At 38.5% G+C, this 51,679-nt stretch overlaps 2 protein-coding genes across 3 annotated transcripts; both read left to right on the forward strand.

Annotated features, from left to right (window-relative positions):
* Positions 1-13,720: 13,720 nt before the first annotated feature.
* Positions 13,721-28,256, forward strand: LOC117293198 (potassium channel subfamily K member 16-like). The gene is made up of 2 exons (XM_033775447.1): positions 13,721-15,184; positions 27,287-28,256. The coding sequence occupies exons 1-2, from the start codon at positions 14,776-14,778 to the stop codon at positions 28,183-28,185; spliced, it is 1,308 nt and encodes a 435-aa protein (XP_033631338.1). The 5' UTR covers positions 13,721-14,775; the 3' UTR covers positions 28,186-28,256.
* A 7,488-nt stretch (positions 28,257-35,744) lies between these two features.
* LOC117297480 (protein ZNRD2-like) lies at positions 35,745-43,630 on the forward strand. 2 transcript variants are annotated; one of them, XM_033780545.1, is made up of 4 exons: positions 35,745-35,823; positions 38,079-38,260; positions 41,438-41,522; positions 42,635-43,630. In XM_033780545.1, the coding sequence occupies exons 2-4, from the start codon at positions 38,105-38,107 to the stop codon at positions 43,144-43,146; spliced, it is 753 nt and encodes a 250-aa protein (XP_033636436.1). In that variant the 5' UTR covers positions 35,745-35,823; positions 38,079-38,104; the 3' UTR covers positions 43,147-43,630. The 2 variants fall into 2 exon arrangements, with proteins under 2 accessions (XP_033636436.1, XP_033636444.1); XM_033780553.1 differs by having other exon boundaries at positions 35,774-35,823; positions 38,076-38,260.
* Positions 43,631-51,679: the final 8,049 nt, after the last annotated feature.

Below are 51,679 nucleotides of genomic sequence, written 5' to 3' on the forward strand. Positions count from 1 at the left end.
ATTGAAAATGGTTGGGTCTGTTCGGGGCTGAAAGCGAACGAGTCCACTTACTTAGCTGTTCATTTCCTTCTTTGGAAATGGATTATTGCCATTTTAGGGGTGAACAAAGAAACATTGCAACATATGCAGTAAACCCAGAGGTCGAAGGTTCAAATCCCGCTTGACTAATATCTTTACTACTGAGGAGATGAGGACTGTAATGCTGGGCTATGGAAGAGTGAAGGAATGCGACGAAGTCCCGAGTTGGTGTATGATACAATACGCCCTTGCATCGCATCGCATCGCATCGCATTATTCAATTGAGATTTGATCTATTTTTACCCAGTCAGTTCCCCATATTTGATGCCTTCGTCAGTTTCAAGTGGGTCCTAAGCTTGGGTGTTTCTGATCAGCAGAGTGTGGGGTTCGAAACCCGATCATGGCATTTGTGTCCTTGAGCAAGACACTTGTTCGTCCTTCGGATGGGACATTGGGCTGTAGGTCCCGTGTACTATGGATTGGTAGCGCACGTAAAATAACCCAGAGCACTTTTTATGGAAGAGTAGGGGTTAACCCTGGTGTTCATGGTTCACATTCCAAGCGCCCCTATTTACAAGTTTCCTCAGGCTTGCGAGCTTTTAGTGATTAAGTTCACTTATGAGGCATCCTTGGTCGTTTTACCAGAAATATATATTAATCATGATGAGTGCAGTAGGTAGAAATTGATTCTTGACGACAGAGTACAGCATTTGATTAAAATGGAAATCACAAAACCGATTAATTCAATCTGAAACCATCTCATCTTAAAATCCATCAAAGAACATTATCCCGCCTTAAGTACTGTAAAAATCCATTTCGCATGGGGGCTTATAAGTTTAAATTAATGTAATGCTTCATGAATTCATATATCTCAAAGTGAAATTAAAAGACGAAGAGGCTCTTTCTTTGCCGAAAAATGACGGGAAGGTCCTATAATATAGAAAGGTTTGCGGTAACACCACGTCCTATAAGAACTAACATAGTCGAGCCGAGTGATCTGCCTATATTTTGTTCACAGAACTTGGGAAAGTACTTAGAGAGTGGTGCTTAATACTAGGGAAGGTATGAGTTTGGTTATTACTCTTGAACGTAATTGAGAAGCGTTACTGCAGTAACGTTTCTCAGATTGTCTAGACATAGCCGCTCTGGATTTTCACATGTTAGTGTTATTGGATATAACATCCATCTACGCTATAGGCTTTACTAATGGAATTCACCAAAAACCATAGGTATACTCGCCTTTGGTAAAGACAAAAAAAATATTTGTTTTTATCGCTGATGTAAAGCTATAACAAACATCTAAAGCTACCGGAGTTTTAATCTTCAATAATAACCACACCTCAAGAAATACCAACGCACACGGTCAGCTAAACAGGTGTTATCACAAATCGAATAATAATTTATCATAAATCTTACAAAACTGATTAATAATTCCAATTGCTTACTCGTTTTCCCTTGGAAAAAAAAACCCCAAACCCACACAGTTCTTAACTCCTCGAATAAACAGGTTATGAATTTTAATAACCCTCATTTGCAACAAGTTCATTATGTTTTGAACCACTCTCTACTTGATATTATTATTCCCCAGCTCGGGCCCGAAGCCATTGATGTAAATCAATGAATCCTCGTCCATCAAAGCAAGGATGATCAGCCGGTGATAATTCAAAGAAACACGGGGAGGATTCTGCCGCCGTGTCGGTATGACCTAGAGTAACCTCGGAGACAGCGTGTACAAGATGACCCAATTATTAGACGGTGATGTATATCAACATGGTAACGAGCTAGTAAAACAACATCACAATCCTTGGTAAACCCCAAAAGATGATTTTTGTATTGACTTTAGGCTTTCAAACTCATCGGTGTTTTTTTAAACATGTTTACAAGTTTCAGTAATAGGTGATGTTTGAAGCTTTGAATGGTGTGGGTCATCAGAAAACTGTACATGGTTTGTGCGACATTTAGGTGCAGGGACTACGTTCAGATATAGTGCTGGGGCCATGCTCAGGGTAGGTGCTACATTTAGGTACATAGTGTGACTTTTTAGTACAGTGTTAGTCACACATTGTATGTAAAAGGTTTGGGCTCTTTCAGTTATAGGTTTGAGGCTATATTTGACAGGGTTTGGGCTACATTCGGGTACTCGGTTTGGGCTACACTGCTCCAGTACAGTGCATGTTTGACTACCACTGCTACATTCAGGTACCAGGTTTAGGCTAAATTTAGGTACAGGGTGTGGGCTACACTGGAACAGGGTTTGGGCTACATTCAAGTATAAGGTGTCGTGGGCAATGCATGGGTGGCTTCATTCAGTTACCAGGTACTATGTTTAGGCTACATTTTGGTATATGGTTTGGGCTTCACAGGTACAAGGTTTGGGCTATATTCAAGTACTAGTGGTGGGTTTGACTGCAACATTTAGGGACGGGTTGGACTATACGAGCAATTAGGCAGTGGGTGTAGAGTATTGGTTAACTACTTTGAGGCAGCTTAATGTGCAGTTTGTCCTGATTATACATTGTGGGCTAGTTATGGCCTGACCGTTTAGATCAGGTAACACAAACAAATGAATTATATTATTTGAAAGACACTGGTGACCTTTGGTAATTGTCAAAGACCAGTCTTCTCACTTGGTTTATCTCAACATATGCATAAGATAACAAACCTGTGCAAATTTGAGCTCATTTGGTCGTCGAAGTTGCGAGATAATAATGAAAGAAAACACACCCTTGTCACACGAAGTTGACCTCAGAATATTTTGAGGTCTTTAAATCAAATTTCGTGGAAAATACTTCTTTCTCGAAAACATATGTCCCTTCAGAGGGAGCCGTTTCCCACAATTGCTTATACTATCAACAGCTCCCCATTACTCGTTACCAAGTAGTGTTTTATGCTAAGTTACCTAAGTAAGGTTTTATGATAATAATTATTTTGAGTAATTACCAATAGTGTCCACTACCTTTAAGCTCTTATTATCGGCTATATACGGTTTCATTATGAGGTATGGTATCACTGTTTCGTCAAATTACACAGTCCAGAGACAGTTTGACTAGCAGGTTGTGGTCCGCAGTACCTGAAATACTATACACTACAATTTTGTGTATATTTCTCAATCATCCAATTAGTTAACGTTGGTTTTCCATTTTTTTTGTAAAGTACGAGGTAATTATATTTAAGTGTTGTCAAATTTGGTTAACATGTGTTTTTAAGGAAATACCCCTTTACTTTAATCTGAGCTTGTTTGGTTTACTAAAAACTCCAATGTGGATAAAGTGGATTTTGTTTGGAAAGGATAAGCGGCCTTGGCTTGCAATGCACATCAATTTGCAGTATGGCTCTTGATACAAAATAACTCCCTGTAGGCATTTAAAAACGGAGGCAAGGTTTTAGAAACGGATGTTAAGGAATTTGAAGGATATCAGAGTTGTCTTATGTCAATACTTGACCAATAATCAAGAAATCGTGCTTCGATGGCACCTTGCTTGATGAAAAGCCAATAATTCGGCCAGTAGTTGAGATCGGTGTTCTACATCTGGTTGGTTAAAAAAAAAAGACTAATAAAGCGAAGGTAAATCTGATATATTTGCAGTGGACCCAGCGGTGTGTTGATAGAACCTAGTCATATCGATTGCAATGATGTGCTTAGGGTCGTCTTGGACTAGGCAGCCAGGCAAGCTAGCATCGTTCTGCCTGAGTACGGCCCGCATCCGGCGCATCATACCAACCGCGAAGAAGAGAAAAAGAGCGGCAAAGCGAGGGCATAATGAAAGTGAAATCGAGGGGAGCACTTGGACTGAATTAAAATAAATTACGTTTGATGGCAGCGAGTGGTGTGCTTGAGGGCTGACGCCATGGTGTAGAGAGTACACGTACTTATTATCTGAGGCAGGGAGAGAATATACAACCATGGAGGAAAGAGTAAGGAGTACAACAAAATTCAGGTTTTTCAATGAGTCACTGCGGAGATCCAAGGTCTCGGCGTATTTTCAATATACACAAACACTTTGTGGGATATGTTGATGTATTAGGCACAATTAGCGTCTATGTGGAAAAGGTCGTACAGTATTTAGCCATGGATCAAACATGGTGCTTGAATGAGCTTGGTGATCAAGCAGTGACAATGTGATTTTCTTTTTCAAAATGAATTCTTTATTGCTTAGATGTACGCTGGTGTACAAAAACTGTTTTTTTTTAAATATAGTTTTTTATACCAGTGCAGTTTTTGTCAAAATCCAAAACGTTTGATGACGTCACATTTCGAAGGTATGGTTTGTATTTTTTTTTACAGAGAATTTTAAGCTCGTTCCTTACGAATTTTGATTGGATTCATTCAAAACGGCATTGAATTTCACATTTGACCAACGCAGAACTTGCTCTTTGTAATATCAGACCCATTAGTGACTCATTGTTATCCAACGTCATCATGGTTTTTTTTAATGTCATTCTGAAAGAGTATCAAATAAGTATGAATGCACTAGGATGAATCCTAGCCCTGGTGGTCGTACACTTTCGTATTGTACTGCAGTGACTCTGTATCTGTGTACAGAGGACGATAGGGTGCGTTCGTTTAGCTTCCCTGGGTCGACCTCGGTGTGTAGCGGGTTTTTTTCCAGGACGAACGTGTGCGGACAATTACCCAGATAAGACACTGGACACTATTGGTAATTGTAAAAGATCAGTCTTCTCACTTGGTGTATCTCAGCATTTTTTGTATGCATAATATAACAAACCTGTGAAAATTTGAGCTCAATCGGTCGTCGAAGTTGCGATATATTAATGAAAGAAAAATACACCCTTGTCACACGTAGTTGTGGGCTTTCAGATACTTGATTTCGAGACCTCAAATTTTAAATCTAAGGTCTCGAAATCAAATTTGTGGTAAATTGCTTCTTTCTTGAAAACTACATTACTTCGGCGGGAGCCGTTTCTCACAATGTTTTAAACCATCAACCTCTCCCCATTACTCGTTACCAAGAAAGGTTTTATGCTAATAATTATTTTGAGTAATTACCAATAGTGTATCCACTACCTTTAAGGACTCTAGGCTAGTTATTGGAAAATGAGTCCATCAAAAACCTGAATTTGACCAAGGAGCCCCTGTTGTAAATTACAAAGGTATCATTTTATGAGCAAATAAACCAAGATGGTACAATATTGAATTGACTCCACATCAGTAAAGATGTCTCACACATTCATTAGGCCTACAGCAGATCTCACTACGTGTTGCTGAATGACTAAAACATAGGTGCTCAAATCACACGGGTGTAATCGAGACCGCTAAAGCATCACCACGCAACGGAGTCGAGAGCAACCGATATTCACATGAGGTTTAGTCCAGACGTGTTCTTGCATTTAAAAGTGACTTTAACATGTCTAAATGTGACATGCCCGGACAACCTTCAAAACATTGGCACTTCATAACCTGACGATGCCTTTTAGAGCAGGGACCTGCTTTATTAGCATGGTCAACGAGTGTGCCATCCAGACGCCAATGCTAGTAGTAGTACTTGGTTAAAGTGATGTACAGATTCAAAACATTCAAAACATGTACTGCATTTCAGGCAAATTCCTGTATGCAAAAGTTTTCGAGATTTCATATCATTTTCGATACTTGGTCATATAAAAATCTTCTCATGTCACACGTTAGTACATTCACCCTACATTATGCATTCATTTTTTGCTCTTATTTTCAGTTACTTAATTTTGATCTGCCGATCTATTTGGCCAATATACAAAGAAGTCAGCGATAAACGTGTTCAGAATGCGCGTTGCAACCCCTTCAAGCAGGTAGCTTTATGTCAGACAGTCAACAAGTACTGCGACCAGTTGAATACAAACTATGAAGTATATCACTCTCAATTCATTGGCAAAGGGTATCCTCAAATATTGTCACGCTTTAACAGACTATTGTCTATGAAAAGGTATTGATACAACATGAATCAATTCAAATATTTATTATCGTGCACGTACACGATAACCTTGTACTTACACGATAACTGTGTACGTACAAGAAAAGTCTCAACTTATGTGTGCATGTACGTATCAATAAGAGAGAACTGTGTTTACTATTTATGTGGCAGCATACGCCTACGTAATTGTCAAATTTATTTTTGTATAGATATATGTTTTAAGATGGTCTTCCCGACAAAGGAACTCGGCAAACTCCCACAAGGGGCTATAAACACCAAACTCTGTATGAGATTCAATCTCTCTCTTCCAAACCATGGTTCAACGTCTACGATTATGTAAGCACAAATCAAGAAACTGTGGTTCAGTAACTAGACAACAATACTTATGTATAAGTCATTGTGAAATCAGCGTCTAGCTTGGTATGGTTCGAAAAACCTAAACGAAAATAAAAGAAAAACCTAGCTTGCAACATTCCAATCTCTCTCGCACAAATCAAGAAGTTGTGATTAAGACGACAATACTTATTCTAGTCATTGTGAAAACAACGGTTAGCTTAGTAGGACTCGAACCCACAACCCTTTGTACATAAATACTCTACTCCTCTAAACTCCTCTATAATGAATTCCCGAGATTCCACGTACACAATGAAGACCCATTAGAGGTACACCATGCCACATCGAGCACTAATGCTTTGAATATTTGAAGATAACATCACTATTTATAATGTGTCCCTCAAACAACATCTACAGAACAACAATTTCATAAACAAGGAAACAGAACACAACAAATTCTTAACAAACAAATTAAAGACCTTGTTGAGAATATCTTATAACGGTAATTAAGAGACGACCTCAGTGTATATTATTATGAAAATGTACTTTTTAGAAAATAACGGCACGTTTTTTTTGTTTTTTTTTCTTTTTTTCTCTTTACAGTTTCTTACTTCCAATTGATTTATCTGAACATTTTTAGTGAAGTTTTTTTTTCTAGTGCAAGGATAGTGTCTAGAAACGTGTAATGTGAACTACCTGTTTGATTTTGCAGCATAAAATTGTAAGCTACATTGGTTAGCCTACTATACTTCGATATCAAAACTTTCTGCGAGGAACTTGTAAGAGATCACCCTAAGTATGGGTTGGGGACAACTTGATCAGTTGGACATGTTCACGGGGCACTCATTCCCAAATTGCAAGAAAATGACATCAGTAGTGCACAAAACACACCAAGAATACGATCAGCAATAATCAGCCTCAACATGTTATAATAAATAATAATATCCAGTACATATGTATCATAATTGTTTATGGATTTTCATATTTCGAGAGACCATGGTATTTTCCCTAAGACGTACAAGCAAAACCTTCACATGAATAAAAGCAAGTCTAGGTTCAAGATAGACTCAATACACACATAAAAAATATAGATTTTAGTTCAAAGTGAACTCGTAAGAATGTTTCTCTGGTTTGAGTGTTCATTGCCATCGAAACTCTTAAAGGCACTGGACACTATTGGTAACTACTCAACATAATTGTTAGCACAACAACTTGGTAATGAGCAACGGAGAGCTGTTGCTAGTATATAAGACATTGTGATAAACGGCTCCAACTGAAGCAACGTGGTTTTAATACTGAGGTTAATTTCTCACTCAAATATTAAAAGACTTTAGGGAAAAGTTTCCGTATGGCGCCACCACTTTTTCATTCGATATGAAATAATATAGTATTTAATTTACCTCAATGAGATATCCCTTTCTGTAAATATGAGTGAAAAAGTGGTGGCGCCATACGGAAAGTTATCCTAATTCTCTTGCAGCTTCGATGACCAATTGAGTCAAAATTTTCACAGATTTGTTTTTTGATGCATATGTAGGGATACACCAAGTGAGATTACTGGTCTCTGACAATATCACCAAAGGTGTCCAGAGCCTTTAACGCAAAAAACCCACAATATGAATCAAACACGTGCGTCATCGTTTCCTACACACAAAGTGACAGTATCGTTTTGATCGTTTGGTGGAACGTGTAGGGAATTGTGTCGCGGGGACTAGGCCTATTCTATAATAAGCCAACGGGGTCTTTAGGGGTCTTTAAAGAAAAAATATGAAGATTATTGTAGACTTACCTCAACTGAAGGAGGTTGTACATTGTTCGTCATGGCCTTTCTCGTAAGACGATGGTCATTGTTGAGCTGGCCTATTCACGGCATCCACATTGCAGTTGCACCAGGGCTCGTATTATACACATAGCAAACGTACCACGTTAAATTCACCTGACGTTGGGCTACGCTAATCAGTGCGGACTCAACGCATTGTGAGGGTGGTTGGATGATGTTGAACCCAAAGTGATGCTATGAAGACTCAAACCACGCCCTTACTACCATCACTATACCCTTAACACTGTGAATACATGGCATTAGTATTTACACATTATAGGAAGAGAATAGTGCATCCTTAGCAATGCCAAACTCAATGTCTTCAACCAAACACAGCCTCACGTGCCGAGGCGACAGCTCGCTGCTACTACACGGTGTAGAGCGCTATTTTAATACATGGCTATTCGTCCATACAGCCCCCGCGCCGTCAAGTGTGAAATTCAAACTGCCTGTCCGGCCTGTTTTTTGTCTCGTCCAATTTGAGTCTCTTATATCATGAATTATTCATGATCCTGATTTGAATAATGGACCCCCTTGCCTGTGATCATGGTCATTAATCACGATCATTTCTAGATTGATGTCATAAACTAGGCTATTATTTATATCATGTTACCAAGTGGGAATATTTTTATGATTTGAATTGCGCGCTATCGCTGCTCTTATAACAAACGCAACCACTGTGCTGGTTAATTTTAAACCATAATCGATTAAAGGCAGGTAAACGTTTAACCGGTTTAAAGGCATCGAGTTGATTGGAATTTGTTGACTGACCACTGACCTATTTAGATAAGCGGTGAATCTTTACTTTACAGACATCTTAATTGATGTGGTATGTCAAGATGGTGATTGGTCTTAGGTCTTAGTGTCACCCGGTTGAATGTTATGAATATTCATTTATGGAAATGTTAGCTAGCCTTTAACCGAACGATCCGTGTCCAGTGGGATAATCCTTGTCCCGCGATCCTTGTCCAGACGGCCTATACCGTCTAGGTTACTTTGCATTATGAGTACAATAACTTGTGCACATCAATGTTATGATTGGTCAATAACCCATTATATGAATAGTGTAATATTAAAGTCACCTGGAAGTGGTATTTTTTCTTTTGTCACTAAGATATGTGTTTTGATGAGTGGAATGTGATTAAACACTTAACTAAGGTTCTAGAAAATCAGTTTTAATTTTATTTACAAATTTAAGAGTAGGCCCCGACCCGACAGGGCGCTGTTCGTGACGATCCGTGACCAGTGGGAGGAGCCTTTATCCCGTCATGTTACTTTCAATGTTTCACTATGTATACATACAAAATTGTTGTGATTAGTCAATGTACCGTCATGTTGAAAATAATTGATATTCATCAACTAGCGGGAGGAGCCTATATTCTCTAATTATGTTTCACGACCTCTGTTTTCAAAAACTTGAGTAGAATTGAAACTGTTTTCAAATGACATGCCGTCATCCCATATTATTTACTGATTGGAGAGAATGCATCACATGCACTTTCATATTTTTTAAGTTAAGATCTGGTAATATCGTTGCCCTTGTGGAGCTACCTAAAGGGCGCCACCAGCCCACTCAGGCGTAATGACTACTTCTGTTACACTTATTTACCTGTTTATGTGTGATGTGTTCTATTGTCATAAAGTCTTCGAGAAAGACTCTGCTAGGTTCGATATGTCAGGCCATCATGACTGTCTTCGCATGATTTGATTCATTCAGATCGGCTAACCAATATCGCATGACTCAAGTATGGTTACTACTTGACGTCTTGAATTCACTTTTCCTAAAAATTGTGTTTCCTTAGAATTTTTTATTGATTAAAGCTTATACAATTGTCAGTCTCACTTAATCTCTAAATATTATACATGTCAGAGTCGATTGTTTTTTTGTTTTTTTAATTGTACCATTGTTACTTTTTCGCGATCTGACATAGTTTAAATTCCACAAACCTGCGGTTTGTAAATGATTTGCGCATTGCCGCATTTCTGTCACGCCATACGCGTCGATTGCGCAAGAAACGCCCCGTTTAACCATGTTATGTTAGCCTAGCTCTATGGTTAGGCATACTTCTCGTGCCACCCTTCTTTAACTATGGTCATGGTAATAAAGAACCCCCCCCCCCCCTCCTTTTTGCCAAATGACTTTGGACAAAGGAGAGCTCATGTAGAGTGTGAACATGTAAACGTTATAAGCAATGAGAGCTTGAGCGAGAGAGTACGTGTTGCATGTGGGTGTGTAAGGTTTGCCGACCAAACCAGCAGGCGAGTGGATACAGCCCCATAATCGGTATTGGGCCGGTCAGCCAAAGTATGGCCGAGAGCCACCTTCGTGTACTCAGTCAAGTGAGCCTTGACCAATCTCTACAGCAACGGCAGTGTGAAGCCACAGACTCCTCTCCAATTTACTTACCATAAGTTGTTCAGTTTAACGAAAGTTGAGAACTAAAATGTGTTTGATAAAATTGTATTTTTTACGATCATGCCTTTTATCAATTAACTTGGTTTCAAGTTTAATTGTACACACATATTCATCAGTACATGTGCTTAGTTACCCCTTGATATGTGTCGACTACCCTAATTAAACTAGTTATTAAAACAATTATTTAGCAAAGAATTTAATCAACCTTATTATTGGGTCTGTAAGGACCGAACCAAATTCAGGAAAACAAAAGAGGGCGCTATAGTGAAAATAATGGTTTGCTGAGTTCCTTGTCAAAAGAGGCGACAGAACAGTCTCAAAGGGTATCAAACGGCACGTGCGGGTCATGCAGTTCTACTAACTTTAACGCTAGACTAAGGGCCGGAGAGGTGGGATTCCAGACAACTTACAGCTTTGAAATGGGTTTTCCGGAGTCGATGTCACAAAAAACTTAGGACTCGTCCGAGGAGATATTAAAAACGTAAGGCTAGTCCCTAAGACTAGGCTTAACTCTTGGTGAAATCCACTCGGTCCTTTTTCGGCAATAAGTGGCTCATGGTATATAAACTAAGCAATCGCCTATAAGTCATTATAGATCTCCTTTATGACCATTCGGACATGAGAGCAGTTGGCATGACAAAGAACTCGTTACAGTTTTTCCCTAAGCCATAACCCATTTTAAAGATCATGGCGGACACATGTTGTTGGGCTAATTCTGTCTGTATACTCCCGAGCCAAACGACGCACTGTGGGCTTTCGCTATATCTAAAAAAGTTTAATGGGTATGGTGTTCTAAAACATCACAAATTACAATCTATTTTTACTAATTCACAAATTAAATTGTCATTGTCCCACTTTGTAAATAAAAACAAAGGTTGTTATCAGGGGTTATACTCATTACGCAAACTGTACGTTGATCAAGTAACTCAGTTTACAGAAATGAAAAACTGGTCTAAAGAAAATTGGTCTGTAACTATACAGGGCGCCCGCTTGTGTTCCAGACACGTTCTACATTTTTGTTTCGATTATCGTTATTTTTTTAGTACTAGCAAAAGTTAGTACAGCAAAAAGTTCAACTTTAAGTTCACATGATAATCAGAAGATTAAATCAAATACTCCAATCATAGAGGATCTAGGACTTATCAATTTGATTTGCTGTATCAATTTGATTTGCTAAGCAGAGTGTGACGTCTCAATACAAACCACACGTCATAACTAACAGTTAATAAATAAATCTAGGTGTTTGTGCATCCGAGCACTGGTGCCACATTGTTTATACCAGTACATACAAGTTTATACAGTGTTTCTATTCATTTTAAATCACATTAGTCCAGGTTTCAAATGGAAGGGGGGGGGGGTAACCCTGTGCGAGAGTCAAGGATCCACTGTTCCTACCTTAATGCCACCTCACATTTCCATGTAGAATTGGCACTGATTTAGTGCCGCCCTGTAAAAACACTTCCGGGTCAGAATTGACCCAGATCTGAATCTCTTTGTAGGGGCCTGACCAAATCATGTGTCAGAATGACCCGGCATTCCGGTCAATATGACCCCAAACCGGGTCACAATGACGCAGAGTTAAGTTTGAATCACATTTTAAACCACCTTCCGGGTTCGTCTTTCCCGGAAAGCTGTTAGGCCATGGGACCGAGTTTTACAACACACGGTTCCGGACTGATACTTGTTAAAATCATTTTATTCAACCACTCTGTATATACGAGAATAATGCTATTATGTTACAGAAGTATTTTTCTGTAAAGCTGAATTTAACAAAAGCTGGCCAATAACTTAGTCTGTGGGCTGGCCCAATCGCTCTTTAACGAGAATAATGCACTACACAAGTATTTCTCAATAAAGCTGAATTAACAAAGGCTGGCCCATACAGTCAGCACTAATAAATCACCCAATATAGTATTGTATTGCATGACTGGTTCCAGTGAAGTATGTCTACTTCACTATAATGGTCGACCTTCGTCTTATCATATAATAACACACACTTCACCTTGCTATTGACGGTCACAACACGCAGTACTAAGCACAATGAATACACTTATTGTTTGCCAGATATATTTAAATAAGATTGCCGAAGGACATTAAGGCTAGCTCAGTGACCAGTGTACAATAACATATGACTTCCTTGTTTTTAGAGGGGATATTGGTAAGGGGCGAGGAAAACGGGTGCAGGAACATGATCTCTCTCTGAAGATGTGAACAAGTTCTTCAACTTTATTCTTTTATTTTCAATACGTCTTTTTACGAGGTGCAAATATATATTGTGTGTAAATCTCTTTTGAGTAGTTTTGGTTCTGAAGTTGACAACTCAACGTTTCGATTAGTATGCTCTGATCGTCTCCAGGAGAAAGCATATTAGAAACGGAACTGGTGTATATTATTGGGGCCAGATAAGAAAATCATGTTTTCGCTGTTCCAAATCGAGACAATTTTGTAATGCACTGTATGGTTGTCTTGGGCTCATCACACGAGGCAACTTGTAGGCAAATAATTCGAGGCAACCAACTTCAATGCATATATACAGGACCCTTTTGATAACCCAAAGTACATTTCAAAAAAATGTTTCACAATTCCTAAGAAAAACTAAGTACGTGTATGTGAACATTCAAGTGTAAATGAATTTGGAGCTTGTTTCCTGTAATTGCATTGTGTGATATGGCCCTAGGCCGGGCCTCGTCACACAATGCACAAAGCAACTTTTACAGGGAGGCAACCAACTTCAGTCAATGCTATACAAGACCACTTTGGTAGCACATGAGTCATTGATCCACAAGAAAATAAAGGTGAACATTAAAATGTGAAAGGATTCTCTTCTTGAAGATTGCGTGGAACTGGCTGACTGCAAACTGCATTGAAATGGAGGGAATAAGTTTTCTGGGGGACAAGAAGTCTAACAGCGCCATCTGTTGCTCTTTGGTTTAACATTTCCGCTGATATATTCCCATTTTCTCCAATGGAGCAAATTGAATGTTTGCAAAGTCATCTAATATCACACTGTGCTTACGGGGCGTAATCGACGATATCAACTTCAAACCGATCTCAAGGTTGCTGCCCTACTGCGATTTCATTTCTACTAATTCCCACAGGTAGTTTGGGCTCTCAGCCTAACAATGACCCAGTGACCTGGCAGTGTGGTGCTACAATCGTACGGGGGAACGTCAGAGCTCGGCGTTGCTTTGTTACTGGAGAGGGCGAATGCAACTTGTGTATACAAGGGGTACTATATGAAATATATATATTACCTTCTCAGGTATAAACCAAGCCTTTGTGTTGGCACCACTAAGTGTATACCCAGCTTGAACCCTTTTATGATGCTGTGTGTTTGCTAAACAAAGACTGAGAGAGCTTCATTCGTCATTCAACACAGAGGAAATGGCGACTAGGCGAATTGTACTCATTCAGATACCGTAATAAGATAAGTTCTACATTTGGTGAAGTCGTCTGATGTTTCAACAAGTTTATAATACCTACAACCATCGAGCAAGGAACAGAGCAAGGACAACAAAGGAAATACTTTTGGATGGAATTGGTGACTATTTTTGATTAGAATCAACGAGCCAGGACGGACGCTTGGATTTATTTCAACCTAGGGGGGTTTCATCATACGCTCCAACAAATACATTACGCGTGTTGGTATCGATTGCAAGGCATCTGTTTCCATTTAGTTAAGTGTTTCTAATCGAATACCGATTACCAAGTGAGTCAAGTATCATCTGATTGCATCGATTAAGCTGGTGTCAATTAGCTTTTATTATCACTGGATATATCTGGTTTACATACCAAAGGTGGTATAGGAAAGCTATCCGAACAACCAACACCACTAAAACAACCAACACAACTAAAACAACAAACACCACTAAAACAACTGTTAGTGTACACATTTGCTTTACTCAACAAGAGTATTGAGCGACTGCATCAATGGAATAAAAATGCCACGGTTTCTGTAGGATATCCCACGTATTATAAAGACTAATGTATGTAAAGTGTGACTCCCCTGGACACTTATGCTAATAATTGGATAAATCTTTCTCTCCCTTGTGAGTTAAACCCAACAAGCACAGACCGCGGAATACTAAAAGGATCATGTTTTTCAATCCGGCCAAGGTGATTCACGTCTTATATTCGTGAATAACAAACACAATTGTTTACAACTTGAAGAGCAACGTGAGGAGAGCCAAAGTGGCACTTCCATCTATCATTTGGTAGCACCAGCATCTATAAGAATGCTTCATGCGACTTCGCTGCAAGTTTGAGAGAGTTTTGTTGTCATTATGTTTCGTGCTCAATTAGACACTTCGGCATCTATCCGTAGTACATCTTCAATCTCGTCTATTACCGGCTTCACCCGTAACCATAAGAGTAACTCAGTGAAGAGACTACTTCTACTCCTCGTGGTCTATGTCATCTACATCGTCAGTGGTGCCTTTGTCTTTCGACAACTCGAAGGAGGACATGAAGAGAATCTTCGGAAGAGAATCCGAGTTTACATTGAGGGTTTCTTACACAATAATTCGTGTGTGGACTCGCATGAGTTAACTGAGTTGGTAACTGAAGTGGTTTACGCTATGGAGAATGGTCTGAAACATGTAGTGGAAAACAAGACGTCGGATGAGTTTGGGTTCCATCAGTGGGACATCCCTAATTCATTGTTCTTCGCAACGACAGTGATAACCACAATAGGTAAGACATCTAAGAAGGGAAATGGGTTTCAAGTGTCATTGTAACTATAAAAAAAATCCGGAACTTTACAGTGGTTCTGAACCGTCACAACTCGAGAGAGTGCTTTTACCTAAAGTTTGTTTGTAAGCCAGTTCCCACCATGCAAAGTTTTAAATCCTACTCATGAACATGGTGTCAGCGCAAACCATACTAGATTGTATCTCGCACCATGAAAAGTTTCAAATCCAACTCATGTACACGATGTTACCTCCAACAAATGACTAACATCCACATTTTCTGTGATCCAGCATATACATGAAATAACTGATCTGTGAAAGTTTAAGATAAAGTCAGTCGTTAGAGCATGGAGGTAGAAACTCCATGGTTAGAGTCACAGGAACTGTGGGGGAGGGGGACACACTGTTTCAAACATCAAGTCTTGGCCTGACCCACAAAGTTGACTGGAACAGAAAATCCTGGTCACTTATTAGAGTGTATGGTCTACACTTTTCAAAGTATTGCTTGGTAGAATGCTACTCTGCAACTTTCAAATAATGACAACTCAGTTGATTAAAGAGAACTGCTAAAAGACTGTAATGAAAGTTTGAATTCTACCTTTAATAAAATCACGTAGGCCCTAGAGCCCATTGTTTTAAGATAACAGCGTTTTCTCCCCAGGCCCTCCTGTTTTCCTCCCTTTGAAAAATTACAAAACTTCCGACCTCTTGTTGTGTTTCTTGGCCACAATAATATGGGTCGATGATGCCGGCTGCCAAAGGTTCCTTTACATACCAGAAGCTCGACCGCGTTGTAGCCGCGTCCTTCACAGATCAGCTTCTCATCTGCTAGTAAGGATAACTGGCCTCTTCAGATAACCATTTTATTATAAATAAACAAACAATTAGCTCAAAATATATACGGTGAAAACAATCTTTGAACCATCGGTTGGTACGGGGGTCGATTTCAGGAAGATAGTCCTAACGTAGAACTAGTCCTCAGGCTCTTGAGGAGTTATTAACAACTTCAGGCTAGTGCTAAGTTGGAAGAGTAACTCATCCTTACTCGAGAGAAGACAAGTCTTAGTTAACTCTTTGTAAGTATAACATTGCTTGTCACAATTTTCATCTCATTTGGTCCCAACTCAGTTGTAAGTTGGGATATGATATTATTGCAAACAAATAAATAAGTAATAATAATCATAACTGTGTGTGACCCTTGGAATGAGTACGGGCAGAAACGGCAAGTGTTCTAGAGCTCTTTAGTTGCATTGAATCTCTGAAAATGGTGAGTCTGTTGGGTGAAGACACACAAAAGACGTCAATATCAGTCTTAGGCCCAAAATAAACGTGGGGGTTCGCATCGCACCCATGTATTTATAAAGCGCCAAATTGCCAAAGGATACGAGGCGCCCATGAAAAATAAAGAAACAAAAAATGGAAAACACGACACCTATTTAAAATGTTCATAGTTTCAATGACGATATTTGACACTATTTTCGCTTCTTTTGGTTCATGTATTATCCAACTTAGTCAGGATATTTTTGAGCAAATACAAAAGCAATCAAAGTCAAAAGAAAATATTCGAAATAAGTCGTAGTCAAACAACAAAATGCAAATATAGCAAAACCAGGTTGGATCAAGTTGTATCAACGACCTGGCCCTTTGTCGTTTGCGGAAGAGCGGGATAAGAACGGACAAAACAAATATTGAAATAAACATTTAAGGGATTTTGTTGACTTCCTCTAGTAGTGTGAGGCAATTATTAGAAACAAGGGCTTATAAAAACTGTATTTTAATGAGCCCTTTAGTCGACTATAACCCAAAGTTTGGCAGTAAGTAATCCTTTTGTTTTCGCCATAATTGAGAAATAGTAAACAGTTTAGTTGGTATTTAATGCATAAATAATATTTGGCATCCACAAATACTTTTGTTTTCGGCATAACTTACTGGTTAAATTTTAACTCAAGTTTTGGGCGAACAAAGAACTGTGTCTTTGTTCGCCCTAAATTTGACTTCATGTGAAATACCATAAGGACTAAGGAGTATCATGTATCGAGTTTAAGTTAACATTAGTGTTAAAGAATGGCGTCGAAGCAATATATTATATACCAATCGATATTTCTTACCGATTTAACGACGTGGTCCAGATGTAATTTGCATGAATTTTGTTTTATAAATTTTGCCGCAACCAAAGAACTGCGTCTAAGTTCGCCCCAAAATTAACTTAATGTGAAATACCATAATGAGTATGTATCGAGTTTGCACTGGTGTCACAGAATGGTGCCAAGGCAACATATCTATAGTGTAATGTGTAATATCAATCAATATTTCTAACCGATTTAACAACGTGGTCTGGATGCTTGTACATTTTGATAAATTGACTTAGGAAATTTCTCTTTGCACAGAATGGAAATAAGGGATCAATATACATAATACACTCTGATAATCATTGATAAATGTGTGTACATTGGAGTATCCCAACGGAGCAGGTGTATCAATATTACTTCCCCGGACCCCTATTTGTTAAAGTCCTTGGTGTAAATGCTTAGACACTCCCATTAGCGAACATTCCTTATGATCATATTCTCTAGACCGGTATCTTAAGATGTGATAACAGTGTTCAGTTACATTTGCAGATCTTCAGTATAAGTTATAAAAGTATATATATAACGATTGGCCTGAAATGGTTTTTAAAATGTCCACCTATACACAGATCGATATGTCAGTGTTAGTTTTTGATATAAGTAGGTTAGATTTTGATATTAGGAGGTTATTGACATACATCCATATGGTTATTTTATATATTTTACTTTTTAATGAGTAAAGTAGTTAGAAGGGGAATGACAAAACTCAATTATAGAAAACCGAATGATGAAACTTAATTAATTAAGCAAATAAGTAAGCTTGAATTAGCACAGGCTGTACAAACTTATGTAAATGTCCAATATCAAAATAGAAAGTAGACATTCGCTGCACAATATGTGACTGTCCAATGTCGAATATCAATAGCAAGTAGAAATCGCCGTACAAACGTATGTGAATGTCAGATGTATCAAACTGACTTGACTTATATAAATAGTGTAATCTGAAACACCAGCCTTGTTGGTTCACACGCAAAACAAATACACCAAACTGTAAAAAGTAAGCATTCGCTGCACGAATCTATGTGAATACCCAACGTCCAATATCAAAATATTAAGAAGAAAACGCTGTACAAACGTATGCAAATGCCTAATGTCCAATAAAAAACTAAAATCACTGTCTCATATAAAAAATGTTATCGGAGATACCAGCCTTAAAGGCAGTGGACACGATTGGTAATTACTCAATATAATTATTATCATTAAACCTTTCTTGATTACAAGTAATGGGGAGAGGTTGATAGTTTAAAACATTGTGAGAAACAGCTTCCTCTGAAGTGACGTAGTTTTCGAGAAAGGAGTAATTTTCCACAAATTTGATTTCGAGACCTCAGATTTAGAATTTGAGGTCTCGAAATCAACCATCTGAAAGCACACAAATTCGTGTGACCATGCTGCAACAAGGGTGTTTTTTCCTTTCATTAATATCTTGCAAATTTTCAAATCCTACTTAATATCTCGCAACTTTGACGACCGATTGAGCTCAAATTTGTACAGGTTTGTTATTTTATGCATATGATGAGATACACCAACTGTGAAGACTAGTCTTTGACAATTACCAATAGTGTCCAGTGTCTCTAAGAAGTCTCCTGATAATAGGTTCACACAAAGAAAAAAACCCACATTGCTATGTACTAGTCGTACAAAGCAATGGAACATGATAGTGATATACAATGTAGTCGTGCCAGAAAGATGTAAACCTCATCGTCATCTGATTGCATCCACCACAAAAAGCTGTGATAAAATGAGTCAAGCTGTACATGCATATACAGTGGGAGGGCCTCTCGAATTCACTGCACAAACCCATGGGAATGTCCAATATAAAAATAGTGAGTGCACATTCGCTGTACAAACCTATGTGAACGTCCAATGTCCAATATCAAAACAGAACATAGAAAACGCTGTACAAACGCTTCCCAAAATCCAATATCATCGTCACTGATTACAACCACCACACAGGCTGGATATTGTAAATCAACCTTTACTTGAATGTTAACCGAGGAGGCGGATTCTCACAAAATGAGCCACACGCTATGCAATCCATCACATTCAATCCAACATACGCTCATTACATTGCTGAAAAGTGGCTTATAAAAAGATGTCAAACACAAACCCACGTCAACATTTGCAGAATCATAAATCTTCATTTCACCATGAGCGCTTGTATGTGGAAAAGTAAACAACATTTATATTTAGCTTTTCCCATGTTATCATGTTAGGGCAGGCTATTTTGAAGTGTGCAGTATATAGATACTGCTCTGTGTCTCTACGAATAAAAGGAACCGGAAAAGACAAAACTAATGGCTTTATAATTTGTAAAAATTCTTTGCTAGGAAAAAATATCATTTTAGGAAGACTAAGCCGTAGAAACGAGTAGAATCGTCAGGCCGTTAACTATTCTTGGCAAAATAATGCCCTCTGAGTATAGTTTGGAAAACGTTGATATGTAATAATATCTACCTGTTGATCATCTATAAATAGTACACTTGCGGGTATAAGTATGTAAAAATATCTTTAGTGAGAAGTGTTTGCGCTTAATAGAGCCGATGAGTTCTTAATGCCTGGGCCGATTTCATTCAGCGCAAAAAGTAGTTAAGCACAACAAAACCGTGCTGATCAGCTTTAAGCATTTCCGTGAAACAGGACCCTGGACAATTCGAACCGTATACTCTGCTCGTCGTGAAGGGGGGGGGGGAGAGATAGAATTCCGAGGGTGCTTAGCTTGAAATATTGGTTTGTGTGCACATTTGGGCTGGGAGTTTGAAGGGAAAAAAAGGAGTTTTCACCCAAAATAGACTCGCTAGCTCACTCATCCACACCATGCAAAACTTTAAATATCACTTGGTACGGTTGATTATTAAGGTTGATTATCAAGTAAATGAATTAAGCACAGCATCAATTCTGAAGACATATATCATGGTGCGGCCATCTTGTTTTTTTCCCCTCTCAAATCCAACCCAATGCCACAAAACCGAGACTGGGAGAAAGAGTTCACTGTTGTACAGTTCACAGTTGTTCAGTAATGGATGGTTCACTCTTGCACAGTAGGTTATTACTGTACAGAAGTTTATTATTGTACAGTAGTTATATTGTACAGTAGTTTAATATTGTACATTACCTCATTATTGTACAGTTGTTTAGTATTGTAAACTGGGTTATTATTGTACAGCAGTTCATTATTGTAAAGTAGTTCTATATTATGCAGTAGTTTATTATTGTACAACAGCTCATTATTGTACAGCAGCTCATTATTGTACAGTACTACATTAAACAGTAATTCTTGAGAGTAAACAAATAAAGGTGACAGAGAATTTGGTGTGTGATGGAAAGAATAACGATAGGAGTAACACAGAAGGCGTGTTGATAAATGAGGACCGGATAAATTAATCAAGATTGCAGGATATCATTAAGACCATTAAATCAAAGGAGTGTATATGAGGAGGAGGCCTTGCAAGGCGATGACAACAAGTGGACAGGCAATTTAGACTCAAAGAAACCAAACAAGAAAAGAGGGAGGCTAAACAGAAGATGGGGAGATGCTACCAAGAATGCAATTTGCAATTTTTACTCTTCGGATTGTTCTGTAAGGCCCTAGTATTTTCATTTGTTTGGATTGCTGTTTATTTTCCTATTATAAAATTTTAATATTTTTTATAATTATTTTGTTATGCGCTTGTGTAAACTTTATGGAATGGGCGCAATATAAATGAATAAATTATTGTTATTATTATTACCATTGCTTGGCAACAGACAGCTCAGGATATATTGAAATTGAGCATTAATGAAGAGGCTTTCCTCCTGCAGTGGAGTAAAATGGGTTAGAAAGAAGAATGAGTCATCAGCACTTAGTCAACTAAGTGAGGGTTTACGAGTACATCGGTTGAAATCGCCCCACCGTTTAGAGCAAGATTAAGGTTACACTCATCCTTAGATTTCTCTACAAATTCTCCAAACTTTTAAAGGATAAATTGTTACTCGTCTTAACGCAGAGACGTGGGTCTGATAATGCACTCTAAAAACTCAGATTTTACCCAGATTTGGTCCTGTGAAGCCTGACCCATTTTGAGTCAGTATCTGACCCAGAATCTGTTTCAAAATGACCCAGAAACTGGGTCAAACTAACACAGAACCCGTTTTTAAAATCGCTTTGGTCATGATCAAATTAAAAGAAGAATATGGTTCAAAGTTTGGACAAGGAACTACATGGAGATACCAGGAGTGAGTTGCTAAGACAAAAAAGGATGTTTTATTCTGGCCTCTTTCTTACATGAAGCTTTCCCATATAATGATACCAACAACTGGGTCAGGCCCACTGAATCCGGGTGAAATCTGACCAGGGAGTTTTGGGAGTGAGTGAAGTTTTGATCTTCTCAAAGCACAAAAATGCTGTATGTAGAGGAGGACATATATTGCGTGCAAGCATACGATTTTGGCTTTTAGTGTGAGAGGTGAAAAAGCGATTTATCTCATGTATAAAACCTCCCAAGCTCCTCGCACTTCCGCCTTATACACTGGTTCAGTAGGAATCCAAGTCTATTGACTAATTCATCAATCCTCTAAGCCTACTATATCAAAGGTCATAGAATCCTAAAGATAGAGAAAGGAAAACTCCCTAAGTCGGAGTTGATGAGAAAGTATGTATTAAATCATATAATCAAAAAGATAACTCAATAGTGTTAGGTTTTCTTGCTCGTTAAAGCAACTGAGTTACCTCCCGAGAGATCTAATTAGTTATGTTTAAAGGGAATGTGTACGTTTGATGATATTTCTTTAACAGTGATGGCAATAAAACTTACTTTGGTAAAAGAAGTACAGCAGCTTTCGATTAACATACAATTGCCTTGCCACTGTCATTAAATAGTGCAGTACCCTTGGTTTTATTGACTAAATTCAAAAAACACCTGCAAAGTATACATCAATTAAAACGGGTATTTCTTTTCACACATGGTACATTTGGTTAAATGTTGCAACGATGCTTCGTTTTAGCAAGGGACCCTTGATAAATTCATTGCTCTCGTGTGAAAGGGCTTAAATGTATGGCACTTGTCGAAGGAGATGCCCAACACAGAGATGACCGACCCAAGGCTGTCAACAATGAACTTTTCCAACAAGCAAGTTTTATCATTCATCTGTGTTTTATGACCAGTATAAAATCGCACAATATGACTATTCTTAGGCTTTGTAAAATTATGCTTGCTGTTCAGGATTTGCAACCGTAATATTTGATGACAAGTCTTACATCCAAGCCGACGAGGGTCCACGGTGTCAAGTTCCATGCACTCAAAACCTTTATGGCTAGTTTAATCTTCCTACACGGTGAAAATGCATTTTCTTCATTGTCATGTCATTTATCTATACTGGTAAATTTGATAATAATTCTGTTTCGGTTATCTGCAGTTAATGTATGCGTGAAAGATCATTCTTCTGCTGTAGGTACATTAACATTATGTCGACTGAGAATCGTCGGTGATATTATGCGGATTGGGAAACGTGCATTGACTTAGTTGTTCTGAAGGGGCGGGGGACTTTTGATAAAGCGTTGCTCCATATTTGTCTTGGCCATGGAAACGCATGTTAGCTCAAAGGTCGGCTGTTAATACAGCATGTGTCATGCAGAAACACTTTTACATGGGATGGGGTACGCGTGGACTGTGTTACCAAATAACTTGTGTCCTAAAAGCAAGACACTTAAAAATTATTGCTTTGTCCTTCGGGTGGGACGTGCAGTCGTTGGTCCCCTGTGTTGTACAGTTAATGCGGTTCCAAAAATCTTGGACGCTTAGACTGTTAATAAACGCTGCCGTGCCGATTTTGGGCACTGGGACACTCCTTAAACTTCTGGGTTCAGAAGTGACCCTGACTCAACTTCCAGTGGGGTTTGATCCATTTCTGGGTCGATATGACCCGGAATCGAACAGGGGTGCTGTCATGCCGAATTTGGGCACCGGGACAATCCGTAAACATATCGGGGCAGAGTTTACCCTGACTCAGATTCTAGTGGGCTTGGCCCATTACTGGGTCAATTTAACCCGCGATCAAATAGCAGTGCTCCCATGCCGATTTTGGACACTGGGGCACTCCGTAAACTAATCGGGTCAGATTTGACCCTGACTGAGATTCTAGTGGGGCTTGACCCATTCCTGGGTCAATATTCCAGAATCAAATAGCAGTGCTGCCATGCCGAATTCGGGTCAGAATTGACCCTGACTCAGATGCCAGTGGGGCTTGATCAATGTATGGGTAAATTTAACCCGTGATCAAATAGGAGTGCTGCCATGCCGATTTTGGGAACCGGTACACTCCATTGTCACAACAAATCAAACATTTCAAACATGACATCCGAACAGTTTTTTAGATTCTTCCTGTCTTTATATTAACACTTGCTAAAAATAATATGTTAAAACTTCCAAGGATTTGTTTTCCTCTTTATTGAGCTGTACACAGGAAGTCCAGACTCAGTTGGTTTTGTAACATGTGATGTCATACACTTTGCTTATCGCGAACTCAGGGAAAAACGAAGTAAACATCCACTTGCTCCTGGTCAATTAATTTGTGGGTAAAGTTTTCGTGAGAGGCCTTTTGTACGTCCTTCGTGATAATCAAATTAAACGTTCACATGTTTAGAAATGTTTATTTTGGCTTCTAGGCTATTGCAATACAGCAACAATTCAAGCTATGTTTGGCTCTATGGTTTGCAGGCTTTCAGATGAATAATTATCGGATATTGTGTTTGCCAATTTATGGCTTAGGGCCTTGTAACACGAGGCAATTTTGACAGGCAACTTGGAGGCAACCAACTGCAGTGCATGCCTAAGGTCGTAAGCACCACTTTCAGAAGTACATGAATACTTGTTCATATAATGCCGTTCAGTCATTGAGCTGGCCTGCAACTGGTTGCCTGTAAATTATTTGGTGTGTATGTGACGTGGCCTTTAAGACGCCTGGTTGTGTCCTTTCTCTATGGTTATAATGACAACTCAGACGGGAAATAGTGACATGTAGGCCAGTGTGGCATAACAAACCTATTTACGTTCAAACTACATAATCAAACTACTTTAATAAGGAAATCTGACAAGTAAAAGGAGGAAATTATTCATGTTTTGCTTAAATACAAAAGGTCGCAGGATAAATTAAAAATAATAAGTCAGTAATCACGAGCTAATCGTCGCGTGAGCCGTTAATACACGACGAACTGCACGTAGGCCTGTTGTTTCCATGCTACAAAATGTCATAATTGCACCGAGGAAGAAGTGAAGTACATTTCATTAAGTTGTACACACAAGTTAAAAAGTAATGTTATGTTTAACTTTTCTAGGAAACTTCATAAGTATTTCAGGAGTTTGTGACTTAGTGTTTTGTTGGGAAACATTGGATTAAGGTTCGTGAATTGGAATGATTCGGTCATTATTGTCACAAGATTACAAGTGTTTTAAATCATGCACGTAGCCCCTTGTCTTAACTATCTCCAAGCTCTGGTGTTATCAGAGTGTGGGTTCGAGTCCCGGTCATGACACGTGTGTCCATAAAGCAAGACACTTAACCATTATTGCTGCGTTCTTCGGGTGGGACGTAAATCCGTTGGTCCCGTGTGTTGTACAATACATGCAGTCCCAAGTCTTATCAAAAAGAGAAGCAGCTTGCCTTTTGTGTATGGCCTTATTGGCAACAGATTGTTCCGCATAACAAAAAACTTACAAGCGGGCATCAAAATCCAAATATTTGGCATGTTGAACACAATAAGCGTCAAACTGTCTATTGGTGTAGTAATTTACAACTTGAAAAGAGAACACGTCTTAAATTGGCAATAGAGTTAATCAATGCAGACGGATGTCTATTTTGAGTTCCTGTTGGTTCCGTAAATAGCTCAAGACAACTTTCACTTACACATAATCGGGCTTTTTTTTACCGGAAGCTGACTAAATTAGGTTTCAAAATTTCTGACTGATTCTGCGTTCATCGGCTTTTCTGAGAATTTGTTCATAAAGGCTCTACACCATAAATAAACCCTTCACGCTTTGGGCAACAAGTTTCCGTGTTGATGTCGGCAATACTTTGATGTAAGATGTGTTTTAAATTGTTTATTTAAATTAGGACTCGGGCTGTATAGTGCATGAAAATGAAATTCTTAAAATAAAAGATAGAATTAAGAAAGATAATGGTGGTCAGGACAAGTCGTGGTCTGTTAAGAGCACCGGACCCTAGCTCTGGTGTTTATAGCCATCACTACCTTCTGGATGTAGACTCAGGACAAAACAACAAATGGAAAATAAAAGAACTTCATGGGGAAATTCTTAAGACCGGGGTGCTCCACCACAAGGAATGTTATGTACAAAGACTATAGGAAAATCTTAAGTACAGGGACAATGTAAAGAACAAAAGATGTCTCCACAGGGATGCATTTGAGAATGTGCGTTTCAACAGAGTACCACTTTCCTTTGCATAGATGTACCTCCCCAAAGTCCTCTATAGAATTCCTGAGATACCAAGCATACAATGGAGACACAATAGAAGGGGGTACACCATGCCACTATGCACTTATCGAATGAGAGTGTGGGTTCAAGTCCTCATCTTGTGTTCAATATGTGGCATGCCGTGGGTACCCCCCCCCCCCCACACCCCAACAAACAAACAAACTCAAGACCACGGCCGGGAGCCTTTCTCGTGCATCTGAAAGCACACACTTGTGCAACAAGGGTGTTTGTCTTTCATTATTCTCTTTCATTATTCTCGTGACCAACTGAAGTCAAAATTTTTACAGATTTGTTATAATTTGTGGACATATGTTGGAATGCACCAAGTGAGAAAACTGGTCTATGACATTTTGCCAAAGGTGTCCAGTGGCTTATAAGAGCAAAACGATATATTAACCCGATGGGAGATTCACAACACAATTTATTCCAAAAGGGTTTGTAATTTTATGCTTATGTTGGAAGGAACCTAGTGAGAATACTGGTCTTTGACATTTGCCGAAGGTGTCCATAAAAACCTTTAGAATAAAACAATCTCTTAACCCAAAAGAGGATTCAAAATGCTCGACTTCTGAAAACACTCAAGAACGTGTTGAATAAGTTAGTGTCCGGGGCCACACCTTTCGTAGATGATTCACCGGCCGTCTCTCTCAGCCTAACAGCCCCCAGTACTTTACCGGCGTGTGTCCCGCTGCCAGACGGACTCGTTGCCAATGCAATATATTGGTAATTGAAATACATGTGTTTGAGCAGGCACATGTCGCCATGCATTCGACTGGCATAATAGGTAGATTGATTGCAACACGTACTTTCTACGGGTTAAATTACCATGGCAATTTGTACTCTTGTTCTTACAAACCCGTTCCCGGTTTGTCATCATTTTTTCATCAAAGACGATGTACATTCCACTGTCGTCGGTCACTCTACATTAATTTTGCCAATCATCTTAGTTGTCCCTCTCCCTCGGTTGAATCTAATAATTGATGAAAAACTGTAACAGGTTTAAAAACAAAAGAAGATTGCAGCTTGCACTTAATTATTTGTTGCATGTACATGTGCAATCCTTGGCCGCCATTTTTTTTTTTACAGTACAAAGAGTTATACTCTTTGTTCTTTCAAGTTTGTTTGACCACTTAATCGCAGAATGATTTGTCATAGTTAGAATTGAACTCAGTTATTATTAATTCCACGTATTGTATAAACAATTAAATCCTGGAATTGACCGAATTCGGGCTCCAAGAGTTCCTGACCCGTTTCTGGGTCAGGTTGATCCGAATGGAGGTTTTAAACTCGGATTTGTTTCGGACTCTACGTCATTGTGATCCATTTCTGGGTAAATTGACACAGATCAGGGTCATCTGACTCAGACACTGGTCAGGCTCCAATGGACCCGGATCTGACTCAGACCTGACCCGGATCCTACCCGGATCAGACCCATATGCTTTTAAAGAGTTGGGCCGGGTTAACGTTGTTATAGAACCTTCTCTAACTGTTATATTATTGCTATCATTTCAGGTTACGGTAACATGGCACCCCGGACCGACGAGGGACGTTTCTTCTGCATCGTCTTCGCCTTTTTCGGTATCCCTCTCACCGGCTGGTTCCTGACCGTCTTTGGACAGTGTTCGGAACGCCACTGGAAGAGTTTCACCGACAAGTTTGATAAAACAGTCGCCTTCCTCAAGTTCCCAACAGTCCAGAAGTTCGCTGTGTACACGACCATTGTTGTTTTGTTGTATCTGATTGTTATACTCATCCCTTCGACTATTATCCATTTCGTAGAGGATTGGTCGTGGGGCGTGGCTCATTATTACACGTTCATCTCGCTCAGTACTATTGGATTCGGCGATTACGTTGCAGGGAACGGCTCCAAACTAAACGCAGTAACTCGAGTGGTTTATAAGATCGGTCTTATACTATACCTAATCCTAGGTCTAGCGGTGCTAACTCTCACCTTTAAGGTGACTCAACATTATCAGAGGAAGAATGCAAGCCGTGTGCAAACCATGACAAGGGGCGTGGCCAGGAGGGTCATGAGCAAGCGAAGAAATGCAAGTTTTGAGAAGCAGAAACAGGAGAAAGAAAACCGAGTCACTGTGAATCTCAGAACGGCTAAATACGACCGTCATGACAGTGAGTCTGGTGAAACATTCACTATCTCTATAGATGAATTCGGGAGGTGCTTGAAGGATGTCAGTACCCAGACCGCAACGATAGTGACTGGGGGAGAGACTAAGCTACAAAGGAAGATCATCCACAAGAAGGCTAATTCCATTATCATTACGTCATCGCAGAGAGGGATTATGAGGAGGGGATTATCATGGGGAGATGACGAGGATATCTTTATTAATCTCAGTAATAATGAAAATGGTGATCTCAAGGGGATAGACTCTGGATTCCTTACGAATGGTTAGTAGCAGGAGATTCTGTCCCCCATATGGCAAACTGTGGGTGCGTTCGTTAAGCTTCCCTGGGTCGACCCCGGTCTGCCCCCGTGCGTTTGAATAGCTTTGACGTCATTCCATGGGCTCACCCGGGTCAGCCCCAGTGCCCTGCTTGTGGGGTGGGTCACTTGGGGGCTGGACCCAGGTGCATGACGTCACTACGAGAGCGGTGAGTGATCGTTCGTTTACCTCTTATCAGGGGCTCACCCGAGTGAGCACAGCGGGGTCGACCCAGGGAAGCTAATCGAAGGCACCCATTGTACAAACTACTTCTGATAGCGCCCTCTTTTGAATCATCTTCTGCCAATTATGTTAATTTCCCATTATGGGGACAGAATCTCCGCCAGACAGAACTCCCTGGAACAACACCCCCCCCCCCCCCCCCCCCCCATCATTCCATTTTGAAATAAGTTTATTACTGAATTTTGTTGTCTACGAATGCCAACTGAAACTCATTACTTCGTTTACATTAAACTCCAACTATGACATCAATTTATTGGTACCTACTTCATAAGTAATGTATAGTGTATAAATAAACTGAGCAAACGCTGAAATTGTATAGACAGTTGTCTTAAATTGATAACTTAATACTCTATAGTATAAATAATATATGCCGTTTGACGACTGTTGATTTTTAAACGGTTGCATTTTGAAAATGCTGAGTGCCTCTTGTATTTTTCCCATTTCAAGTTATTCCTCTTATTGCCATTGTGTCCGATTTGACATCTATTAAAAACTGGGTCAAAAAACAGTGTATAATCATTTTCATTGTTCTCAAATCGAGAAGTGCCAGAAAACTGAATGGAGTAGAAAATCCAATAGGAGACTTTCCAACGCTAGGTGGCAGCAGACATACCGGGTAAATTTCCATTGTTTACGTAGTTCTGAACATGCGCATAATTCTGAGAACAATGGATTTACCCGGTAAGTCTGCTGCCCTCTATCGTCCCAGAAAGTCTCCCATTAGGCGATTCAGCACTACACATTATTTAGCAATTATAGAATTGATTGTGTAAGTACATTACTGGTTGGCCATTTGTGCTTTATATAGTCGCATATAATGTCATTTATTTCCCCGAAGATAAATCATGTATTACTGTTTATCCAGGCAGGTACAAAAGCAAGGCAATTACCGTTATCTGCATACCTGCTTCATCATATCTGGCTAAATAAAATATAACATGGTGAATGATGTCAACAAAATATTTAATAAAAAGCCATGAACATAAACTAAAAGTAACAACATTTAAAGCCACAGACCAACTTTGCTAATTGTCGAAGACCAGTATTCTCACTTGGTGTATGCCAACATATGCTCAATTTGTGTGCTTTCAGATGCCTGAGAAAGGCTTCAGGCCTGAAATCTTTCTAATTTTCAAATATTTTTAGTAAGGAATTACCTCTTTTAGTTTTATGCTAATACATACTTTGAGTAATAAAACTACCAAAGGTATTCAGTACCTGTAAGCACACAAAGTAGTTAAGCACAACAACATTATGCTTACTACCAGAAAAGGGTTACTAGCCAAAATACCATGTCACATGTACAATTTGTGACTTGAGTCCTGTCCATTTCTGCTAAGAAGAAAATTTTTTGAAATATTTTCTGCTTATAATTAGCTGCTCTTATGAAATTGGGCCAAAGAAAATTCAATGGCACAGACAGTGCACATTTTCCCTGGTGCTCCATCATTGATTGTAATAACACACCCAGTGTGTCACCCGTTAAATTGATTGAGTGTGATGTTCCCATTAGCAAACTCACGTGAGAAGTCATACGAGAACACAACAAATTACACTGGTGAATAATAACTTTTTTAAGACTGGATGTTAAATGGGAACCAAATAAATAAAAATGAGTTTAGAGTGAATGGTTACCAAATAAATACAAATGAGTTTAGAGTGAATGGCGAATATATATAAAGGAAATAAAATTTTTAATATTTTTTATCAAACTGTGAATATTATGTTTTACAAAATTGTACTCTACTATGTGTATATATAAGCTATGCAAATTTTAAGCTACAGGCCTACACCCGTAAGTGTACTTTTAAATAAATGAAACGACATGGTCTTTCTCTATGAATATTCATTATCTGATTTCGTGTTGATTGGATTAATATGCTCATGGAAGTAAAATCGTCCAAATATTGGGTTATTTTTACGTTCGTTTGTGGTTTTAAAGCAGCAAACAAAGAACTTGTATGGAGCAGTCTATACCTCAGTTCCACTTTAGGCCTAAGAAGTTGAAATATTTCCCTTTGGTGGATAACGAGAAAACAAATTATACAATCTTGTGCTCAGAACTATTTATAAGGCCATCAATGCAGTTTGTATGGGTTTCATCAAGATGCTTTTGCACATTTTTGGAGCTCTTCTTCTTCCGTGAAAGTACAGTCCACCATCTGGTGTATTGCGTACTGTGGTAGTTGTGTGCATGCGAGGGTGTAGACATATACAGTGCAGGTGGGTGAACAGTGAACGTGCGGCTAAAAAACAGCTCAGGCTGACCTAGTGGAGCTGGACTGACTGTACACCTTGCTTAAAACTAGCAAGAGTTGTACAGTTGATCAGGTCTACCGGGAGATTGTTCCATATCCTAATGCTATTGGGAAAAAATGACTGTGTGTAGACCCCTGTCCAGGCAAGTAGGGTTTATATTGACCAAAAGTAGTCTTCAAAACATTTGTTTGGCAAAAAAAATATATGTCTCTAAGTAAAACATTCATTTGTTGTTTTTTATTATTTATTTTTCAAATTTATACCGTTTGTGTTAATTACCTTTTGATCTTTACGAATATATAAATGGCATTAATGACCTTATAGCTCTGAGCAGACAAAGGTTGAATGGAATGAAATGATATTTTATTTGTAATCTACTCATTTTATCAAGTACTACTTTTCGTTTTATAGTAGTGGACAATCTTACGCCGTGTATCATAAAACTTTGAGTGTACTATTTGAAATATTTTGGAGGAGTCTATTCACTGTATGTGTATATAACTATGCATAAACGCTAACATTTTTATAAAAGCATTATAAAGTAGTGTTGAGTTGTTTGAGTCATGGGCTCTTGTCGAAACTACGGCTTGGGCTTACAGGCTTCGCTAAAGCTATTTAGAGAATGCAAAGTTTCCCTACAGGGCTCCAAACGGTTGGACGGAGTCCAAAGCCGCAACCGTAGCACAAGCTCGAAACCTCAGTTTCGAAAGGACTATAAATTATATCATTGTCATAAACTGTTCTGACTTGCAGAACAGTTGGTGCTAAAATACTTTTAGCCCACAGTTCGGCGGGTCGAAAAAAGGCTCATGCTTTTTGAGTGTGGGCTTACCACCTAATAAGCTGTTTTTTAAATACACCAGTGGTGTACCAACTCTACGTTTCAATCACCGGTTTGTTTTGATCTTCATCAGGAAAAACAAAGACTTACTCACGTATGATATTTCTTTAAAATACTTCATGATTTAGTACTGGACACCTTCGGTAACTTTCAAAGACCAGTATTCTCACTTGGTGTGTCCCAACATAAAATGACAAACCTGAGTAATTGTGACTCGATGTTGGTCATCGAAATCGCATGAGAACAATAACAGAAAAAGAAAAAACTTGTTGCACTAATTTGTGTGCTTTCAGATGCTTAATAAAGTCTTCACACCTGAAGTGTTTTATTATTTGAGTGGAAATTACCCCCTTTTCAAAAACTACGTTACTTCAGAGAGAGAGCAATTAATCAAAATGTTTTGTACTACCAACATTTCTTCATTGCTCGTTACCAAGTAAGTTGTTATGCCAACATCTATTTCGAGTAATTACAAAAAGTGTCCAGTGCCATTAACTAAAACAAAAAGTCATAGAGATAAACAAGACGGGATTCATTCTCAGGTTGCCGAGTATAATATACTATTTTTGACTTAAATGGGGTAGATTTGCAAGTCAAGATTTCAGTGTGGAAACAATATTATGACCACTGTATCATTCTTATGTTTGTGCCTTCTTATTTACGAACACATTTTGTACATAATGACCATAATATTTACCCGAGTGAGTGGACCTATGAGGGGATTTGTATCTTGAGAATGGTGATGAGATAATGTATATTTTCAGTATGGCTATACAACAAACATTGCTTGTTATCTATTAAAGGATTCCAGAATCGGATATCATACAATTAAAGCTTCCACGATTACCTCTTACAGTTTGAGCTTTTTTGAGGCTATTTGTTTGTTCGTTGGTGTGTTTGTTTATGTGTTCGCTGCCCATCCCCGCCCCCCTCATTATTTCAATTTAAAATTGGGCTTGAGCCCTCAAGATAACTTTGAGGCGTTTTTACCCTTCAGAATTTGTCCCCTTTAATTAACAAAATCCCGTAAACATGGCCAAGTTCATTGAGCTGCTTATAGGCAGAAATTAATGCTTAAAAATAGTCTGCTTAGTAAAATTAGGCAGGAAGCCAGCCACAAATAGTACAAGTGAAATGGTGTTTTGGCCAGTAACCTTCTGGTAAGCATAAACGGAAAAATAGTAGAACCATCAGTCCGAAGACGCGGAAGACTTTTGCACAGTCTACAATGGTCAACTAATACTTCGTGAACCCAACCCTAACCCTTGATCACATTCATAATAATGTTCACAAAGGTCAATGTCAATATCGCGCATGTGTTTCAATCATTTCTTTGATAAAAGTTCGCGAAAACAACCTCCCAATATATTCACGTTTAAGGTAAATACCATTGGAAAAGTTTCATTTTTTATGAATGTTTGTTTTTCAGGCACTATAATTTGTATGCCCCTATTCTCCTGAATACCATATCCACTCAATCGAAAACAAGTTCGTCCCTTACTAAATATTTACACAATGATATTAATCAATTTTGGTTGTTGTGGATATCCAAAGCATGAATAAGTTATTCACGATGCACTGAATCTCAATGCAAGATGTTATTTACCTATTCATTTTCTATTTACCTATTCAAGTCTGCCAACTGTTCAACCATTACATCAACACAACTGCATGGGTAATTAACCAACAAAGGTAAACACCCATGAAATAATAATATTGGTGGTCCTTTGCAGATCTGTTTTGTCACGTAAGCCTACGTCCTTATAAGTGGGCAGATAGGGGAATATTTGGGGGAATTGTGCCTTTGATGACAAGCAAGGAACTTGGCACACGTACTCAAAGTATGTCACGACAAAGGACGTAGCAGATATTCTATGAAAAACTCAGGTAGAACAATAAAACAAAACACCTTTTTTTTTTTTAAATGGCTACCATGCGCCATTGATTTTGAGAAAATCCCTCTGTGGGAGTTTGCCGAGTTCCCTTGATGGGAAGATCATTCAAAGAATAAACAAACAAACAAACAAACAAACAAACAAACAAACAAACAAACAAACAAACAAACAAACAAACAAACAAACAAACAAACAAACAAACAAACAAACAAACAAACAAACAAACAAACAAACAAACAAACAAACAAACAAACAAACAAACAAACAAACAAACAAACAAACAAACAAACAACCAACCAAATCCTGAAATCGAGATAGATCCCGAGAAATCATGAGGATTCGGAACCTAATTGGAAGAGAGGAGTGGGTTTATTGAATTGAGAGTCACCGGTTATAAACAGAAGACGGGGGTTCGGACAAAGGCCAGACGGACCCAGCAGGGTTCGGTTTCGATCCCCTCCCAGGACGGGTCATACAGAAGTCGACAACCTCGGCCCCAATTTCATAAAACTTGGAAACAGGCAGTTTCTGCTAACGGGGTAACCCTTAGGACACAGTTTCGTTTTCATAAACACTGCCCCCCCCCCCCAAACAAGGCAGGGCAAAATGTATGCTAGCTTTGCCGGTGTCGCATGCAATTATGTCCTCTATGCAATACTATCCGGAGGACATTATTGCATATGCATGCAGTAACGCAATAACATAAGTCCATAATGAGTTTTTCTTGATCGTTTTAAAATACACTTTTACTTTCTAGGCATGTGTTGTGCTATTAAAGTAAGCACGACTAAGTGTTGACAGGGCCCAATTTGTTTAATGCTGTCAAGCCGAAAGTACTGCTGCTCAACACAATTTCTTTGCTAAGCAAACATTGAATGGGACACCAGTCGCCAAATGCACAACTTGGTAACTTGTTTCTGCTAAGCACGACTGATATGTGCTTAATAGCAAGTTTGTGTGCTTAAAGGATTCATGAAATCATGGTCCAGGTGCGCAGTCGCACAAAAAGTATATTCACCCATGTATTGTACCAATTTATGCGTCAGTAGAACCATTAACCATGCGGGACAATCGTTATCCATATTGATGGAACACACTATGTTGCTTCATTCTTGAAGTATTGATCTTTTAAATAAGAGTATTGTGTCAAAGTGGCAAGTAATTTAATTCTGCATTTTACATTAGCCTAACGTAGGCCTATTGATTGTTGGTATATGCAGTATTGCAATTCGCAAGTGGGACAAATTAATATCGGACCATTAAATGTTCAGCGATAGCTGTCATCAATCGGGAGGCAAATCCACAATCGGGCAGATGCAGAGCATTAATTAGATTCTATCGTGATTATAAAGTTATATTCATATTGATTTCATAAAACGAATGAGTGACGTCAGTTATGGACACACCCCATCTTGTCACAAAGGCACCGATACAAACAATCACATACGTTGGCAATATGTTGCGCCTATGATCATACTGTAGACCTACATGTAATAAATGAAAGTGCAAGGACCATAAAACAGATCTTCTTAAACAAAAACTTGATTCACTGTGATGGTTTAAAACCCGGTACAATGTTTTTTTTTTTTTTTTTTTTTTTTTTGGGGGGGGGGGGGGGTCGGGTATTTGTTTGCTTGTTGCTCTTTAGAACAACAACATAATATGATGCAATATCCAGTTTTAAATATCATAATGCCTAACCAGAGAACACTTTATGACGTAAAGTCGTTACATCATCTTGGATAGAAAAAAAAATGGTTATACATGTATAAAAGATTTCAAGAGGAGCAGATTAAGTTTGGAATTGACTTCATAAAATGTTGTCCACCCCAGAAGAAAAATCATGCTGGGATCGAATTACATTCAAGTAAGTGAGTGACACTACGGGACTTGCAATCGTACGGTGGTGGGTTCGAGTCCTATCAAACTAACCGCCGATTTCACGATCTAAATAACTACGGTCGTCTAGTTACTGAATCACGTTATCGACTTCAGGAATTCAAAGCCGTTTATACGTCAAACCACTCGAGAGTGGCTGTCAGCTTGGTGGTTATACCACTTTGCGGGAGTTCCCTTGACGGAAAGATCACCTCAACAAGCTGCAAAACTTAGTATTACAGTAACATGGACATACGGAATCGAAGGAAGACTAAACGCACCACTTTATGCATAAAGGAAAGCAAAATCGTGACGTCGGTTTAGAGCTTAGGCACAACACGGCCTTGAAGAGAGACTAACTATCCAATAGACAGCTCCCTCTTTCTCTCTTAGTAAATCGTTCAAAAACACGTTGACACGTCTGGGTGTATGTCAGTTAAATGCCCGTTGTTGTTGTACCCGATCGAAACATCGAAACGATTAATTGCTAGGGTAAGTTTGCTTGTTTTTGTCTGATTTTCGAGGTTTTTGCTAGTCTATCAACAAAGTAATTTGCATGATGATAAAGATGTTACATTCAAGAAACTTTTTAGACCTAAAGTGTAGACCGAAACAGAGAAATAACGTGGAAAATTAAATTACATTTAATTAATAATTTCGTGACGATGTTTGTTTTTTCCCCACATGGTTTTACTTAGTGATTAGTCACTGAATTCTGCATGAAGTAGCATGTACCGTAGGAGGTCCTGTTTTCGAGGTGTCCCTAAAATCGTGGCAAATCTTTTACCTCGCTGTGCGCGATGTAACTAACAGTCCCTAGATAAAAATTGTGTGGTTTTATTTGCCAAGCAAAGAGTCTCCTCTCCCTTGACCAAAACTTAGAAACACGTAAGGCTCCACTGGATATTTGCACTTGTAAATGCAAAAAGTTTGGTATTTTAGGCATTTCTACAAGGTACAAAAATATGTCATAATGTTGAGGCCATATAAAAATATTTGCCCACCGAAAAAGTTTCATCAAACACTATGGCCGTGTCCGAAACGACGACTTCGGCTACAGCTACGTCTAGATCAGCGCGTCTACCAGTGTTGAAGAATAGGCAGACGCGCGCGATCTAGCCGTAGCTGTAGCCGTTTCGGACACGGCCTATTTCAATTCACAATTCATGATGATCAAAATCATGTGACTGAATGTTTTGCTGAGCATTCTGGGAAAAAAATACAGAGGCTTAAAGAAGCCATGTGCCTTATATCATTTTCTAATATGTTTTGAGATTTTTGTTTTAACCCTCCGATCAATTTTATTATTAATATTAAAATTTAAACGATCAGCTTGTTGATTCAATTATCACTGTTTATTTATATGCTTTATTATAAATTTTAAGAGAAAAAGCCAATAATTATTCACACTTTTTATTAAATTATTTATTTTTGTTATTTTTTGCAAATTACCATGGTAATTTTTTAATTTCATTAAAAAATATTTTGAATAAAACGAAGACAACTGCTGGCTAAAGAGTCATACACAGAGTCTCAAAGAACACTTGTAGGCACTGTAGATGTTTCTTCCATGTATGGCTTCACCAGGAAACAATGCTTTCTTGTTTGCCGTGAAAACAGGAAAAACTCAAAACAAATGGGGCCAGTTGAAGTCATCGAAGATCGGTGTGTTGTGTGAACATTTCAATGTCCATCAAGTTTTAATATATGTTTGCATACTTCATATTAACAAAAGAAGGTAATTAGGGCATCGGTTGATATAAGGCATCATTATTTTTTTCCCGATTCTAAGAAAAAGGCATAATAGCGTGAAAACTGGTAAGGGGAGGATACACTGTGCGTATTGGGAGCATTGCATTACTAATACTATCAATATTTATTTGAAGAGGGAAAAAGAGTCAAGGAAGCCATTTCATGGTAGAGTTTTTAGTTTCAGAAATCCCACTACATACCTCCAATGCATTACTTATTTGAGGAAGGAAACAGATTCAACTACAATGAAATTAATTTGCTAAATAAAAATGTTAAACTCCTGAAACTCTGAAGAAGTGAAACAAAAATGGCTTGCCTTGTAGTCACAAAACTCTTCCTAACTTAAGACTAATCTAAGGACGTAGTAATCTTCAAATTTTCTGAAGCAGCACTTTATTAAAGGAAGAAGAAGAAGAAGGATGAGTCCCAACCCTGCACTGCAGACCTTAAGAATAAGATTAATCCTAAGGCTAAGTTAGGACGAGTTACTCGTCTTTCGTCCTAACTCGAGATAAGACGAGTCCTAACTCTTTGTGAAATCAACCCCTGGGCCTTCAGACCGAGCTAGACAATGGTCACTGTGGTTAAGTGGTTAGACTGCAGGACTTGCATTGCAATCACAAGGTTGTGGGTTCAAATTCCCCAGCTAACCGCTGATTGCACAATGACCACGAATAATTATTATTGACGGTTAGTTACTGAAACACAATTTGTGCAGTTCATAATCATAGACGTTAACAAATGTTTGTATGAAAATTACAGAGATTGGCTGTTGCCAGCTTGGCGTTTATATCCCCTTGTGGGAGTTGGTGAGTTCCCACACGACTACATGTAGGTAGGCACCGAAAACCCATGTGCAAGGCTCCGGTCTAAGATGGGATTCAAACCAGGGTCCATAGAGAAAGGACCAGTCGTAAACTATTGTTTGTGGTCTTGATCAAAAATCAATAAATAATTCATATTTAAGAAGGCCTGTCTTCTCTCCCTCTCAGCAGGTGACTTCTGAAATTCTCAAGACATAATGGATGGAGAGGATTTTGATTGGAAACCTCCTAGTGAGGCGGAGATGAAAGTACTCCAAGCTAGAAGAGAGCGTTCAGACAAGATTAGTAAGCTGATGGGAGACTACCTACTTAAGGGTTATCGAATGCTTGGATCCTGCTGTTCAACATGTGGGGTAAGGCTACTCCTAGAACTACACGTATGAGGTTCGTTCCGTGACGAGTTGGGTAAAGTGTACCACTCCGATGGAAGACAACCCAGGAATCCTTAATCCTTCAGATTCCCCCTTTTCATTGCCTTGAACTGTTGCAAAATCATTAAAACAGGTCTGAAGTCCTGGGCCCAATTTCATAGAGCTGCTAAAAGCACAAAATTTGCGTAAGCTAAACAAATCCTTGCTTAGTAAAGTTAGATTATCGGCCAAGACTCCGCTCAATTGTTATGCTAAGTAAACAACAGCTAAATACCAGTCACAAGCAATGTATGTGGCATGTGTAAAATAAGCAAGCTATTTTTGGTGCTTTTGAAGCAAATTCTGTGCGAAATTAGCCCCTGGTGTTAGTTACACTGAGGCCATGGCATATGTTGCCCAAGACCAAGACCAGTGGTGGCTTTCACAAATACTTGCATACATGTCAAACTCTTACATATCTCCAGTTAGGACGAGGTACTCGTCCTAACTTAGGACAAGCCTCAAGTTTTCAATAACTTATTATTTTTAAATAATTTTATGCTGTATGTTATTTTATGCTGTATGTTGGGAAACACCAAGTGAGAATACTGGTCTTTGATAATTGCCAAATGTGTTCCAGTGCCTTTAAGCATAAACCTGTCGCTTGTAGTTTTCTCCAAGCATCAATCATATGAATGGGCAATACGCCAGGTACTCACATTGGAGTTGTTCGATAGCCTCAAGAGGTCTCTAGCCTCAAGAGGTCTCTAGCCTCAAGAGGTCTCTAGCCTCAAGAGGTCTCTAGCCTCAAGAGGTCTCTATCTCCCCATGTGAAGAGAGGCAGAAAATTTACCGGTTGAAAATAGTATCCGTCAATCAAAATGATGGGTTTGTCTTTTATAAACTTTATTCTGAAAGATGTGACAGCTTGGCGACATTATATGTGATGGATTTTTTTAATACTCAATTAAAAAATGCCTTAAAGGCACTGGACACCTTTGGTAATGGTCAAAGACCAGTATTCTTTCTTGGTGGATCCCATAAGCATAAAATAACAAGTCTAAGGTGCAAATTCGGACCCAAATGGTCATTGAAAGCACACAAATTTGTGCAACAAGGTTTTTTTTTCTCTTTTATTCTCTTGCAACGTCGATGACCAATTGAGTCAAAACTTTCACAGAGTTGTTATTTTATACATATGTTGGGATACACCAAGTGAGAATACAGGTCTTTGACAACCACCAATAAGGAATGAAATAAGTGGTCTAGTTCAAACAGGAAGGATCACATCTTAAAAGTTGTGTTTCACAAGAGCCATTTTAATTTTTATTATGAAAGAGTTTACTGAATTGAGAACGAAAAGTCTAACATTACACCTTGAAACTTGAATCAGTGAAAGGAGTGAAATGCTGAAGGTCGTTACATCACCCTCATTTCATTCGTCTAATAAAGAAGAAGTATCGGGCAATTGTTCTGGTGTTTTTCAATTATAAAGCCACAGATGCGTCTCAGCCACTCCTCATCAATTATTGACAATTTGACAATCCCCATCTGTCATCTAAATCTATGTGTCAAAACTGATTGGGTTTTGTTGCCTCAAGTTTTTGTATACTTTTCCTGACCGAAGTTTTATCGTTTTAAAGGCAACCGTCTGTTGTTTGAGCCGTCAGATCGTTTTGGTCTTATAGTATTACGTTTACATTACAACTAACATCTGAAAATATCATTTTCAAGGGTTGTCGTGTTTGTTAGATATTGCGGACAATCTGGAGGGAATGTATCCATCCCCAGTAGAATAATTTCAAAAAGGAATACACAATCTGAGAAACATTACTGACAGTAACGCTTCTTGAATTTGAATTTGTGGCATAAAAACTGATATCTTTTTACACATGTATTTAAACCACATTACTTTTGACGTGAAATGTTTCTCAAAATGTTTGATCATACGATCAAAAACTCCTGTGGGCTTCTAACCAAAATTTGGATTGCCATTAATTAATTTAAAGAGTAATTACCAAAATCTTCCCTGGAGGACCTTAGGAGGTCTGGCATTGTGTTTAATACTGCTAATATTTTAATCATAATTATAATAGTAATAATGATAATAATAATGAGGCGCTAACAAGTTTCACATTGGAAGGGCCCCCTTAAGCCCTTATTATTTTGTTTGCAGGTATGCAGTCTATGTTTTGAATTATAAATAAGAGCCATTTTACTAGAAGAACCTTGTAAATGGTTTACAGCTTTGACACAAACTTAATGCAGCCAACCATGCCAGAAACACAGGGGCAAACCCCTTCTCTTAGCATTAAGTATACTGGGTTGGTTTACTTACATGACACAACATACGGGATCTACTATTTACATCCTATCCGAAGGACAAAGCTTGAGTCACATGTACTTGTAGCTCAGTCATGCTACGTTACGATAAAGCCCTGAGTGTCTAACCGGCTGCCCTGGTTGTTACTTCCCTGGGAGTTGCAAGTTTTCTAAGAATGATTAATATAGACTGCCAGACAGTCCTTCTCCTTGCTTTTTTTTTTTTTTTTTTTTTTTTTTGGGGTGGGGGGATGGGGGGGGGGGTGTGGGAATCCAACATGTTTACTAGCCCAGAATGGTTTAAATAAGACAAGATTAGTACTAAGCATGCGTATTATTTGAACAAGCACAAAGTCATACGGTGCAAGAGAATAATGAAAGAAGAAACACTCTTGTTGCACAAATTTGGGTGCTTTCAGATGCCTAATAAAAGGCTTTAGGCCTGAAGTCTTTTAATATTTGTGTCATAAATTACCTCTTTCTCAAAAACTACGTTTCTTCAGAGGGAGTCGTTTTTCATGTGAGTAATTACCAAGTAAACTATTGGTAGTTATTCAAAATAATTGTAAGCATAAAAACTTAGTTGGTAACGTGCAATGGAGAGCTGTTGATAGTATAAAACATTGTAACGTTTTATATCAGCTCTCAATTGCTCTTTACCAAGTAAGTTTTTATGCTCACAATTATTTTGAGTAATTACCAATAGTGCCCAGTGCCTTTAAAAGACTCCTCGGTAATTTTGTTACTAACAAAACTTGTTTGATCCTAACAAGCGCCCCAGGCACTAACCATCAAAACTATCCATAAAATGATCAAATCAAACTAATTGTATTATACCTTGCTTGATCTCTCTCCTAGACTATTTTACTGCGTGATCGTCAACAACAGGATTACTGTGTGGCTTGCAGTGAGTTGGATACAGATCTAGCCAAAGATGATCCAGGTATGAATATTTAATCAGACCAGAGTATGACCTTTGACCTAAGGTCTACCTCTTGCGGTACCCACTGCTAAAATATAGGGTTCGTACTGTCTGGAGCTACCAGGCAATCTCGGTGGTCTAATTGATTTAAGACACTGCTCTAGAGTTGGAAAGGTTGTAGGTTCGATCAATCCCACTGGACTAACGTACACGTTACCAATATCTACCCTAGCAGGTTCTCATTTATACCCCTTTGTGAAGAGAAGCAATTATAGTAAAAAAGGACGCAAGTGTCACGAACTGGACCCAAACCCACGATTAAAAAAACTTCACCACCAGAACTTGAACTTAAACCACTCGGCCATGACATCCCGATGTTATGAGGTGTATGTAGTTGGCCAGACACTAAAACTACTGGCCTTTAGGCCTGCTCTCCAAAATAAAACTCAAGTCCAGTATTTGATAACTGGATGGATCATTCTACCTCCATAAATGGATTAAATCCTGATTCTATATGTCAAAGGTCATTGAAACAACTTCCAACTCTAACAGGTAAATTTTATTATGCACACTACCCCTCACAATCAATGGCAAATGTGGTCCATGTGGTTAATTGATACCAATTAGTATTTGAATTAAATTAATCTTTTCACCCTTTTGGTGTTGATCAGTGATGTTTATGGACGGAATTTCAACTTGCTTTAAAAGTTTAATAGTGTTATATTTATTTATGAGGCAATTTAGATTCTAAATCTCACAAATGTCACCAGGAGTCATCAACAGTTAAATTCAGTTCCTTATAGAAAGGAACTTCTGGGCATAACAACTTGGATAACGCAAAGCTTTAAATCGTGCTTCGTTGCCTACGATATTGTGCTTCGAGCACGTTTTACAATGTATTTGTGCTTTGCCATCAATATGTCTTAAAGTTTAAAGACACTCCACAAATATCACAGTTTCTTAATTTGAATCATACATGTAGGACACTAGTCTCACGGCTGGGCTTCAAACCAACAGAACTTGTGTCAGTAATTGTATCCACTCTGCCAAAGCACACCATCACAATGTAAGACAATCGATTCATGTATTACTACTTTATTGATATTTTATTGTTCTCTAATTTCTAAATCTAGCTGTGAGTGCCAGCGCCGCTAAATCACAAGTGGAAGAACACGAACTGTGCGCAGCCTCAGCAGCAGCAGCCAATCAGGGTCAAGAATCTAACCCATCAGCCAATAGCAACAACCAAGAGCCCCATGTGACTCCACCTGGTAAACGTCTCAGAAACACCTCCCCAACCTCACGATCATCAACACATCACCACACGAGGGCCTCCAGATCCATCCCGACCAATCAGACGGCATGTGGAGGTCTCACGTTCGTAGACTCCAAAGATGACGTAAATCATCGATATCATCGATATGAGAATCACCTCCCGGGGAAAATTCTAGATCTTCCATCCAGTTCTCCGGACATTGTTCCTGAATCAATGGAAGTCGTTATGGGTAAAATATACTGGGCTAGCCAACAGCTAAAAGGTACCACGTCGATAGAAGCAAGCACCAGTCTCTGTACATTAATTAAAGCATGTGCTGATGCTATGACCTCGTTAAGGTACTTAGTCCCGGGTGAGCTGACAGATTAGACAATTAGACAATTAGTGATTGTGTAATTGACCTATAATATCTAATCCAGGTCATGCTAAGCAATTACTATGTTCTTCCTGATTGCAACAACATTCTGGTAATTGCTTGTTCCAATTTTAATTGGATAAAAACCAGACTTTGTAGAATGAGACACCTGTGCGAGACAAACAAGTTAAAGGGACATATTGCCTTGGATCGGGCGAGTACTCGGTATTCCTTTTACGCTGTGAACTAACACGGCACGTCATTTTGCGGAGTCAAATGTTGTGTAGTCAATTTTTGACTCTACAAAATGACCAACCCTGTTAGTTCGCAAAGTGCGAGGAAAACCGTGCAATTTCGAGAGCATACTGTCTTTCAGTGGATCATTGTATTTTAGTTTAGAACATTTTTATAATATGCAGGACGGTTGTTTTCAGAACTGAGAATTCTCCTGAAAAATCTGAGAAATCTACTCCGCGATAGTAGAATATATATAACTTAAGAACAAATTCTACATGGCAAGTAGATATACACATGGTGTTTAATACCTCAAACCAAATATATAACTCACCATGCAATGCCTCGTATCCCATACGTATGCACATTTTATAACAAACGGTTACAAACGCTTTTCATTGACCAAGTTGCCTGATCCCAAGGCAATGTGTCCCTTTAATAGAATTTAGTACTGCTGACATAACCGTTTGTTTACAACTTTGCAGCAGAAATGGAAAGCATTGTGTCTCTCTTTAGCTGGGAAATGAAGTACACAGTTATACAACAAGTAAGCAAGGAAGTAAACAACTGCGAAGTTATTGGAACTGGGTCTTAGTCTGCCTGTAAAAGCAATTGTCATGTTGTTTTGTTCAGTACTTTTTTTTATAAATGCAGGCCTGGTACTTCATGGAGGCATCAAAGGTGGTTGCCTCCACGCCCCCTGCCTTGGTGCCCTTGAAATACCTAGGGTGCCCTTTACCAAGAAAAAAATTACTTGGTGCCCTTGCCCTTTCAAAAGCGAAGCATACAGGCCTGTAAATGCATACATGAACATTTATGCTGTTCTACACACATGTAGTTACTGAATCCAACTAGTAATGGACAATTTCTGAACATTTTATTTCGCTTGGGTGGGGGGGGGGTAGAGGGTTCATTACTTACACGTAATGGTGGCTTAGGGCAAATAAGAACGTCAAATGGTTTGACATTTTAGCTCAATTATTATCTGCATAGCATGAATTGAATTTGTTACCTCCAAGACATAGGTAGCTACTGACCTTTACGGAAGTAAGTTTTGAAATGCTGCTGCGAAAATAATGGCTTTATAGCATGAGGCCAGCCTTCATTAAGCTTTGTTTACTCGGAAGAATTTGTGTGTGCTATATAACATGAATAAAAAAGCAAAAGTGTATTTGATAAATGCAGAAGATTTGTAAGCATTATTTGTGCTTTTAAATTGTTTTTATTTTGTTTATGAGATACCGCCTAACACATACATGTACATGTAAGGCCGGACGGCCACTCCAAGGTGAGGGCTTAACTGAATTGGTCCATCGAACCAAATCAACTGTCACCAGGGGCATTCGTGCCACCTACTCCTGGTGCTGAAACAGGGTTACCCCCTTTACAGTCGGAAGGATGTAGGCTTGGGTATCACCTATTGACTTATTATGTACAAGCCCCTTTCACACTAGTCTTGGTACAAGACGTTACTACCTCACACTTGTAACAAGATAGCCCAATAGAGGGTCATTTTTGTTCTTGAATTCATCGCAGCTGATGACTGTAATCCAGGGGAATTTCCAGGAAAATTTTATTAACCTTTTCACACTTTAGTTCTAACCCTGGCAAACTCTAGGAAAAAGGCTATTGCACTGTAAATACATGCTGCAACCTTGCTGGGGAGTAGGGTAAAAAGCGAGAGAATCAATTAATAATAATTTTCTGTATAACCACCCCCCTCTCTAATCTGACTGATACATGATCAAAATCTCTATCATTTACGTAATGGTGGACTTTTGTGTTTGACTCATTGACCCTCGCAAACTCTCTGGAAATAGCAATCCCAGCTTTGGAGTTAGTGTAAGGTTATAAGCAAAATAACCAAAGGGGTTAACTCTGCAAAACTCTGGAGGTTAATTCCCTGGGCTTTATTTCCAGTTAGTTCTACAGTGTGAACTAACTAATACTATAAGATTTAAGATTTAGCATCCACCTCTTTACTCTCTGAACTTAATTCTTATCCGTGGCATGAAAAAGCCAAGCTTGACAATTTGCATTTAAATTGTGTGGATTATGTGTCCGATGGTCATTTCATAATGATCATAATCTTTTCTTGATGAATTCTTAATATAATTGGATTTATGTCAACAAGTAGGCTACAGCATAATATATCACACAGCACAACATAACAGGCTAGGGGGGGGGGGAAATGTGAGGAGAGTTGTGGATTGGTTCTCTGGTTCTTTTGCTTTTGCTTTCTCTGGGCCCTCTGGTTTTCCTCCCTCTGAAAAGTTCCCCATTCATTCAGATCTTACGGCCACTATGGGCGTTTTGGTAACAACTGGTGGCTAGCATTTGGTCGCTATTCTCTAGGGTTAAAATTGTTTAGCTACTGTATATGATCTAAACTTATTAGGCTTAATCCAGTTGATATTGCAGGCCCCCCCCCCCAAAAAAAAAGCACTGATAAAACTGCGAAATGCAGATAATAATACTCATTATTATGATAACCAATTTTTATATAGCGCTTTACACACCTGACGCGTCTCACAGTGCTTCTAACATTGTTACTCGTGGTCACTGGGTTATTTAATTCATTCCTTAAACCACCTCAGCTCCCTACAGCCTGTACAACAAATTGCGCTACTAAGCTAAATAAATCACAGAACCATCTCTGCCCTCACAGTAACCTGTTTACCCATGGGTGGAGAGAAGCAATTAAATGTGTCTTGCAAAGGGACACGAGTGTCACGACTGGGAGTCGAACCCACGCTCTGCTGGACAGAAACACCAGAGCTAGAGTTTGGTGCTGTTATCCACTCGACCACAACACCCCCATTACAGTACAGCTATACTCCAATAATTTCATCCACTCTTTAATAAAGTTAAAAGTTTACATGATGGTTTATTCGTTTGTATTCAAAAATAAATACTTGTGGTTTTAAGTGTTAGCATCACACAGTTGATTATTCCTAAAGGGTATGTACATATTATTGGCCTTCAATATAACAGTTTTTGCTATTTACATTTGGTTAAGGTGTTACTTTCGTTCATTAACAGAACAAGGTTGTTTCCAATAGATAAAGATTTAACATAAAGTTGAACATAATTATAACGATCCTTAAATTGGAACAATTTTGTATTTGGTAGTTTCAGCACAAAGACAACATTGATATTGCCAAAAGCCCAGTATTTGCACTTAAAGGCAGTGGACACTATCGGTAATTACTCAAAATATTTATTAGCATAAGACCTTACTTGGTGAAGAGTAACAGGTAGAGGTTGATAGTATAAAACATTGGGGGAAACAGCTCCCTCTGAAGTGACATAGTTTTCGAGAAAGAAGTAATTTTCCACGAATTTGATTTCAAGACCTCAGATTTAGAATTTGAGATCTCGAAATCAACCATCTACAAGCACACAACTTCATGTGACAAGGGTGTTTTTTTCTTTCATTATTATCTCGCAACTTCGACAACCAATTGAGCTCAAATTTCCACAGGTTTGTTATTTTATGCATATGTTGAGATACACCAAGTGAGAAGACTGGTCTTTGACAATTACCAATAGTGTCCTGTGTCTTTAAAGTGACTGCTGGCCCATCATAAACATGAAATAACATACACATAAAATAAAAAACATGTGAAAATTTAAGATCAATTGCTCATTAGAGTTACAAGAAAAAAAGGGCAAACAAAAAGTGTCATTTTTTATTAACCATCTGAGGTTTTGGACTTGATTTACTCATTCCTCAAAACACTTCAAGGATACACCATTACCATCTTTACACCATGTAAGTTGCAAATCTGTGACCATTTTTCTACTTTCGGCAGTTCGAATCCCATGTTTTGGCAGCGGCTACCGCAACGATTATAAGACATGAAAGTTGTTATAAGAGAAGAGCAAAACAGAGAAACACAAAGTAGAAATAAGATTCATGACTTCAGAACGTACTCTTTATAAAACGATATTCTTAATAGCACTCTTTGCAAAAAGGGCCGACTGTATTATATAAAACACATTTTTCTTTGAACTGTGGTTTATTATCATGATTTGATTTATTTAGATTCACCAGTGCATGAATGTATGACGGGAAAAAACCCAGACAAACATGTATACATTGTAACAGCATATCTATTTTGATACAAAATTAATAATTCACTGGTGGAGATTTTTTTTAATGCTGTATTTTGGTTGTTGTAACAGATGCTTTGTTGTTAATTAGCATGCTGTTAAAAACAAATAGTACAATTGCTTGTTGCTGAATAAAAGCGTTAAAAAAAGAACAGAAAACCTATTAGCCAAGTTGCTTAGTGGCACAGACACATGTTTGAGTTCTCATGACCTCAGCCATGGTGACCTACATTTGGGGTCAATAAGGCTCCAACATCATTGGATATAATAATAGTTTGGGAGACTAATCATCCTTATCTCACAGCTAAGAGCCGATTGCGAAGGACGTGGCTACGTGTTTGAAAAGCAGGCATGCAAGGGCGAGGGAGGAAAATCGGATGGTCTGGAAAAACCCTCGTGGCACAGCGGAGAACCAACGCACAGCCCAACTCACATATTGCCCTGGCCGGGAATCCACCAGGGTCACCTTGGTAAGAAGCGAGCGCTTTACGCACAAGCCAACCATGCCACCCTGTGGCTTATGTAATGCTACTTACATTACAGCAGCTGGCATATACCGATAAGGCATTTATAAAGTGCCTCTACTTCAAGAACGCAGCGCATTAGATTGGGTAGATAGTTGTGTTGTGGCCAAGCCGATAACAGTACTGAACTCAAGCTCTGGTGTTTCTGAACAGCAGAGTATGGGTTCAAGTCCCAGTCATGACACCTGTGTCCCTTGAGCCAAATACAACTAAAGTTGCATCTGTCAACCCAGGGGTAAATGGGTACCGGTGAGGGCAGAGATAGTTCTTGTGATTGATTTATCTTAGTGCGATACATATTTGGCAGACGGGCCCTATACTCCCCTGGGAGCTAAGATGGTTTAAGGAATGAATTACATGGCCCACTATCCAGGGGGGGCTTATGTTAAAAGCACTTTGAGATGGGTGTATACGGCGCTATAAAAAAAAATACTAATATTATTATTATATGAAGTGTTTTCTGCATCTAAATCGATCTAAATGCTATCATTCAAGCTGACGCAAGCTTGTTTTCTGATATATTTTGTTTATGTGAACTGCCAAATAAATAAATAAATAAATAATAATATTTATTTTATATATTTTTGCAGAATCCAGCACAAGTAGTCCCAGTTCAGACTTTTCCCCCACAAATAAACCAATTCAAGGCTATTGCGAGTATTGTTTTGCTTGAAGGACCTCTTGAGATAAAACTAATCTTTGCCATAAATTAAGAAATCCAAGACAGGAGCAGATTTTACTCCAAGTGTATATTGAATCTGACAATCCCTGCACCATCATCTCATTAAGATGGTGTATCATTACAGCCTAGAGAAGGAAGCTACAAGAGACTAGATACATTATACAGAAAACCAAGACAGTTTTACATTTCGCTCTTGTCTCTCAGAATAACCTCCGTCTTAGATGAACATCTTGAGTCCAGATTGGATTATGGAGAAGGCAAGGTTGTTTAAAGGCGCATGACATTGTAATTACTCAAAATAGTTTTTGGCATAAAAACTTGCTTGGTTTAGAGCAATGAAGAGCTGCTGATAGTATAAAACTAAAGGCACATGACACTGTTTGTAATTACTCAAAATAATTGTTAGCATAAAAAACTGACTTGGTAACGAGCAATGGAGAGCTGTTGATAGTATAAAACATTGTGAGAAACGGCTCCCTCTGAAGTAATGTAGTTTTTGAGAAAGAGGTATATTCTCACACAAATACTAAAATACTTCAGACCTAAAGCCTTTTATAAGACATCTGAAAGAAGCAACAAGTGTTTTTTTTTCTCTATTTTGTTCTTCTTCTTTCTCATTATTCTCTTGCAACTTCTACGACCTTTTCGAAATAACATTTGCTTGACATTAACCAAGAACCAGCAGAATGAATGACGGCCCCATGATTTCCAAGAATTCTGCAGTTATCTTAACCAATTTAGTTTTTACTTTAAACTACAAAAAACTGAAGACTTTAACCAAATTTAGTGAAAATTTCTCTCTCTATATTCCCGCTACCTCCTTAAATTGAATTATTAAGAGAGGACCCTTGAGCCGTATCAGAAAGTATTAGGTGAAATTTCATTAACTTTTTCCCAACCAAACCTGTTCTTTACCACATTCCCAGAATAAGTGTCATAACATTTCTGGGTTTTCAAATAGGTCAGGCTAATACAAACAATTTGAAGAGGGTTGAGATTGTCAAAACCTAATAAGGCCAGCTTGTGGGGGTAACGTTGGTTGGTGGGCAAGGTTGATAGTTATAAAGGCATAGTGTTGATGGGTCATCAATAATTGACTCAAGCTACTCCTATACACTCCATCATCAAGACGCAATACTAGACAAGAGTATCAATCATTTACTTTATAACCGTCTTGTTTGTCAGTACAAATTGAGGCTAGGGTTAACCACACAATAAGCTGTAAAAAAAAACCAAGAGTGATAACAAATAAATAATTTAAGACATTTGTACACCAGTCTGATCTAGGTGCCCTGCATGTTACTGCACGCACCTTGATCAGACTCCTTCATCACACCAGCCAAGACAGTCTTCAAGATCCTTCCCTAGAGGCACTGGCCTGGATCCCTACCTAGATCTGAAACCCTCATCAGCTCATCATAAGACAGAAGACTGTCTCCTGATGCTGACTAGAGCAAGCTAGTCAAAACATTGAGACCAGTTAAGAACTCACTCCGCGGATTTGGGTACTTTTTCAAAATGTCCATAGATTTACATTAAACTTACAGGGTTTGAAGATAATGATAGTGGAAAGCTTCCCTTCAAATATTACTTACCGAGGTGCTGTAGTTTTTGAGAAATGAGTACAAAAATGTCATGAAAATACGTTTGTAAATGATTAAAATAATTTGCGTCTCATGAGACGAAAATTATTTTCATGACATTGTTTACTCATTTCCCAAAAACTACAGCACCTCGGCACATAATATTTTCAGGGAAGCTTTCTACTATCATTATCTTCAAACTGTGTAAGTTTAGTGTAAATCTGTGGACATTGTTGTTTTTTGTCCTACAAAAGTTACATAGACCCTACAAGAAGTCACCTCAATCCACTAAAGCTAAAATAGTAGCCCCTGCACATTTCCTACTCTCCGCACAGTTATACAAAATGTAGTTAATGGCCTTACTATTTCTTCACATTTATACCATATAGGTCCTTTTGGTTTCTAAGCAGTTTGCAACAGGTAATTCTAGTTTCTCAGTTAGTCGTTAAAGGAAGTGGACACTATTGGTAATTGTCAAAGCAAATTGGCAAAGCAATCCATTCATGGTTGAACAAACCTTTATGTAATTCCAAGAAGTGCTTCCTTAGTCTTGGAATAATAGAAAGCTGTAAACTGGAAAATCTTATTAGTGTATTTCTAAGTAGAATATATAGCAAGACAAGTTCTCAAAAGAACATAATCTACCCAACAACAAGTACATACACAAAGTGTTACTGCAAATTTACTTTAACACCATCTATGCCTTAAATCACATTATTAGGAAGAAGAAATTACACAAATTTGCAAAGCAATTCAATCCAGACTGATCAAACAAACCTGAATGTAATTTCAAGAATCTTCTATTAGAATATCCGGAATAGTACAAAGCTGTAAAATATCAAAGCATTATTGTTTCCCATGAGACAGTCCTGGGCTGGTACGATCATCAAACGATACGACTTTTAAATCTACTACTTCTCTCTAGATACGACTTTTAAATCTACTACTTCTCTCTAGATACGACTTTTAAATCTACTACTTCTATCTAGATACGACTTTTAAATCTACTACTTCTCTCTAGATACGACTTTTAAATCTACTACTTCTCCAGAAACAGCTTTGTAATTCAAGACGTACAAGTCATCCTACCTAAATCTTTTTGACTTGCAGACAGAAACTATCCCCTGAATTAACGCCTTGGTCACGCTAGATGTGATGAATAAATGAAACTCAATCCGACATTATAGTGATACTTCTTGTAAATCGCACAAATATAAACAAGTTTAGAATGGAAATCTCTTGAATGACAAAAAGTCCACAGTCCAAGGGTTCCATTTCCAAAAAGAACGAAATGATGAGTTGGCAGTATCACCATAGTGATTTGTACCATGACCCCACACATGAGGTTCTATCCCTTATTTAAAAACCACCGAGGTGCAATCACTTTTAAATCCAATGAGGTTCCATC

This window comes from Asterias rubens, chromosome 1, assembly GCF_902459465.1.
Source record: "Asterias rubens chromosome 1, eAstRub1.3, whole genome shotgun sequence".
Lineage (NCBI taxonomy): Eukaryota > Metazoa > Echinodermata > Asteroidea > Forcipulatida > Asteriidae > Asterias > Asterias rubens.

Bases quoted from the DNA above. Each gene is read 5' to 3' on its own strand.
- LOC117293198 (XM_033775447.1), top strand. From the start codon at position 14,776: ATGTTTCGTGCTCAATTAGACACTTCGGCATCTATCCGTAGTACATCT. The intron at 15,185-27,286 runs GTAAGACATCTA...CTATCATTTCAG, and splicing joins GACAGTGATAACCACAATAG to GTTACGGTAACATGGCACCC.
- LOC117297480 (XM_033780545.1), top strand. From the start codon at position 38,105: ATGGATGGAGAGGATTTTGATTGGAAACCTCCTAGTGAGGCGGAGATG. The intron at 38,261-41,437 runs GTAAGGCTACTC...TCTCTCTCCTAG, and splicing joins CCTGCTGTTCAACATGTGGG to ACTATTTTACTGCGTGATCG. The intron at 41,523-42,634 runs GTATGAATATTT...TTCTAAATCTAG, and splicing joins TCTAGCCAAAGATGATCCAG to CTGTGAGTGCCAGCGCCGCT.